The sequence below is a fragment of the Protopterus annectens genome, chromosome 4.part0 (assembly GCF_019279795.1).
Source record: "Protopterus annectens isolate FY-2018-M chromosome 4.part0, PAN1.0, whole genome shotgun sequence".
Taxonomy (NCBI): Eukaryota; Metazoa; Chordata; order Ceratodontiformes; family Protopteridae; genus Protopterus; species Protopterus annectens.
In genome coordinates, this window is record NC_056733.1 from 1,920,638,377 (window position 1) to 1,920,710,465 (window position 72,089).

A 72,089-nucleotide genomic window follows, 5' to 3' on the forward strand; every position below is an offset into this window, starting at 1 on the left:
GAGCTATACATGTAATCAATTTCGAGGTAGCCCATACCTCTTTCAGAATGGGGAATATATAGTCTTTGCATGCAATGATTTTTATAAATCATTTGATGAGCATTAAGCATCCTTCCTGTTTTCCTGTCCAATTTAATTCAACACCTTTTGGAGCCAGTCAGTCACTCCAAAACTGTACATGAGGACAGGGAGAGCAAATTGGTTTATAGCTTGGACTTTGTTCCTAGATGTCAGTGCCTGTAATCATGGCTACAAAAGTAAAGACCGAACTCTCCAAACCCAAGAACACAGCATCCATGGGATCTGCCATCGAAGGCTGTCTTCTGCATGAACTACAGAACAAACTGGCACGCCACCTAAGTACCATGTTCAATCATAGCCTCGCTTCAGGCTTTGTGCCTACTGAATGGTGCACAGCGATGGCTATCCCACTCCACAAAGGGGAGCCACCATGGACCCCAGGAACTACTGCCCCCTTAGCCTCATGAGCCTGGTCTGCAAGGCCATGAAATGTATCATCTTGGAGCTTATAAACAAGGACATAGGTAACCTCCAAACTCTGGACCCCACTCAGTTTGGGTTTGTAAAAGGTAGATCATGTCTCCTAAACCTGATTGACTTTTTTGAAGCAGTCACCAGAGCCATGGACAAGGGTAAGGTGGTGCACACAGCCTATCTTGACCTCACCAAGGCTTTAGACACCATCTCCCACTCTGGAATTATAGATAAACTCACTAGACTGGGCATAAATCCCTATGTCACAAGATGGGTGGCCAACTGGCTCACTGACAGAACCCACACAGTGAAAGTAGCCGACTCCAAATCCAACTTCAGACCAGTGACAAGTTGAGTACCACAGAGCTCAGTCCTGGGTCCTCTTCTGTTTGGCATCTACTTCTCAGAAGTCCAGGCTAATACAGCAGGTCTTTGCCTAATGAAGTTCGCAGATGACTGCAAACTATTTGCCATAACAGAATTGCCTAGTGATGTGGACATTCTACAAAGGGGCCTCAATGAGACTGATGCTTGGTGTCAAAGTCATGGCCTCAAGCTCAATGCCAAGAACCGCATTGTCATCCCCTTTGGGAAAAACACTGTACTCATGAAATACCACATAGCGGGTAGCCTACTAAATGCTGAAAGTGTGATAAGAGACCTTGGGACACAGGAGGAGAGTAGTTTCTCCTCTGATAATCACATCAACACAGCAATCAGGAAATCCTTCTAAGTGGCACACCTCATCACAAAGGGGTTTACCTCCAGAAAAAAAGAGGTCATTGTTCCTCTCTACTAATCTCTCATCAGACCCATTATAGAGTACAATGCCCCGTTTGTCATATACCTCGCAAGACATCTACAACAACTAGAAAGGCCACAGAAATACCTCACTAAGAGGATTACCAGCCTCAAACAGATGCCATATGCAGACTGTCTCAAAAAACTCCAGCTCTACTCCATTGCTTATCACCTACTCAGAGGTGACTTCTGCCTAACTTACAAAGCCGTGTCAAACCCAGATCTGTTGGACATGCTACACTTAAAGAAACCCCAATCCCTCTGAGCCACAAGCTCCAGGCACCTAAACCTTGCCACCACAATAAACAGAACATGCTGGAGGGATCGATTTCTGTCCCAAAGACTTCCCATGCTCTGGAACAGAGTACCCATTCATGTCAAGCAAAGCTCCTCATTAGCCCTCTTTAAGAAAAATCTCAATAATTGGATGGGAAATAGGAAATTCACCCCAGTGATCACTTCTGTGGCTCTGCTAGACAGGGGTGCAGGAAAATAAATTTCTTGGGTGGCGAAAGCCAGGGAACTTTTTTGGCTAGGCTTATTTAGGCCCTAGGGCCACTAGCCTACTACCTACCTATGAACCTGTGAACCTATAATTTAAGTCTTCTAAAATATTTCTAAGTTTTATTCACATTTGTTCATGTTTTATGGCTGATCCTTCATTAGTTCCCAAAAATGTATATACTCCCTCTTGCTTAAGTTCTTTTATATCATATTCCTGTCCCAAACTGATGTTTTCTTGGTGCTGCAGCTTTCTGGCTTTAAAGGTTGCTTTTGCACATTTATCAAGACCAAATGACATTCTCATATCATCTGAAAAAGTTTTGACCACTTGCAGTTGTGCTTTCATTTCCACATCTGATGAATTTTACAGTTTTAAATCATCCACAAAAAAGAAGATGAGAAGTCTTTATACATTGCTGTTTTCTGGGAGCTAAACTGTAGCCATGACCTAATCTGTTAAGTAGACAGCTTCATGGGTTAAGGGCAAGACAAAAGAGCAGCGGTGACAAAGAGTCACCCTACAATATCCCCCTTTGGATTTTAATCCCTGGAATAATATTTTTTCCTTTATCATGGCTTAACTGCAAAGTGGTTTGGCACTGTTTTATGGTTGCTGTAATGTAATTGATCAGAGTAGGGTGTATCTTATACATTTTTATCCAAGAATGTCTGATATTGTCAAATGCTTTTTTGTAGTCTATCCATGCTTAGATTCTTCCCCTTTTTACAGTTCTCCATTATGACTTTGTTTAGCAACAAATGATCCTTTGTTCCATATGACTTTCTTTTATCACCCTTTTGTTCTATCGCCATGATTGAGTTTTCTTCTAAATGACTATAAACTCTGTTGGTGTCAAATCCAGTGTACAGTTTATAGGTCGTCGGGAGGCAAGTTATTGGTGTATAGTTTTTAGGATATCTTGCAGGTTCGCTCTTAGGTAGGAGCATTGTTTTGCTGTTGTTAACCAGGTTGGTGCCTGTTTAGGGTGCTCATACAAATGGTTCTTACTCATGGCTAAATCTTCATGTAAAGATGTTAATACTTTTAGTCAGAAGTTAGGTACTGCATTTGGGCCTGGGGTTTTCTGATTAGAGCTTTTCTTAACTTTGTTTCAATCTCTCTCTCTGGCCTTACTTTATCCCATTTCATATCCTGTACATTTGAACTTTTTATTCTTTCTTTTACTTCTTCTATCCAGTTAGCACCGTTGTTATGTTCCATAGGATCTTCATAGATATTTCTCCAAAATGTATGTATTTCTTCTTTTTTCGGTGGTGTTTCAATTCCTTTTAGCTTGTTTTCCAATTCTCTATAAAACTTTTTTGGATAATCCATAAATTGCTTATTTTGTACTTTTCTTTTATATATATTTGCATACCTTCTAAGTTTTTTTCTGCCTGTGCTAATATTTTAATTTATTATTTCAATAGTACACTATAAATCCTAATCTGATCCAGTACTGTACATTGCTTTTATCATGTATATCTTTCTGAATATTATTGTTGATCTGTTCCCTCTTCTATACTCTTCTAATAGTGACACTTCTTATTTTAATTGCTGTATAGTTTTTTTCCATTTGATACGTCCATGATGGCATTTGATTTCTCCCCTTCCTTTCCCTTACTGCCCTATGTTTTTATGGTAAGACTTTATCTGCTATTAATTTAGCTCCCAGTAATATATTCTATTTACTTATGGTATATCACATGAATTTCTATGAACAGTCCTAATTACTGTGCTCATTTTTTTTATCAAATTTCTAACTTTTGGGGGGTTATTGACTTTCTGCAATCTGTTCCTTTCATTGACCTTGTAATGGCCCTGCACTGGCCCAGTAATCAAAGAACCTCAATCTTCACCACTAGTGATGGATGTCCACATTGGGAGGATGACAAGTACACACACAGTGAAGTATGATTTCCCTTAAGACCACACAGAGATCACAGTCAGTCTGGGGCTGGTTTCTCTCTCTCTCTCTCTCTCTCAAAATCCCCAATAAGACTCCCCACTGGCACAACTATAGAGTTGAGTCCTTATCCAAGGTTACAAGCCAAGTCCTCCCAGCACTCTCACTGTCTCACCAGTGCTTTGTGTCTCTGCCTAAGTAGCTGACACAGACACACTTTGAGATTTGATTTATACACAAACACACACCTGGGAAAGGCTGGCACAGGTTTACTAGCTAAGCCCCCTTCTGCCCAGATCATAAGGTAGTTATCACTGCCACCATAACACCTTATCAATTACTTTAAGGCCCTTCCCAAAGGGTGACCAATCTTAATGTGTAATGTTACTATTATCCAAATGGTAAGTGTGACCAAGACTTGAAAGGCTATTTAAGAGTGGCCTGTACAGTGTCACCAAATACATATGAAAGTACTCTAAGAGCTTAAATATCTCTAAACAAACCAGCCACAATTAAATAGTTTAAATATATTTAATAATAAATAATAAAAGAACAAGACAATACTCAATAAGTCAACAGAGTGACTACAAAGTTCAGAATCACAGGAAATATTTTAAAACAACATTGCAAGACAGTCTCAAATAAATGCAGAAAATATGTAAACTAATCTTTACTATATTCTTGTCTATATCTAAAAGATATTACTGTACCCTAGACTAGACTTACTTACAGAGCAAGGCAAATGCAGATGAGAAGTGCTAAACGGATGTTTCTACATCCAAGTCAATATACAAAAATGCACAGATTCACTCTCTGGGATAGTTCTTAAATTAATAATACACATTACTGATGGGTTACCTGGGATGACATCACTCTGTCACCTGCCTTCAGTTTTCAGGCTAACAGAAACTTAGAATTTATCCCCTCTGTGTCAGAGGTACATATCTCTCAGAAGTTTGCCTAGAACTGGAAGTAGTAAAACAGTTAAAAATGTTTACATTTGAAACCTAGTAATTATATCTGTTTCAAGACAATAGGAAAACCTCCAACTCTAGACATTGTGTCTGTTCTGATCTGAAACAGAGATAACAGAATTGTAAAACAATTTCCACTTATTTTCTTGAGGTTTTGCAAGTTAACTCTGTATGTTCCAACTTCTACCATGAAAACACACAATTTGCACAGGCACATAGTCCATATATATTTCTGTTCTTTTCCAGTAGGGTACACTATGGTTACATTTTTGAAGCTCAGTATATATCACACAGTTCAACACACACTTCTGCACCAGTAGATTAATATCCACTTAACATATAGTTCTCTTACATTTGTAAGACAAGCCTATGGATCATATTAATATTCACAGATATGTGATATGATTATTTACAAAATTCCAGACAGCTGGACTGGCAGTGTCACATTTCTATATAAATCATATTAATATTTTCAAGTGACATAATTATTTACAAAATTCCAGCTAGCTGGGCTGGCAGTATTTCGGTTTGTCAAAGATCTTAATATGTCTGTCCATCTCCATTAAATCAAGCAGCCCTTCTCTTAGATCACTTTCTTCTAAACTGAGGACACATTCTTTGTTCTCCATTTCCTGTGGGCATTCTACAGAAAGTTTCAGAGCATCTTCCTGTGCCACATTATCTTCAGTTTCATCCTGTGTCATCCATTGTTCTTTCATATGGGAACTCACTGGCCTATCACTCCACAACATTGACTGAGTCAGGGTTGCCACAGTGTCCTGTTCATTCCCTTGCTTTGCAACTCCTACTGAACATCTGTACTGGTTTCCTGTGGAAGGCTCAAAGTATCTTCATATGGCAACTGATCAGATGTTTCCTTCTGCACTAGTTTCTCCTTAATTTGGGGATCCATTTCTCCATCCTGCTGTGATGTTAGGAAAAGATTTTCTACACTAAATTCTTCACTTCACAGGTAATCTACAACTCATGTTCTATTTCTTTAACTTCTCCATTACTAATCCTCTTTTCTATGTTTTGCTTTCTCCTTTGCATAAATATTTCACCATGTTTAATCTCTTTCTCTTTCCCATGTCCATATTTCTTCTTCAGATGTCTCCTGCTCTTCCTGTTTCTATTTACTTGGGGGAGTCATTGTTCCATCATGCTGTGATGTAACCTGTGAGACTTTCTACACTAAATCCTTTACTTTGCAGGTTTCTATTTTTTAACTTCTACGTTACTGATCTTCTATTCTACGTTCCCTTTTTGTGATCTTATTTTTTGTACTGTGAAATTTTCCATATCTGGATGCCTTTGAACTTCTCTTTGAATATCTTTGTTGCTGCTTTTTTATACTGATTAATTTGGCTTTTTCCTTTGCATAAATATAGCACCATATCTCTCTTTCTTTCCCATGTCCATATTTCTTTTTTATACCTTTCAAAAATCTCTTGATTTTGTTCTTTATATTTTCACACTTCCTCAGTCACTTCTTTTTCCAAACGGCCCAAGGTTTCTTGGCCTATATAAGGTTTTTCATAAGTCTATTGTATTAATGAACACAAATTTTTATTTGAAGCTTCTGACAGTTTTTCTAGGGCAAGCATTTTTCTTTCTTCTAATTTGTCTCTTAATATTTTTGAGTATCTTCTGTCTGAAAATTCTGGGCTTCTTGTGTAATAGTAACAATACTTGATTTCTTTCTTAACCTCAATAGTCCACTCCATCGTCTTTATGGCTCTTTTATGGCCTATCAGTTTTTCTGATTTTTGTGGACTGCTACTTCCTTCTACAACAGAGGGCCATCCCCCCCTTGAGCTTGGCCTGGCCCCATTGTAGGAATGATTCTGTGTCCTAAGGATTCTGCACTGTCATTTTTTTCCATTCCTGACACCAGTGCACCTACCAGGATTGGACACTTTTTTATCCTGGGTCTTGTGCACCTAGCTAACTTTTTTAGTTTTTAACCTACTACTGTCCATGATATATGCTGTATAAAATGCAGTCTATATATCAGTGTTGTCTTTGTGGGATTTTGCAAATCACTGCAGTAAACTACTTGGCCTCACTCTTGATGAACACCTAAATGTTGATCTGCACATCCAGCAAGTAACCGATAAGACAAACTAAAAACTAGGTGTGCTCTATAGATAAAAACACATTTACTTGAGCATGCACAGAAAGCCAGTACTGCTGCTTCTGCTACCTACCTTATATATCCCTTGACATGTGCTTCAGCAATCTTTTCCAACTTGCAATCATTACAGCTCACCAGATTTGAGAAATTATACAGCAGAATTTCAAGTTTGCCATCAGCCTTCCCAAAAGAATGCACCACTGTGCTACTGTCAGACAGCTGAACTAGCTCATCTCCACAACCTGCTAAAGCTCAACCAACTAAATTAGTACAATACATTTCATGATCAACCATAAGCCTGTTCCTCTCCTAATAATCTTTAACAGTGGTAGATCCCTTTACTCATCTAGTATACATCTGGCACAAATGACCTCCTTACATAAATTAAATAGAGACCAAGTAACCCAGGGGTTCTGATAGAACCCTGGTGCTCATGTTAAGGGCTATGGTAAAAAGTCCTGTTTCAATGATGCAGTTCTAGTATATTCAGAGAAACGTTAGCCTCAATGAGGAAATATTCAATTACTGATTAATTTTCATGCCTCTGAATCACTGTTTACTACAACAACTACAACAACTGCAAATCAGCAGGTCACTGCAGTAGTTAACACTGTCAGCCAATGCATAATGCTAGCACAGGCCCTCCTCCAGTCATTGTCACCAACACTATACACAGATTAAAAGTCACACACACACACACACACACACACACACACACACACACACACACACACACACACACGCATGCACGCACGCACGCACGCACGCACACACAACACACACCATATCTGCTCTGTCTTGTAAGAATGTCCCTGATGTCTCAATTTACAAAAAACTATAGTCAGTAAAAATGCCAGACATTAGAATTTCACACTTCATAACTTTCAAGAGAAATGCATGGTAGTTGGAAAGTTGTTATATTAGTGGCTATTGCTAAGTCTGTAGAAGGAATAATTAAAATCCATCCCTAATTGTGTCTTTGCCCCAACGTTAATTTTTGCCTCTGTGTAAATTAGTAATAACATGAGATTGAGAGGTATGCTTTATGTTTCTGTCTCTCTCCCTCATAACTCACAAACTATTGCAGGCATCGAATAATGTCTGAGATCCTTATATGTTTTGTAAAAACTTGCTGCACTGACTTCACAGTTAGCACACTGGGTTAAAGCTGATGTTTCCTGCAGAAACAAAGCAGAGTTTAAAGCCTTTTGCCCCCTTTGTAATATACTTTTTTCTAGTCTTATATATTTGTTACATCACATCCGTGGTGACCGGTGGGGTGATGAAGAAGACTAATATAATCTCTGAGAGATAGGAGGATCCAGGGTTTGGAATCCTCTTAAGTGCCTTTAAGGTTCATTACGTTTAGTATCCCTGGTGTCTGGTGTTTCCCAACTGAACATTTGTTTTAATTAAGTGCCTGGCTGAAACACGGGTCTAGGAATACCCAGAAGACACAACAGTAGTTGCCACTGACTCTGCTTTCCAGTATGCTAGGTGCACAACCCTCAGAGGCAGTGCAGGCCTCTGATGTTATCTGTGGTGATAACACCTGTGTAGTACGGAGTAGGGCTGATGTGGCTTATCTGTGGAGATAACACCTATGAATATGGGTAGGGCTGATGTGCTTTATCTGTGGTGCTAACACCTGTGTAGTACGGGTGGGGCTAATGTTGTTGGAGTATACTTCACTGAACACAGGGAATGACAGATGTTCATAGTGACCCTTCAACATTATCTCATTTGTGGGTGATGTGAATGTGCCTTCCACAGTTAGCTTTGCTAACAGTGCTACTGTCTAATTGGATTGTGCAATGTGCATGGTGTCCTTATCTCCAGCTGGTGATGACCTGCTGATGTTAAATGTTCCAACCTGCTGTGCTTGAACTTTCCCAACTGGAATTGTGAATGTATACAGATAAGATACCCGTGACAGTACTTGAACTTATTTGAGACTGATGTCACTGTGTGGCATGCTGACTGCTACATGCTAGTTGTATACATAGCTTATGGGAACACACATAACTTGTGGTACAGATTGTTGCTGTTGCAGTCTTTATACCCATGTTTGACAGATATGCCTATGTGTTTGCCTGAGTAATCTATTTAATTTCAAGTCACTGTCCTGCCATAGGGCACAAGCTACTACCCACCCTGTGCATTCTCTGCAGCATTTCATCAGTTATCACCACCCCAGCTCCTTCATCCAAGACACCACCAGGTAGGAAGTTCTTTTACTTTCCCAGCTGATTTCTCTGTGTTGTCGTTCCACTCCCAGTAATCTTGGCATGCAGTAACATCAGTGATTCTGCAGTGCAACTGTATGTGTTTTGTATTATGGCAATCTATTGTATTTATGTTCTATACAAGTTCCTATCACAAAGGCAATGAAGGGCCTTGCCCAATTTGTCCTTCTCAAAGATATGCATGCCATGTTAGCATAGGACCTGAAGTAGGACTTCAGTCTCCTGTGTGGCAAACTTTTCTATCTGTTGCATTCCCTCAGTCACTTAACAAGATGTACATCTGTGGATGAGTGACGGTGGATGTGTGTGCATGTGTGCGTGTGTGTGTCCGTGTGTGTGTGTGTGTGTGTGTGTGTGTGTGTGTGTGTGTGTGTGTGTGTCCACATGTCTGCCTTACTGTTCATTTTATGTGTGCCATGTGTGATTTTATTTTAACACTGAGATAAATGGAAAATGCGGTTCACAGTTTATTTTTACCTTTTTTTTTATATATATATATATATATATATATATATATATATATATATATATATATACTTTGTCTTTCAATATTAAACTCTATTTAGGTTTGAGCATTGTTTCAGGTGGGCTATTGTGTTTTGGGGCTATGGATGTGGTAATGTTTTGTATGTCCATTCGATAAACATTTGCTTTAGCTTTCAGCAAATAGCATAAACATGATAGATATGGGTGAATTTTAGAAGCTTTGGCACCCCATCAAGGTTATACAGAAACTATGGATGATGTACTAACAACGCACATAAACTAAACATATAAAATATACATATCCACACTTTATACAGTGCAAGACACACACACACACACACACACACACACACACACACACACACACACATACACATATGGTAATCAGACAGCTCATCAATCATTCAGAATATCAAACGCTTTGAATATCAGCATAAAATACTGAATACTGCACTGTTCACAGAATACCAGCATAAGATACTGACTAGCACCAAATACCAGCATAAGAGACTGAATACTGCTCTGATCACAGAATATACTGGCATTACTTTTTTGGGTAGTTGTGGTAAAGTAGATAGTGGCAATTTGCATTTTCCCTGCTGTTGTATGATCACAGTGTTGGTATATATAAGAAGCATGGAGTTTGGTGGATGCAGCCACCCACCTAGGTGCTGCGTGTGTGTGTGTGTAGGGGGGTGCCCACTCTATAAAAACAGTATTTTGTATTTTATTTTGTTTTGTTTTCTTATTGTTATTTCGATAAAAATGATTGATGATTTGAGGCTTCAAGGACTTGCATCTAAATCACACTCACAAACATGCATACACATACAGATATAAAAATTTAATGAGAGATAGATGGACAGACAAAACAGACCTGATAGTGATGAGCAATAGCTTTCCAACCTTAGGGGGTAAGACATCTCCTATCCAAAAGGAAAACTATTAAACCACAGGGAAAACTGGTTCTGCTTCCACAGCAAACCTGCTGGCTGAGTATCCTTAAAATCAGGAAAATGATGTGCAAACTATAGACAAGCTCATCTGAGACTTCAGTGTAATCAGGCACGTAGAAATTGATAATTCTTTATTAATAACAAACAATATTCAATAGATAAGTGCTTTTGCCCTTAAATGGGCTTCATCAGATCTATATAATCTGATAGGGGCAGAGAAACAGTTGACACATAGTATAAACTGCTGTTTACCAGAATCAGCTGCAAGCAGTGGTCAGAGAAAGCTCTAAGATCAGCAGAGACTAGGCTGAAGACCTTGAAGTTGACTGGAGCGAAGTCATAAGAGTTCAAGAAATTAATCGGGGCTCTAGCACGTCAAGATAAAGAGAAAATTGATAGAGTTGAAGAAGAATGGTAACACCTCAAAACACCATGTATGAGGACTATAGATCAGATAGGTGGGTGAGCCAGGCATGGAAATAAGGTGTATAAAGAAAGCTGGTGGTTGAATGCAGAGGCCCAGCAAGTCATCAAAAGAAAGAAGGAGTGCAAGAAAAAGTGGAACCTAGAAGCAACAGACCAGGCTAAGATGGAATATTGGTTGGCTAATAAAGAGGCTAAGCAATCAGTTCCAATACTGAAGAGCAAGGCATCAAAGGAACTCTACCATCTCCTGGAAAGTGTCTCAGTAAATCATTTGGCAAAGACAGAAAAATAAAGAAGATAACCATTGTACACCATTAATAATGGATGTCAGCAACAACCTGCTCATCAGCCCAAAGGACACTAAAGGCAGATGGAAAGAGTACTTCCAGCAGCTTCTGAATGAAGAAAACCCCATAGAAGCTGTACTGCCCCAAACACAGCCTAAGATGAAAGAAGAAGAGGAGCCCACCCTAGAAGAAGTAAGAACAGCACTAACGAAAATGAAGTCAGGGAAAGCATCAGTCTTTAATGAGGTTACAACTGATATGCTCAAGATGTTGGATGAATTAGAGGACAAATCGGTCCTGAGAGTGCTAATAGCAGTTCAGAATGACAGACAAATCCCACATGACTGGAGAACATGCATGCTAGTGCCAGTGTACAAGAACTAAGGGGACATCTACAACTGTGGGCAGTATAGAGATATCAAACTCCTATCACGCTGCATGAAAGTTCTGGAGAGGGTGATCAATAAATAGACACACAGAGTAGTAGAAAGTAATAAAGGAGATGAGCAGCTGGGATTCAGATCAGGATGCAACACAACTAATCTGATGTTTGCAGTGAGACAGATAGCTGAGGAGAAACTAGAGATGAGGAAATACTCCAACTGGACATTCCTAGATTTGGAGAAAGCATACGACAAGGTCCCAAGAAAGCTGATTTGGGCAGTCCTCTGGTGGTTTGAAGTTCCAGAAACATTGGTAGAATTAGTACAGACTGTGTGCAAGAACAGTGTTCAGAATCATAGAAGGGTGCCCAGTGGGTGTGGGTGTGCATTAAGGTTCATCTATGAGCCCACTGCTGTTCATACTGGTGATGGACAACATTCACAAACAGGATGGAAGATACAAATCAATAAAGTTGCTGTATGCAGATGATGTGCCATTACAGACAGACTCTGAGAAAGAATTTCAGCAAAGTATAGGGGAAAGGAACGCAAAACTGAAGGTACACAAGATGAAACTGAGTACAGATAAGACAGTTGTAATGGCAGCAAATGGGAGAAATAAGAAAAAGATGAGAATTAAGATAAAAGGAAAAATAGTGGAACAAGTTAACAGCTTCATGTATCTGGGAGGGGTGGTTGATGAGAAAGAAGTCTGAATGAGAAGGTTAAAACTAGAATTAGAGGGTCTGCAGTCAACTGGCATAGAATATATCAGATGTGGTGTATGACAGAAGAATGCCAAAAAAGCTGAAACGTAAGTTGTACAAAAGAGTGGTGAGGCCAGTACTACTGTATGGAACAGAAACATGGGCAAGGTAAAAGGAAGCTAGAGTGATGGAGATGAAGAAATTGAGTTGGCTTGTAGGATACACACTGAGGGACAAAAGAAGAAATGAGGACATCCGAACAGAAGCCCAAGGATCTCTAATGGCAGAGAATATCAAAGAGAACTGATTACAATGGTTTGGGCATAAGTACAGGAAAGCAGAAGGCAATCTAGTTAAGAAGATTTGGGACAGAAAGGAAGAAGGCAAGAGGAAATAAGAGTGTCCAGCAAAGAGGTGGATGGATTGTGTGAAGGGTGACCTGTAACAGGCATGACTATCCAAGAAGGTAGGAGAGCAATAGTGAATCGAAAGAGATGTCAACAATTTACATGACATGCTAACACCATGCAGTAAAACTGGAAAAAGAGGGTTTGATGATGATGATAATGATGGTGGCTGTCTCCTAAATAGTTTTCTGATGCAGTTGTCCATGTTAAAATGGCAGGCTATTCGACTTTTCTAATGTAGTTGCTGATGATTTCCTTTTTTTTTAATGTATTATTAGTTCATTAGCTTGGATTCAGAAAGGCTTATCACAAGGCAGAAGTCTTAACATGTATATTTCCCCATAAGGTAAACCATTCTGATTTTTAGAGTACCCTATCAATGAAGTTTTTCTACAAGTGGGGACCTAAGGATGGAGGGAGACCACATTGGCAGATCTGTACAATAATGTGTAATAATCAACAGAAGCTGTCCATGTTAAGTAACTATTTGCTTTCCCCAAAAATGTAACCTGCTACATATTCATGCATCAAAAAAAAAGTCAGAGAATGATTGGCGTCATAAAATTTCATTGTTGGAGGGAAAAATGAATACTGCCAAAGGACTGCAGTCACCTATTCACTCAAATGGAAGCAGTTGCAATGCAGGTAAGTTCAGCAAAGATGTTGAGGAGGGGGAATATTATTTTGTGTGTGTATGTGTGTGTGTGTGTGTGTGTGTGTGTGTGTGTGTGTGTGTGTGTGTGTGTGTGTGTGTGTGTGTGTGTGTGTTTGTATGTCAGTCTACTTGTCCGTTGGTATGCCTGTCTCTTTGTCTACATGGTGGCTGTACTAGTGAGATTAGGTATGGAATCTAGAGTCTGGATGCACGCACGTTCATGTGTGTGTGTGTGTGTGTGTGTGTTTCTGCAGTTTATTACACTATTTTAATTTTTTAATGAATGGAGAATGCAGTCTTTTTTACTTTATTTTTTACGGTTTGAAATTTTTTATTAAAGCAAGTACTGATTTGAATTTATGAGGGTGTTTTTAGGAAGGCTTTGGGTATTTTAATGGGTGTCTTTGTCTGTGTTGTGAGTATGCAGCATTTAAACTTTCTCTTTATATTTCACTAGGAGGTATAAATGTGGAAGTTTTGAGAAATTTGGTTAGGGCTAATGATGTGCCATGGATGTTTATCAATAGCAAAATTCTCCTTCATATAATACCAAGATCTAACACATCCTTTTACTACCCACAATAACATTTTGTTCATCCAGATATTGGCTATGTGTGCAAAATTTGTAAGACTACTGCAGTGTCCACTATGATTTACCAGATTATAACTCAGAGAAGAGTTCACTCACTGAGCACAGGTGGTTGGGCAAACAACTAAATAAATAACTTGCAAGTAAGTGTTATTTGCAGGGTGCAAACCCTCCACACCTTCCAAGCTTATATATACCAACCTCCATGGTTAACCCACACACAAACACACACACACACACACACACACACACACACACACACACACACACACACACACACACACACACACACACACACACACACACACACACACACACACACACACACACACACACACGCACTCACACACACACACACGCACACACACACACACACACACACACACACATGAAGGGGTGAATATTTTCCCTAAAGAAATTAATTGTTGCTGTGGCGCATTTAGAAACTGGACCCACAGTGATTTCCTATGGAAACCAAACATTGTGGAGTTAAAGTTCACCGAGTTTTGCTTGACAAGTTAGAGCCTCCTTGAGTTTCTCTTGACAAGCAGTAGTATAGCCTAATGATGCATACTCCTCACTTTTTAACTGTCTAAGAATGGGATGGCTAGCACCAAAGCACAACCACTCATGCACAGAGATTGCCCAGGCTTACAAAACACTGTGATGGTCACTGCACAGCTCCTTATAAAAGTTGTTGGTGTTACTGCAGGCTACTAGGTGGCATGAACACTGGCTCTAGATGATTGTCGCTGCTGAAGTAACACCCTGCTGCCATATGAAAAATGGGGAAAAGGAGATGTGGATGAATGGATAGATGGATGGATGGATGGGTGAGCTTTCTCCCATATAATACCTGCAGTTACACTGATGAGATACAGGGTGGGCTCCCTCCTATGCCAGAGAATCTCACTGACCTCAAACTGTAACTTTGGAGAAATACATTGCTGTGCTGCACAATTTGCATTTTAAAAGTACTGAATCTTAGCATGATGAAATCAGCTTTTAGGATTAGTTAAAGGACTCCTCAATTCATCATCAGCCTAAACAGCTTGAGGAATCATGGAGGCCTGTCTGAGAATCAGGCAAAGAAGACATGGCATAAGTACTTGCATTTCATACCATATGAGTGTGAAAAAGTTTGGAATCCAGACCTATGTTAATAGACTGTCTTGTTAAACAAAATTGTAGGTATAGAAGAAAGAGCTCTATCTGCATTTCAGTTTTAATGTTTTTGGCCTGAGAAAGACTTAATTTTCACAAGCATAACTGACTTTTATTAATTAGTTATTTATTTTATTTTTACACTGTTTCTGAGTTCATGTCTTAACTATTTATGTATTTAGATTGTGGATGATGTGTCAGGAGGATATATAACATTTTGGTGAAGCACAAAGGCTGAAGATAAAAATGTCTTGACTTTCTAAGACATTCATTGTACACATCATTCCTCTCTACTGAAACAACTATACCATTTTAAATTTTGACCAGTGATTTATTGACCAATGAACTCTTGATATATAACTCCAAATCATAAAACAAAATCAGTCTTTTATTATTTTTTATTTCCTTTGTTAATTTATTTTTAATTTACAAATTGCAGTCATAAACTATTTATTTCTTTGAGGTTACATTGTTTTACTGACCTTTAAACCATTCTGAATTTGAATTCCAAACAATAATTTCTGCACAAATCCTACCATTTGACCATCTGCACCTTTTATTATTATGGTATCAAAACCTGGCTATCCACTACAGTCTGTCATTATCTAGGAATATATTTAATTTAATTAATTAATCAATTTATTTATATGACATTTGTTTACTGAGAATGTCGGACTGGGTAATATCCCATTTTCAGTGGAGGCCTGGGGCGAAAAGCTCCACATTGACATAATATGGTTACAGTTAACTCATTCACTCCAATGAAGTTCAGTAAGTTTGTGGTTTAACTTCCAATGGGCAGAGCCTAAGCCTTTTGGCCAAATGAAATGATGTCCTCACATTTCAAACAAATGTTCATTTTTCTGGAACCATAGGAGTTATGAAAGAAGTATAAATGACAAACTCTTCAGCATAAACTATTTTTATAGTGGTAGTAGTCTTTAAATTCTAGGTCTTAAACTGAATTTTATAAGTCACAGCAAACACAGTCCCCCAGATTTACTAATCTTCCGTGTAAGACTAGATTAGTCTTACTCGGAAGCGCTAGTGTAAGAGTATGATGGAAGCACGCAATGCATATTAATGAGGGCACGCTGTCTCAGCTCAAAACTTACACAGAGTGTGGACGAGTGTAGGGGGCGTGTCAGACTACCGAGCAGTCCAAAAATCCACGCCCCTGCAATGAAGAAATGTTGCAACTTCCAGTTACATGAGCGAGTCCGCTCACATGTGTACAATGTAACACTACACTCCCCCATATGTTAAACAACTTACAAAATAAAAAATAAAAATATTTTTTTTTTCTTCCGATATAGCTGCCCGTAGTTGTGCAGGTTTGCGTGGGTTTGCCCATTGCTTAGCTACAGTTAGCAGCTTAGACACCAGAAGAGGATAATAAGAAAAATATATGCAAATTAAGCAACATAGCAATAGCGTAGTGGTTAGAGTCCTTTCACAAAGAGGAGGCATTCCCAGTTTGAGTCCCACTACTGCACGTTCCATTTTCTGTGGGAAATCTGTATACAAAAATATTTCCTGACATTTTTTATGTATAAGTTTTGTAAAAAGCATTGAAATGTTAAATGTAGTAGTGAACGAATTTTATATATATATATATATATATATATATATATATATATATATATATATATATATATATGAAGGTGAAATGGTTATGCATTCTGAGGCATGAGTACCCTATTTTAAGCAATATAAAGCACTGCTAAGCACATTTTACCAGTATTGAGCATATTTAAATACAATTGTATGTAGCTGCACACCGTGCTAACCAGCGCAATGTCTTTACATGAAGCTGCGCACAATGCTAACTAGCGCAATGTCAGGCACCGTCGGGCAACATCAGGCAACGTCGAGCAACGTTGAGCAACATCGGGCAAAGTCGGGCAAAGTTGAGCAAAGTCGGGCAAACACGCTCACACCTGCTTTACTGTTCCTTAACCAGTCAGGTCTGCCCAGCAGGAAAATAAAAAGCAGTGACAGGGCTCGAACTCAGGATACTGTGCACTATAGTTACAGTACTTAACCACTAAGCCATGACAGCATTTCACAAGCATGCACTTTGAACAGACACATATCTATCAAAGGAATTTTAAACATTGCCAACATCAGCTAAGCAGGCGTGCCTACAGCTGAGTTTTTCCAAAACTGGCCTATCACAAATAAGTGTGGGAAATGAGGCATATTTAAGCTCCACAGGTGGGAATACTTGCTATAACTGGTTGTAGCTTCCTTCTGCAGTCAGCATGGCTGGTGTTGGTGAAGGCACTCGCTTTAGAGTGCAATGCTGGGGCATCCAGGAGTCCAAAATTATGGTTTGGCTCCAAGTCCACAAACATGAGGAAAGACTCCTGTGGGGCCAGTACCAAAGTACCCAATATAAAACGGAGGCCTGGAACAGTCTTGCTCGTGATCTCATCAGTGTCACTGGTGTTCCTCAGACTGGTGAGCAGGTCAGGCACCATTATTCTGACCTGAAGCAATGTAGGGGGGTGAACTGGACCGGTGGATCCAGGAATCCCGTATGATGCCTAATGCCCCAGTACTAAGTAGCCGTTGTATTAAGTAGTTAAGAATTGCTATGCGTGTCTATACTATGGATAGGTATGTCTCAATATCACTACATTTACTTCACAGCTGCAGGTGACCGGGCTATGAACCTGCAAGCCCATGAAGATAGGCTGCAAAGGCTGCATCATGAGGCAGGTTAGTAATTATTCTGCATGTACTGTTATATAAAATAAATGAGAGAACCTTCAAAAAGTCTTTTAACCCAATAAATAAAGGTGTAATAATCCTTTAATAAATGTATGATTCATGGAGTGTGTCTGTGTCATTTTCTTTGATATGTTGTTGTACTGTTGCATTCTACAAATAGTAGTGTTGTATTAAGCAGTGTCAACCCACACTTGGGTAGGCCCGTATAACGTGGATGAATGGAGTGCCAGTAGCTTGTATGCATATGTACAGCCCTCAACTGTTGGTTCATGGCCAGCATGTACAGGTTAATCTGGCACATGAGTAGCTTGGTATTGTGCTCCCCAGAAATGTCAGTGTGCTGCCAGAAATGTAAGGAGCTGTTAACATATAACTGATATTTTCACCTGAATGTATCTAGATAATTATATGAAAGTAGAGCTGTCAGTGTACCATCTTAGCAGTAGTGTGTGTGAGCAACTCTCAAAATATGTTGCAGCAACATCTGCATCTTGGACAGTTTGTATGTAAGATACAGCTCATGTATATAATGATCTAGCAAAATCCAATTGCACAATATAAGGACATTGGGTAGCTTAATAATACATGTAAGGGACATATAACTGCAGTTAATAGGAATGTCATGAAAACTAGAAGGATATATAAGTTGTTAATTGAGCTATCTTTTTCCACCCTACTCTATGTGCATAAAAAATGCAATTCCACACCTCAATTGGTATGTCTAATCTCAAAACATTTGTTGTGACATTATTCTTATTGGTTTATAAATATTTGCATTTATTTCTATGCATGTGCCCTGCTAAAACACCACAATATTGGTGGCCTGTTGCATCAGTTAAACCTGCATGTTGTTGTAATGTCCACTATTGTTCTATATATGCATGTGTCATCCTTGCTTTTCAGCTGTTGAAAATCTGGTGTGTTGGGTTAATGGGAATGCTTCTGCATGCTGTTATAACTAATTGGCAATGCTGTTGACTGTTACTAACCCATATCTTTATTAAACTCTCCAAAACATAGTTTGCATGGGAAGGCCAGTCCCAGCGGACCCACCTGTTCCACCTCAGCTGGCCATAGCACCTGGCACCAGCAGATCCGGTGCCCAGCCTGGGACCTCATCCTCCGTTGGCCCTGTGCCACCTTCGGGTGGAAGCGCTGCAGGGGATGGGGCTTGGCCCCCCGTGCAAGCGTGGGCGGAGAGGCACTTATCACCCTTCGTAGGGTCCGGGCTGTGGTGCATAGAGAGATTGAATGTTCTGTTGCAGAACCTCTATGCCAGCTTGAGGCTCGAGTGGCACAACTCAAGGGTCAGCCTGCCCCTCCTACACAGCCACCAGCACAGCCACCTTCTGGGCCGTCAAGGTGCAGTGGTGACTGCCCATGGTTTGGGGCCTCAGTCCCACTGTTTCCATCTGGGGGCTCATGGGCTTGCGATTTCCAAACATCCCTCCCCGTCAAAGGTGCTCACCCACCACATGTGTCATATACTGCCCCTGTATGCATCTTGTTTGCCTTGTCTGTCTACCTCCCCAACCTACCTCCCCAAATATACCTACTTCCCCTACCCCACATTCCACTCTCACCTGAAAAAAAAAATGGCAATCTGCTCCCAAAAAAAAATGATGCCCCATACATAGCTGCCCATTTTGCACACATGACCACTGGACACATGAAATGTTATTTAATTGGCATTACAACATACTTTGTTGTCCTCACCCCTCTCTCAGGGGTTGAAGGGTTCATATCTACCTCCAAATGTATTGCCTATGCACAGCTGTTGCTGTTGAAGAAATGGGCAGCTATGGACCTTCCCTACACTCGTCCTGCACATCCCGAGCTATTTTCCATACTGTCTTTCCCTCTTTGTGCCCCTTTTTCACCACTTTCCTATCTCCCCATTTTTCTTTTCTTTCAAAGAAATTAGCACGGGGTGAGCGGGACTAAGTACTATTAAGCAGTAGTTAGCTGGGTTTGTGCAAGTTTGCACTTGTTTGCGCTTGGCTAAGCAATGCGCAGTATTGTGCAAACCTGCGCAAACCCGCTTACAACTCCTTAAAAGTGCCTTAGTCACACTGTATGTGAGGGCCCTTGCTCTGCTCAGGAACAAAATAAAATACCTCTGTAAGTCTCGAATCCCAGACCTTGCACACACTACACAACATGAAGTACCACTAAGCCACGGTAGATATACATCAAGTTGGTGCTTAAATAATTATATCATGCATCAGAAATAGCGAATATAAAGGAAAATTAGGAATACCATACCACACAACTTGTTCTGTGGATGTTGACCAACAGTTGTTGTGGGATTACATTACATGACTGTGATAATAGAAGCAGCCATTCTAGCAGGAAATAATGTTATACCATAACTTTACAACCCCACACAGTATCACAGCAGGACAAACACTGGCATTTCTGCTTAGGGCAGAGGCCATACCTTTCAACTGTCCCTAATTTTTAGGGACATCCCTGATTTTGACCCAAATTTTAGCTCTGTCCCTCTGAATCCCTCCTAAAACTACTGACTTTGGGCAGAAAGGTGGTGAATTACACTTAATGAATAATGACAATAATTAAGAGTTAGACACTTCTTTTACTTCAGAAAAGGTGTATTCATTCATATGCTCTGATTCTCTCAATGTTTCAACTTAATGGCACTAATATTTTAAAGGTGTTCCTGATTGTCCCTGAGTTTTTCTTCACTTTTCCCTGATTCTGTTCAAATATGTATCTGATTGACTGAGAGGTCTGGCAGAGGCAGAAACACAGAGGCATATTAGCCTTTCTTCTGTTACACACTGTGCAAATAGCTTTGGAATGAGTTTTAGAAGCATACCCTTATGTAGGAATAAAACACTGAAATACAAATGGATGTAGCCATGTACTGGTAGCAACCAACTGTAAAAATGCCATTGCTCTATTGCTGAAAAGACCTGTGTGGTGCACAGACAAAAAATAACAGGCTATTCTTTGGCTATAATGTGGCTAGGTCCACAGTTGGGAGTTATGCAGACAGACTACATGCCTTGATAAACTAACATGTACACAGCAACCCTGTAAGTCCACCAAGATAAAATCCACACAATACTACTTATGCTCTCTGTACTTCTGCAACCCTACCCAAATGTAGAATATACATGTGTGTGCAGAGTCTACCAAGGATGTAGGTAAGCATACTCACTGTACTGAAATGTGTCCAGTTTTTCTGAGCAACTCGTGCTAATGTCAACAGTAAAAATGCACAAAGTGTTTAGAACTGAGTAAATGAATATTCACAGTATAGCAGTTCACAAGCAATTCTTGTGCCAAAGGAATACATCTCTATAACTAGCTTTGTATGGCAGTTAATTGTAACAGTTGAAAAGAAAGTACATATTTCGGTGTATCTTGGGGTAGCATTTTGAGGGGTGAGTACATTTCTACACTGGCAAGTGGGTACTGGAAGCAGCAAAATTAGGTCTGAGTACAAAATGTAAATCTCTGGCTATACCCCTGGCTTCTGATATAAGAACTATATCAACCTTCCGTCTTAAACAATGATGTCCACACCAAACAAGGATGATCCCCATCTTGAAAAGCTGAAAGGGCTATGCCTACATGAGTCAGCAATTTATAGTACTGGGTTGCTATGACAGTGATTACTGCAATTACTACACAGCAGGCTACATGCAATTAGCAAATGGTGGGCACTAATTGGTGCAGAGGCCATCACATGCTCATTTGCAATTCCTACAAAAGCAGGCTGCAATCTCTGCCAACAAACTCAATCACTCTATCGCAGAGACTGACAGAGAGACAGACAGAGAGAGAGAGAGCAAGAAAATGAAAAAGAAATATTACCAAATTATACAAAGGAAAGGTATGTGACACATATGTATTTACTGGCATGTTGTAGATGTTATTGAAGAATAGTCTACATAATGTGAAACATTCATATGTGGCAGCAGTACTTCTTTCTGCACAGATGTTCTGCTAAACTACTGCTATGGACAATACCGTGTGTACCTGTGGGCAGTGGGACATACCTATGAAATGTGTAGCTCAGCATTAAATGTCAAAGATCTGATCCATGTTATCTGTGTTCTGTACAGTAGTGTGGCCAATTGCTGTTGGGGGGATTAGCGCTGACATTATATAAGCATGGGTGTGACAGAACAACACATGCATGATAGTCATATTAAAGTGTAGCTTAGAATTGGCAACTGCTGTAGTAGTCTAGTATGCTTATCTAGCATCTCTTGCCATATATACCCCCACTAATGTTAGTCTGTGTTCATATGTGACACCTGTTTGCGTTGCAGCAAGGCCCAACAGTTCAGCTGTGAGGTTCAGGGGCTTACAACAGTGTGGACGATGTGTGTGTATGCCACACACATACTGAGAAATATATATGTGTCATATATATTCACATCTGTATATGTGCATAGAGCAGGGGACATATTACAACTGTTTGCAAAGGGGGGAGATATATATGCTGGTGAATGTTAGTATGCGCATATTTGTATGTAGGTTTTAGTGTGTGACAAACAAGACAGCATACAGTGCTGGTATATGACATGTGGTGGTTAAACACTGTGGGTGGTTCGTTCAGTTTGCAATGTTGAAGCCAGTATGGCCTGCTAAAGCTACCTGGGCTGTGAACACCTTCTATGCATTTATCCCAAGACTGTGCGATTTTATTACATTACTGTACACCTTACATTCTTTGTATAATTGATATTCTCACTATGAAAGGTGAAATGTATATGTGCCTATAATAAATATATGTATATGAAGACAAATGGATGTGTATATGTATATATATATATATATATATATATATATATATATATATATATATATATTATATATACTCATACACACCTACATCTACTTGTTGCAATAGATTTTCTGTACTGTTGACTGACTGTGCTGGTTAATATGTTTGTGAAGACGTCAAAGATATGTATCTGTGGGATAGCTTAGTGGGAAACTGTTTATGTTATGGTATTATAGGTCCTTGCTTTGATCCTAGCAAAAGCTGTGTATTCTGTTGCTAGGCAGAACAAGTGCTATTGCATACAGTGTGATTAAGTCCCTTGGTTTTAACTAGGGTGTGTCATTGGAGGCTAAAGCACTACATCTATGATTATTGATTGGTACTGATGTTGAAAGCAAATCCTCTGTGTACTGTAGTACTAATTGAAGCTCTGGGCCTGTACATCAAAGTATGGTGTATGTCCACATTGCTTGCATCCACTGTTTTGTGTGGTCCCTGTATTCATCACAGATTACATTTCTCAAGATTAAGGTTGTGTAAGTACTGACATACAGTACTGTATAATACACACTGAAAGCTTATCTGGGTTGTCATACCTTTGCGTTCTGTTATTATGTCTGACGTGTGTGTGTGTATGTCTGTAACATGTCCTTTGACATGTGTGGTAATACATATAACTGCGTATCTAACAACATTCATAGTGTACTACAGCAGTATGTGACCTATATTCCCAATTGTGCACATATTTTGGCCACGGGATTGGCATTAAGTTGTGTGGTATAATAATAATACATTTACTGAACCTTACACTGATTGTGATGGATGATATAGTTCTTTACACATCAGCTTGATGTATATCTGCTGTGGCTAGGTGGTGCATTGTGTTGCATACATTGTGCCAGGTAATCTTGTATAGTCTTATATAGTGATTTTATTTTGTTGCTGTGCAGAACATGGTTCATTGGATAGAGAGTGAGCAAGGCACTTTCAAGCAGTTGTGGGGTGAGCAGTGATAAGCGGCAGTTACAGTGCTTCACTCTCGGTTAGCTTATAGGTTGCTATATATAGCAGTTCAGTGATATCTGTACTGTATAATGTTAAATGTGCCATATGACTTGCTCAGACATATTTTTGTATTTATGTCTTCCAGGGATCATGGCCTACCACAGGAACCTGACTGCTGAAGATGATGTCATCACTAACAGTATGATTCAGCACTACCATGTAATGTTTTCATGAACCAGCCAGGACCAGCAGGAGCGTACTGCAATGTGGCAAGATCTTGTCCGCAGGGTCAATGAGGTAGGCCTGCATAACCACACATATGAGCAGGTACGCCACCACTGCAGTGATCTTCTCCGACATGTCCATCAGTGTGCCGCTGATGTGCATAGAGAGCAGCTTGCAACAGGGGGTGGTGTTAACATCTATCCCCCCTCACCAGAGTGGAGGAGCTGCTCATGAGCCTGGTGGCACCTGCCCAACAACAACATCAGCAGACATATACCATGATGGAGGTTGGAGCCACCCAGCAAGCACACATGGAGCATGCAGGTAACATGGCATATCTGTAAACTACTGTTATCTGTACTGGTAGATCATGCATATGTGAGATGTGGAGTGTGTCGTTCAAAGATGTGGAGCTTGTTGTTGTGCAATACTGATCATTTGGAACATAATCTGTAACCCTGTGAATGTAAACTGTTGTTGTACTGTAAGATTGCAAACACACAGTAGCAATGCCACAGTTGTGGCCACTGACAAACTGTCTCATCTCTATGTAGGTACCTCTGGGGTGATGTCAAGGCAGCAGACAGATGCTGGTTAGTGCGTTCTACATTTACTATTGTAAATAAAAAGTGCATGTCATAGTTAAGGTGTAGGCCATGTACACATGTAATACACCTACCCATAATGCATGTTCTGCATGTTTGGTGTAAGAGCACCCACATCTCACTAATGTGATTAGTTGCTTCAAACACATGCAATACCCAGACTATCTCAAACAAATGTGGCTAGACTGTAGTGACCATTGGATAGGCACAGTTGATACTCAACATGCACATAACATACACATCTATGTCATACACAGAACATTTTAACATGCTACATATAAAGGATTCCCAAACCCTCTGTAAAGGCACACTCCAGTATCCAAAATCTCATCCACACATTACACATATTATACCTGAGGGGTAGAGGCCTATCCTGGGGCATTTAAACACTCTGCAACACACTACACATTCATGTCAGGGAATGCTCCTTATTGGCCTACTTACAAACTCACGTAACAACTGGTTGTGAAATGGTGAAATTAGCCAAGGTAGTACAGTTCTGGCACAGCATGATTTGTGCTGGTTTGTGAAACATTTGTAGCCTTGAGTGACCACCTGATGCTTCATGATGATGGTCTATGGTACTATACCCCATCCAGTTATTGTAACCACAGTACTACACATTGTTGTCATTGCTACACACCATAATGATGCGTGTGTACACACATATGCACCTCTAAACAGTATGCATACCAGACACCATTTGCACAACTGACTCATATATGTCTTGTGATGCTATTGAGTGCTAGGTCATATGACACATATTGGGTATGTGTAGTGTTTAAATATGCAGTTGTGTTTTAGCATGCCATGTCATGGATGAGACTGGCATGTCCACAATATGATCTACACTCACCATAAGTACCGTACATTGGGTATGTGGCTGAATGGCATTCCATCAATTATCCATGCATCACTGATGATGTTGTGTGAATACACATCATGCATGTGCTAAAAATGTGTCCACAATTATTTGCTAAAGACACAGAGGCTGTAATCAGCACTGGATACCTATCAGACACACAGATACACATCCAGCAATGGTATGTACACATGTGAGTTATGGTGCACAGTACATCACAGGGTTATGAATACCTGCACAGCAATGTTGTGTCCATGTATGCATTGTGTTCCAGGGGGAGGGCCATCACCTAATAACAAAACACATGCATCAAAGCCATGTATACTGTTAGTAACAAGGACTGACTACACTTGCACTGCATGCTGTTGAGCAACACATGTCTTGCTTGCTGACATGTGTGATATGACTGTTTTGCTTGTGATACTGTACTCCACCATCACCTGCTATTGTGTATGTTCTGTGATTGCTGGTGTTGTGTGTTTCTGCTTTCGGGAGGAGTGTAGTTTTGTGTGTGTGCATGTGTGCATGTGGTCTGAAGTCATGTTCAGGTCTTAAAGTGTGTTTCCTGTTTTCCTCTCACAGGTTGCAAGGTGGGGCTGTTTCAGTACAGCAGGGAACCTGATGTCACTGAGACAAAGATGATCATGAGGATAGGTGTGTTGAGGCACAGGCAGGTTTGTCAGGGTCTGTTGCTGGGCCACCAATTGACAGTACACAAGTCTCCACCCCATCCATGCACACAGTCATACTGCCTGTACATCCATCATCACCATTGCCCTTAGCTGAGGGACAGTGTACAGTTGGCACTGGCCAGGACAGTGTGGTATCTATGGCACATGTATCAGGACACAACAGCCATAGCCAGATGTCTGGAACGGTACCACATAGGCAGATGCTCAGGGGTTCTCGTCAGGGCACTGCTGGTCATCATGCCCCTGGCAGACATGTCACACCTCTTTCTACCACACGCATGTTCCAGGCTGTCATGGAGGCACAGACATTAATGGAGCGGTACACCAGACAGGGGCTAAAGGCACAGAGGGCTCATTACACCTCTGTAAATGACAGTATCAGTGACCTAACAGGTGCCATATGTAACTACACTGAGGTCATTGATATACGTTGGGGTGAGACATTGGATGTCCTGCACAATGTCATGTCCATGTGTCAGGACAGTGCAGGATGGTTGAGACATCAATGTGGATGTATACCAGCAACATCACCAGCTGGAGGTCACCATGGACATCCAGCAAGTCACAGCCGCTCCCGTAGTGCCAGTACCAGCCCCAGCAATGTTGGGGGGGCTTCCCATAGACCGTCCTAGCAGACCACCTGCACGTGGCTCTGGCCAGTCCCAGCAGGGACCTGGATCCAGTGGACATTTGTCAACCTCTTTGGTAGTACCCAATCTGGATTAGTACCTGATACTATCTGTAGCACCCCTGCCAGGCACAGGTTCCATATCCGTGGCCAGAGACAGGGTTTTCTGTAAAGCCTACCAGGTACAGTCTGTAGCTGTCTCACAAATCCCCATATATGGCAGCCACATGGTGGAACTCTGTTCATGCAGACACACACACATAAACCAGAAACCTAGGGCAAACACATACCCAAACACATGACATCAACATTGACCCATAACAGTACTCATGGCCCTCACACACACACTCGCACACACATGTCGATTGTATGGCTCAGTGTAGGCCTCTGGCAAACCAACAACACACCCTGTACATATGATGAAACCTGTGCCACCTCCTGTCATCTGTAACACTGATGCAGGAACAGGCTAACATGGTGCTGATGCACAGGGTGACTTTAATAAAGTATAGCAATGGTTCGATGTGTAGCATGTTGTCAGGAGTAAAGTGTAATGATATCCTTGAAGGTGTAGCTGAGCAGGCATGATGCATTAAAGCTGTAAATAGCAATGTTGTATTATTTTCACCAGTGTTTATTCCAATTGTGTTTTGTTTGCCCATGTGCCACTTGGCTGATGTGTGTAGTTGTGTCAGCATACGTTATACAGTGGACAGTAAGTGTGGGGTGTGTGCAACACAGGTTTGCAGGTGTACATTTGTGAACATGGATGAGGTGCACTGTCTGCATGTACATGCATATTGGACACATGGGCAGGGGGACATGCCCTGTATTGGCCAGTGTTAACACTCCATAGTTTCTATTGGTGGCCAGTATGCAATGTACTACACACATTGTGGAACTTGAGTACGTATGTGTGTGTATGACATGGGTTGACACTGTACTGTGGGTGATGCTGTTGTTGCTATCTGTCATTGGTTTGCATTACTAAGGTTAACACTGTCTCAGCTGCATAATCCTTTAGTAATGCGCACTGTTCATCTACAGGGTTGCATGGACCTTACTATCACAAACACAAGAAATTCTCACTTATACAGTAAAAGTGCATTAGTCTCATGGACCCCTGCCATAAACTAAACATAATAGAAGGTGTGAAGTTGTACTAAAAAAGAGTTACATACCAAGAAGGGATAACCTCTCTAGTCAGTATCATTGGGAAAATACAAGCCCTCATTAAACATACAAGGCAAGCTTCAAAATACAAATTGGCAAGGATTCCAAAGACAACACTAAAGCTTTCTTTAGTGTTGTTTATAATATACAGGGGAAATCTCAGATCGGGTCACAGTTAATGTAAATGGTCACAGAGTACACTTATCTGACTGACATTACCAATTTCTTGTCAGACAGTTTGAATGCGGATTTCACCACCCTGTCATTACACAAGGGCCACATTTCCAGACCTGAAGAATGTAAAACTTGATCATTCAGACACCCTAGTTAAAACATCTGTTTACCAAAGTCCAAACCACAGTGGCAATGATACTGAACAGTGTCCCTGGCTGTGTCATACACAAGCTGACATATGAAGTCACCACTCACCTAAACACTCTGTTCAGATGCAACCTCTATACAGGTTACATACTTGTGGAATGACTCACGGTAATGGTGTTCACAGTCCACAAGGGTTGAGTTACAACTTCTTCTTCTTCTTCTCCTTTTGGATGCTCCCATTAGGGGTCACCACAGTAGATCATCTGTTTCCATTTCTTCCTGCCCTTTGCATCTTGCACTGTCACACCATTCACCTGCATGTCCTCTCTCACCATAGCCATAAACCTCATCTTAGGCATTCCTCTTTTCCTGTTACCTGGCGGCTTCATCCTTAGCATCTATTTCACAATATACTCTTCATCCCTCCTCAGCACATGTAAAAACCAACTTAATCCTGCCTATCTGGCTTGGTCTACTAACCTTCAAACCTGTCCTGACCCTCTAATATACTTATTCTTAAACCTGTTCACCATCGTCACACCCAGTGCAAATGTTAACATAAATTGATTAAGGGTAGAGCTACAACAGATCCTGGAAACTCTCACCCTATAAGCCAGACAAATGTTATCTGGAAGGCTATGGAGCACAGCATTATGGAACTCATTAACAGAGACATTATGAACCTGCAAACACTGCACCATACCCACTTAGGTTCTCTAAAGGCCAGATCATGGCTCCTACAACTTGTAGACTTCACGCCAGTTAACAAGGCTATAGGTGAGGTAGGGGAGGTCCACACAGCCAAGCTATAGCTCACCAGCAATTCATACCCATCCCATATTCTGGTATTCTGGTATTATACCTAACCTCAACAGACTGACCATAAACGATCGTTAAATGAAGGATTGACAACTGACTCACAGATGTAGGACACACAGTAACATTTGCAGCCTCCATGTACAATTCTATGCCAGTAACAAGTGGTATTCACCTGCACTCAGTTCTGGGACCACTCCTGTTTGGCATATAGCTTTCTTAGGTACAAGCAAACACAGCAGGGATATGTCTGCCCACATTTGATGGAAATGCATACTGTGGGCTATACTTTATTCTCCAGATGACACACACTTCCTCCAAAAGGGTATCATTGAGACAGATACCTGGTGTCAAAATCATGCTGTAAAGTTATAAGCCAAAATAAGCATAGTTATCCACTTTTAGAAAACAAAGTATCCCCAGAGTACCACATAGGTAGTAGCCCCCAAAATGTGGAACAGGTACTAATGTATACACAGAGCCATGTGTTTAGTCATCTCTCCTTTGATAATCACATTACCAAAGGGTTTTGGAAATCCCTCTGTGGAGCACATAAGCAATAAATGGTTTGCATGCAGATCCACAGAGGTTGTTGCACACCTATAATGATTAGTCATCTTTGCCAGACTTTGCTTGCTTTGGAACAGGATTCAAATATACCTCAAACATAAACCCTCACTCACACTCTTCAATAGAAACCATGATGAGTGGATGTCAAACAGAAGATGTAGCCCAGGGATCACTGCAGTGGCTAAGCTCGTCACAAGCATACAGAAGTGACCTAAGGTCTGGAAAGCACCAGCATGCTCTGGCAAAGATAACAGATGCTTTCATGGAGAAAGCAGAGTACCCACCTATGAAATAATTGAGGTCACATGTATGTATATGGCTTTGCCCCACAGCTACCTTACATGTGTTATGCACATACAGTTGTCATTGTGATATGTCATACACTAGAAAAATAAAAACCCACTCCACATTAACCAACAGTGTCACATGCCTGGAACACACACACAGTTAGCAAGTGTGGGATTCAAACTTCTACCTAATTACATCATGATACTACAGCAGTAGGCTTTTACACAATGCGCTAAACACATTACTGGGATTTTACTTTCCCACAGGTATATTTGTAGGATGGTGACATCATCAAACTTGACAAAGATGAGTATATCACTTTTAAGGGGTGTGAGTAGTCTCCAAAAAGATTGCTCCCTCCCCAGGGAGACACACACACACAGTTGACAAGTGCAGGATTCAAACCCCTACCTAACTACATTATGATACTACAGCAGTACGCATTTACACGACGCACTGTACACATTACTGGGATGTCACCTTCCCACAGGTGCATTTGTAGGATGGTGACATCATCAGACTTGACAAAGATGAGTATATCACTTTTATGGGGTGCGAGTAGTCTCCAAAAAGGTTGCTCCACCACCAGGAAGACACGCACACACACTTGGCAAGTGCAGGATTCAAACCCCCTACCTAACTACATTATGATACTACACCAGTACACATTTATACAACGCACTATACATATTACTGGGATCTCACCTTCCCACAGGTGTATTTGCAGGATGATGACATCATCAGGCTTGGCAAAGATGAGTATATCACTTTTAAGGGGTGTGAGTAGTCTCCAAAAAGGTTGTTCTCTCCCCAGGGAGAGACAGACACACACATACACAGTTGGCAAGTGCGGGGTTCTTAATCCAAACTAAGTACTTCTTTACACCTCAGCAAGCAATATGGAGTTACAGGGTGCAGTACAGACATTACTTGCTGACAGTTTGCCCAAAGGTTTTTTTCACATTTGCTAACCTCAGCAGGCTTATCATACTAGGTGTATTGTGAGTGTATTGTATGCATAGGTCATGACCATATCATATATGGGTTGATGCACCACATGCTGGCACACACAGGGTCAAACTGGTGGCTAAGCTCTGTCAACCCAGTACTGGACAATACAGTCAAGAGGAGTAGGGTCATACAAGCACAACACCAACAGTCTCACATAGACCTACAATATAAGCACCAGCAAAACACACACATACATACACATTACCATACTCAGAGAATACAGATATTAATCTGAAAAAGAGAGAGTGTCCTCCTAAGCAGACAAGTAAGCAGCATGCACCTCAAAACACACGCCAAAAAACACATAATACACCAAAGCAGTGTGCCTCACAACAGGCCCTAAGGCAAAACAACATACCCAACACACTAGTAATAGGTGACTCCATAGTCAGGCACACAGATATTCCACTCACTAGGCTGGAGAAGGGGAAGGTTACTGTCAGTTGTCTGTCAGGTGCTATGATCCGCCACATAACACAAGCACTTAGATCACTCCAGAACAGGTACATATATGACGCGGTCTTTGTACATGTCAGTGTGAATGATCTGAGACATAACTCCCAGGACAACATGACAAGAGATATATAGTAGCTGTATGATCATGTAGCCCATGGTGGTATGACCCTGACCTTGAGTAGCATCTTACCTTCACCTACATGATACTGCAATATAACAGAAAGATGATAAACTTCAACAATTGGCTGAGCTTCTGGTGTCATTCAAAGGGTATCCAGTCTCTGTCTGCCTGGGATGACATGGTAGGCATGCCTCGTTGCTTCGCTAGATATGGTTTGCACCTGTCACCCCTATGCTTCTGAATGCTGGCCAAGGCTCTGCATATTACCTTTTTTAGGCAAGGCTCAAAGGTTCATAGGTTCATAGGTAGGTACTAGGCTATCGGCCCTGGAAACTATACAAGCCTAGCCTAAAAAGGTACCCTGGGTTTTGCCACCCAAGAAAATTATTTTCCTGTGCCACTGTCAAGCAGAGCCACAGAGGTGATCCCCGGGGTGAATTTCCTATTTCCTATCCAATCAACAAGAGTTTTCTTGAAGAGTGCTAATGAAGATCTTTGTTTGATATATATAGGTAGTTTATTCTGGAGTATGGGAAGTCTCTGGTAGAGGAATCTATCCCTCTGACATGTTCTGTTTATTGTGGTGACAAGGTTTAGGTCCCTAGAGTGTGTAGCTCGGAGGGATTGGGATTTCTTTAAGTGGAGCATGTCCAACAGCTCTGGGTTTGACATAGCCTTGTATGTTAGGCAGAGATCACCTCTGAGTAGGTGATATGCGATGGAGTAAAGCTGGATTTTTTTGAAACGGTCTGTGTAGGGCAGCTGTTAATCCTCTTTGTGAGGTATTTCTGCGGCCATTCCAGTTGTTGCAGATGTCTTGTGAGGTACATACCAAAAGGGGCAATGTACTCTATGATGGGTCTAATGAGTGATGAATAGAGGGGAACAATGACCTCTTTTTTTCTGGATGAGAAACCTTTTGTGATGAGGTGTGCAGTGTAGAAGAATTTTCTGACTGCTGTGGCAATGTGATTATTAAAGGAGAGACTACTGTCCACCTGTGTCCCAAGGTCTCTTGTCACACTTTCAGTGTTAAGTATACTACCGCCTATGTTGTAGTTCATGGGTACAGAGTTTTTACAAAAGGGGATGACAATGCACTTTTTGGCATTGAGCTTGAGGCCATGGCTTTGACACCAGGCATCTGTCTCAGTGAGGCCCTTTTGTATGATGTCCACATCATTAGGAGTTTCGATTATGGCTCCTAGTTTGCAGTCATCTGTGAACTTCATTAGCCAAAGACCTTCTGTGTTAGCCTGTACTTCAGAGAAGTAGATACCAAACAGGAGAGGACCCAGGACTGAACCCTGTGGTACTCCACTTGTCACTGGTCTGAAGTTGGATTTAGAACCTGCTGCTTTCACATTGTGGGTTCTGTCAGTGAGACAGATGGCAACCCATCTTGTGATATAGAGATTTATACCTAGTTTAGTGAGTTTATCTATAATTCCAGAGTGGGGGATGTTGTTGAAAGCCTCGGCAAGATCTAGATAGGCGGTGTGAACCACCTTACCCTTGTCTACGGCTTTGGTGACTGCTTCAAAGAAGTCTATCAGGTTTAGGAGACATGGTCTGCCTTTTATAAACCCGAACTGGGTGGGGTCCAGAGTTTGGAGATTACCAATGTCTTTGTTAATGAGTTCCATGATGATACGTTCCATGGCCTTGCAGACCAGGCTCATCAGGGTAATGGGGCAGTAGTTCCCGGGGTCCATGGTGGCTCCCCCCTTGTGGAGTGGGATAACCGTCGCTGTGCCCCATTCAGCAGGCACAAATCCTGAGGTGAGGCTATGACTGAACATGGTACTTAGGTGGGGTGCCAGTTCGTTCTGTAGTTCATGTAGAATGCAGCCTGGGATGTTGTCTGGTCCCATTGATGCTGTGTTCCCGGCTTTGGAGAGTGCGGTTTTTACCTGTGCAGCTGTGATTACAGGAACTTTGCATTCTTCCGGTATAGAGATGGGCTCTTTAATGGGTGAGGGGGGGTAAAGTTAGCGCTGAACCTATCTGTCAGGTTGTTGGCAATATCAGTTGGGTCTGTATACATAGTGCCATTGTGCTATAACTCAGAGTAGATCTGAGTGTTGCCATTGAGATTCTTGACATAACTATAGAATGCTTTGTGGTTGTCTTTAGAATCAGTGGCGATTTTGTTTTCGTAACTAGCATTGGAGGATTTTATCAGGGATCACAGCTTCTTACTGAGGCTGTCCAGGGAGCTCCTACACCCATGGGATTTTACTCTCTTTTGCAGCAGTTTCTTTCTTCTGTTGTACAGTTTGTTTATGGCAGGGGACCACCAGATTAACTTCCTTTTTTTTGGAGGATAGCGTCTTGGTTCTGTTTGGGATAGCACAATGCGTGCACTCATGTAAGTGCTTATAAAGTGCAATTGTGTAGGATTCAGTAGTCGTAACTGTATTGTCCATCTGCATGGGTGTCATGAAGTTCACCACTTCTGTCTTAAGAAGCATGAAGTTGGCTTTGGTGAAATTTTTTACCATGGTTTCCTTAATGGTGGGTGGGGGCAGAATGTGAATATATAGGGTAATTAGCTTATGGTTGGATTGGACCAATGAGGTGTTGACTTCAGGTGTGGAACACTGGTCACTCAGGACAAACCAAACCCCGTAACCAACACAAATAACCACAAAGTGAGCTAAATGCTACTCATTGCCAGAAGTCTCAGCCTCCAAATGCACACACTCCAGGCACTTCTCAGTATGGAGAATACTGATATCTGTGCAGTAACAGAAACCTAGTTTAAGGCTCCAGAGAGCACACCAGCACTACCAGGATACTACTCATTCCATACCTTCCAGCATCAGAACCTGGATCATAGCACATAGGGCGGGGATGTATCCATATTCATCAAGGATACCTACATCTCTCTCTACATCCTCTCTACAGGATATGTACCCATAGAATGTTGCACAGCAACGTTCTTCCCACTCCACAGTGATGGGGCCAAAACAGACCCTTGGCATTCCTGCTCTATGAGTCTGACGAATCTGATCTGCAAGGCAATGGAGCCAATCATAATGGAAGTCAACACTAAAGACATTGGGAATCTTCACACAGTTGAGCACACTCAGTTTGGCTTCGTCAAATGCAAATCATGCCTCCTGAACTGGGTGGATTTCTTTGAGACAGTTACCCAGGCTACAGATGATTGAAAGGAGCTCCACACAGTCTACCTATACCTTGGTAAGGCCTATGACACCATTTCCCAGTCAGGTATCATAGATGACCTCACCAACCTGGGCATAAATCCATGCATCACAAGATGGATTGCAAACTGGCTCACAGATAGATCCCACTAATTAAGAGTTGCTGGCTACATGTCAGACTCTAAACTGGTAACAACTGGTGTCCCCCAGGGTTCAGTCCTGGGGCCCCTCATGTTTGGTATATACTTCTCAGAAGTACATGCCAACACAGTAGGGTTGCGGTTGACTAAGTTTGCTGGGAACTGTAAAGTGTTTGCCATAATAGATTCCCCGGATGATACAAATATTCTCTAGAAGGGACTCTATGAGACAGATGTGTGGTGTCAAAATCATGGCCTCAAGCTCAATGTGAAAGAATGCATAGTAATCCCCTTTGGGGAAAACAAAGTACCCACAAACTACCACATAGGTGTTACCCCCTAAAACCTGACAAGGTAATAAGGGATCTGGGGACACAAGTAGATAGTCATCTTTCCTTTGACAACCATGCTGCCAAAGTGATTAGGAAATCCTATGTGGCCCACCTAATCAACAAAGGGTTTGCATCAGGATCAAAAGAGGTAGTAATGGCCCTCTACTCTTAAGTCATCAGACCCATCATTGAGTACAATGCACCATTTTGGATGTACTCGACTAGGCATATCCAGCAGCTGGACAGACCACAGAGGTACCTCACCAAGAGGATTACTGGTGTTATGTAACACAACTGGAAAAACTAAATCTGTTCTCAGTTGCGTACCGCCTACTCAGAGGCAAACTCTGCCTAACATACAGAGCCATGTCCAACACATAACTGTTGAACATGCTCCATCTAAGGAAAACAAAATTGAGTCATACTACACACTCCAGGGATATGAACCTCATCACACAATGAATACAACATGCTGGTGGGATAAAGTACCATCCCGGAGACTTGCCTTACTGTGGAACAGAGTCCCAGTGTACATCAGACAGAACCCCTCGCTAACATTCTTCAATAGGAACCTTGATGAGTGGATGGGAAACAGACAATTCACGCCATGGATCACATCAGCAGCCCCACTAGAAAGGGGCTTAGGGTACTAACTATTAGAACTAGGGCTTAGGAGACTAACCAATGGGGTGGTGAAAGCTGCACAACTTGCCTAGGTGAATATATGCCTTCATGAAGATAGTCTACTACATACCTATGAATCTATGTATCAGGTACATGTCTACAGATAGTAGATGTGTACTTCATTGTACAGTCATGTTGTACAGCAGGCACATGCACCACATATACTGTAATGCTTACAGATACTGGTGGCTATTATGTACAGTGGGTGAGATGTGCACCTCATGTATTTTGTGCCAATGGGATGTGTGCTGGGTGGGACAGTCCTGGATGGCTCCATGTCATGATCACCCTGTTATACACATCTCTGCCCAGCCATCTTTGGCTTATTATACTGTGTTCCCCCTACATATATAGGTACATAGGTATGTAATAGGCTATCTGCCTGAAGGCATATATTAGTATGGCCAGTGTGCAGCTATCACCACACCTGGGGTTAGTTCCCTATGCCTCTGTGTAGTAGAGCTGATGAAGTGATCCATGGTGTGACAGTTCAGTTTTACATACACTCATCAAGGCTCCTCTGGAAGAGTGTCAGTGAGGGACTCAGCTTAGTGTAGGTTGGGAGCCTGTTCTAAAGCAAGGGAAGTCTGTGAGTTAGTAATGTATCCCTCCAACATGTTTTATTTATTGTTGTGATGATTATATCCCTAGAGCATGTGGCACAGTGAGCTTGGGTTTACTTCAGATAGAGCATGTACATCAGTTCTGCATTGGACATGGATCTGTCTGTTGGGCAGAGATCGCCTGAGTAGACGGTATGCAACAGAGTACAGATTAAATTACTTCAGTCTTGTTGCATGGGGCAACTGTTTGAGGCCAGTAATCCTCTTGTTGACGTACTTCAGTGGTCTTTCCAGTTGCTGAACGTGCCTCGTAAGATTCATCGCAAGTGTGTCATGGTACTCTCTGATGGGTCTGATGACTGATGAGTAGAGGGAACCTCCTTTGACCTACATGCAAAGACTTTGGCAATTTGTGGGAACACATAGCATGATTTTCTAACCACTTTGTGAATGTGTTTCTGAAAGTAGAGATGACTATCCACATGTCCATAGATCCCTTATTATTACCTCCATAATTAGGGTGTTGGCACCTATGTGGTATTTGTATGACTGTAGCTCGAGGCCATAATTTTGACACCACATCTGTCTGACTGAGACCCTTTTTAAGGATGTCTCTGTCATCCCAAACATCGATTAAGACAACCTTTTTGCAGTCATCCACAAACTTTGATAACCATAGCCCTCGTGTGTTTGACTGTACTTCTGAATAGTATACACCAGACAGGAGGGGTCTCAGGACTGAGCCATGGGGACAGCAGTGGTTACCAGCTTACAGTCCAACAGGGAGACCACAGTTCTTACCTTGTGGAATCTATCTGTGCCCCAGTTGGCAAGCCATCAGATGACATACGTGTTTATGCACAGGTTGTTGATTTTGTGGATACGACATGTGTGTGGGATGTTGGAAAAGGACTTTTCAAGGTCTATGTAGGCCATGTGGAGCTCATTTCATTGATGTATGTCCTGGGTAGCTGCCTTGTAAACTGTCTAGCAGGTTTAGGGACCATGATCTGGCCCTGACCAAACCAAAATGGGTATGGTTGGGTGTTTGTAGGGTCCCAATAGCTCTGTCTATGAGTTCCATAATGATGGGCTCCATGGCTTATAAGGCAATAGTTCCCATGGTCTGTTGTGCACCAACACTTGTGGAGTGTGCCAAACGTTGCTGTAACCAATTCAACAGTTTCATATCCTGTACAGAAGGTGAGTCTCAACAGACTGTTCAGGTGCAGGGTCGGTTTGTTTTGGAGTTCACATATGACACAGCCAGGGACACCAAGTCATCCTATAGACACTGCGTTTTTAGGTTTGACTAGAGCTATTTAACCATTGTATATGTGATTTCTGGGTTTTCACAATCTCCAGGTATGGTAATGGGCCCTTTTGTCAGTGAGAGGGGGGGTAAATATGTACAAACCTGTCTGACAAGATGTTGGCAATGTCAGTCATGTACATGTATTCATTTACACTTTGCACTAACTCAGGACATATATGAGTTTACATTGATATTTATGACATAGCTAAAGAAAGCTTCATGGTTCTCTATGGAATATTTGGCAATATTTTTGGCAGAGCTTGGCTTGGATAATGTTAGGAGTGCTCATTGTTTCTTGATGATACTGATCAGAGATTTGTTGATCTTCTTTGTATTTTAACTTTCTTTGAACAACTTAAGTACTTGTATTACATAGTTTGATTATGACAGGGGTCAAATATATTATATGGGTATGTTTTCATATCACTGTGTGTGCAAGGCAGGATTGGTGAATAGTGACATGTGTCTGGAGTAAGAACTGCAACTGCCAGATATGTATGGCCCACTGCTGTACTCAGACATGGCCTAAATGTGTGAGCATGCCCATTATGACCTTTCAGTATGTTTCTGACTGAAATTTGCTAAATTTGTTCAAGTGTGTGAGCATGCTCACTATGGGCATATATACTATATGTGTGTGAAAAATCAAGTTGGTTTATACTTCAGGGCTCACCTTTGTGTTGCACATCAACAGGAAGCAAGCTGTGCCTGCAGGGCTTCCATGAGTCAATTTGCATAGACTTATCAACATTTCTACATACGGGGACAGCTATTATTTGTACATTTCTACCTAGGGGGGCACACCTGATTGTTACTGTGGGTGTACATAGAATGAGAGGTATACCTGACACTTATACACATTTGCTAGGCCTGCACTGCTATGTCAGGTACTCCATTTCAGTCTGTACTGTTGCCTATCATACTGGCTTGAGGCATACCACTGTACTACAGACCTTAGCTTCCAATTACATGCATATTAGTTTGTGACTTCATAGCCTACCCAACTCACATCACACTGCCTGGCCTGCTGTTATCTGTCTGCATAGGCCTGGGGGGAGGTTACCCATATGCCTCTTCAGAGGGCATGATACAGCATTTGTTTGTGTTTGCGTTTGTCTACAATTGTCCTGCTGGCTGTGACTGTTAGGTATGTGACCCCCCCAACTGGTATGTGTGAGTGACATAAGTTGTGTCTGTGTCAGTGAAATGCTGTCATGGCTTAGTGGTTCAGTACTGTGAATATAGTGCACAGTATCCTGAGTTCGAGCCCTGTCACTGCTTTTTATTTTCCTGCTGGGCAGACCTGACTGGTTAAGGAACAGTAAAGCAGGTGTGCGAGTGTTTACCCGACTTTGCTCAACTTTGCACAACTTTGCTCAACGTTGCTCAACATTGCCCGACGTTGCCTGATGTTGCCTGACATTGCACTGGTTAGCGCGGTGCACAGCTATGAGTAATTGTGTTTAAATATGCTCAATACTGGTAAAATGTGCTTAGCAGTGCTTTATATTGCTTAAATTGGGCACTCATGCTTCAGGTGGTGCTGCAGGGCTGCCTATGTCAGATGCACATAGTACACTCTCTATACATGTTTGAAAACAGGTAGTGTCAGGTTAGGCATCCCTTTTACTGTATGTGTGAGTCAGAGAGAGGTATCATTTCCAGGGTTCCTACTGAGTCAGTGTATGTGCTATGTGTTGCCTCTTTGCCAAGGCCAGGGCATACTGGGCATGCCTCCTTCTGCCTACTGGGGCAGACTCAGGTTGTTCCTCCTCTGAGTCACGCTGTGCCTGTGCAGGCCTTGGCAATGGTGGGGGGCTGTTTGGCCCTGCCCCATGCTGGTCCTGCTGCAGCTGTTTCCACAGGATCATATTGTGTAGCATGGTGCATACAATAACAATTTGGGTACATGTAGTTGGTGAGTACTGCAAGGCTCCACCAGATGTGTCCAGGCACCGGAACTGTGACTTGAGCATCCCAAACACACGCTATATATTGTTTCTTGTTTGTACGTGTGTCTCATTATGGAGTTCTTGTTCAGGTGTGTGTGCATTTCTGATGGGTGTCATCAGCCATGGCTCCAGTGCGTATCCAGCATCCCCCACTAGGTGATCATCAGGGATGTCCCCATTGGCAAATCTCTGGTACAGCTGCCTCACGTGCCAGATGTGGGAATCGTGATAGCTTCCAGGGCAGCCAGCACATAGATTCATTATTATGCCCTGGGCATTGCACACGACCTGGCAGTTGATGGAGGGGAAGCCCTTGCGGTTGATGTAAACCCTACCCCGCTCACTGGGTGGTGCTTTGATACATATGTGCATGCAGTCTATTGCACCCACTACCTCATGGTATTCTGCTATTTGGTGGAAAAGACGCATATTGCTGGCCAATGCCTCACAGGAATTGGGGAAATATACATGGTCACCGATATGTGCTGACATGGCATCCAGGAACTGCTGAAGTACCCTGGATGCTGATGCTTCTGAAATCCCCATCATATCACCAGTTGGTCTTTGGAAGGTACATGTAGCTAGTATTCTTAGGCCAACACATACCTTGGTATCCACTGGGATGGGTTCCCCTCTGTTGGTTCTGTTTGTGAGGTGTGGCTGGCACAGCTCAACAATTTCTGTAGAAGGTCTCTGTCCACCCTATAGTGCTCCACTATCTCCAGCTCATGTAGCCCCTGGTAGGTTACCTTGGGTCTGTACACTCTTCTCCGTCTCCTCACTGTGGGTTGCTCAGCAGCATTCACAACATCACCACCCTCAGCACCTTGCACATGTTGGTTTATGATAGCAAGAGCAGCCCCTAACATTTTGTCTGACTTAAGCTATTTAAGCTTTCCCTCTTTGTATACCGCAGTTTTGCAGAGTTCTTTAGAAAAAACAGGGGGGAATGGTGTTTAAAGGGCTGGGCTGGGCTGGGCTAGTCTGCTGCCTGTGTAATTGGTTGATTCTGATATATTTCACCTGGCAGCTCTGCTAGTTCTCCTTGGTTAACTTCCTACTACTTCTTTTCCTTCCTTTTGCCTTTCTGTTTCTGCCCGGGGAAGCACTGCGCAAACAAGCGCAAACACGCGCACACGCGCACATGAGTGCACACGAGCGCACTTTGCTGTGTGCATGTTTGCAAGGAGTTTCCTATCTTTTAATAGTGTACACCTTGGGTTTGAGGTTTTCAAATAGGACAACTGTAGACACACTTCTTACAATCCTGAGCAACTCAGGGCAAACACAAGCCACTGTGCTCCAATTAGCTTACAGCCTGTCTGACACACACCCTCATGATGTCACCTATTTTCTACTCTTCTACTCACCTACTTCTACTCTTACACTCTTGGGACATGCCTCACATGCAGGGGAAAATTGGGATTTACTACCCTTATCCTCATTTGCATAGAATTGCAAAGTAATGCATTGTTACATCTCTCACACTGAGCTCCCTCCCCCCCTTAGCAACCACTAGTCAGTGGCCATGTCGTCTTCAGCCTGCCATTCACCTGCATGGCAGAATAAGCTTTTTAGTAAAAATGCCTATTTTTGGCTTTTTTTTAATTATTTTCTTGTTTTTATAAGTGCTGCACGTTTGCGCGGTGCTGCACTATGCTTAAACATATGAGATTGGGGGAAAGAAAGTTTAATTGTTATATTTTTAAACATTTTAAAATGTCAATGGCCTTATATTTGGCCATTGGCATGCTTTCTCAGCTGTATGCATCCTTTATTTGGAGCTGTCATAGCTCCGTTTAGCTATTTGCAGAAATGGACTCCGTTACCAACGTAGTACATTTCTGCAGCTAACACTAATCTTCCATGGACAGGTTAGTGTTTCCTGGATCGCAAATTTACCTCATTTGCATGGCTTTCACCAGCAAATGAGGTAATTTGCATACCATGACGCTGTCCATGCAAGAGTAGCTTTAACAGCTCTCGTGCACGCCCCTGTCGGCTGTTCCTAGATCGCACAGCAGACATATTGCCGGCGTGAGCTCCTACATTCTTCGTGCACTCCGTGCAAGCTTTCGTAAATCTGGGGGAGTAACTATTACATTTGTAATACTTTGTAAACAACTTACAATATCTCAGCAACTGCTCAAGTTGCACACATTCTGTCAGCAACATTTTATTCATCTAGCTAAGAGCTTTCATATGAGGCTAAGGAGGTCTGTCTGTGTTACTTAGTCATTGAAATATTTAGGAAATTATGAAAATTATATCTATATAAATTAATATCATAAAAACAACAGTTAATATCTATTTACCTGCACTAGACAGAGCTCAAATATTAATGCAGTTGAGTTTGCCATTGTGTAAACTTTAAGAAGAAATATTTTAAAACATTGTACATAGCATGGTTTTGGAATTATTGATGCAAATATGAACAAGCAATATTTGACATCTAGAGGAGTCAGTAGGAGTTAACTGCAGATGCACCTGGAGGCGTCACTCGGCTGTAATGAGTTCATAAAGTTATTACAAAGCCTAATACAAAAGAATAACATATTAACTAAGTACAAATGCAGCTTCAGCACATATTGTGTGAACCGATACGTACTGAACATACTGTACATATTTGGACAGCTATAACAGCTGAAAAAGAAAATTGTCATTAGGTATAGTATTTATGAGTTGCAGTTCATAGAGATGACATTAAACACAATGAGTACATTCTTTGAAACAGAAGTAACTAGGCAATGTAGCCAAGGCAAAATATGTTTGATCTTTATCTAAGAAATAGATTTTACTAATTGAATATAAAATGAGTTATTAATTCCTTCTCTCTGAATATTGTCAAAGTATACTAGAGATGGAAGGAGGGAGGGACTAGTTCAGTATGGGATAGTGTAGGAGTACAGCCAGTCTTATTTAGGTAGTCTTTTAGTAGTTGTTAGAAGTTGGAGAGGTTACAGGTAGATCTAATTTGCAGAGGGATAGAATTCAATTTCTTAGTATGAGTAGAGACTTTGGTCAGAGAATATGTATGTTTTATATGAGCAAAGAAGATATTGCTCATTAGATGAAAGTAGTCTATTAGTGTGATAGGAATGGAGAACAGGAACAAAAGCAGGGCTATCGACTTTGTGAATAATGTTGAGTGTGGTGGTAAGCTGTATGTAATCTAAGTGTTGAGGCAGTTGAAACCAATTCAAAGCCTAAAGGGCAATACAGTGGTGGCTGCAGTGTTCTTTGGTGGTGGCAAATTTTGAAACCTTGATGTAGCATGCTGCATGCCTCCAGCATGTTCATAGCCCACTAATTTAGACAGCTGCCATGTGAGCTAAAGACTGTGAATGAAGACAGAGAACATACCTTCCCTAAATTTCATGCTTCCCTTCCCAGTTGGACATGCCATAGTAAATGAGTGGCATTCCCCTGACAGTGCACAAAAATACAAATATCAACCACCATATAATTCATCCATCTTGGTACCTTGATTGCCTGTTCAAGCACCAGCCTGTCCAGAGCCTCCAATTTGTTCCGCTTACTGTCCCATAAACATTTTTCTGGGCAATAGCACCAATGGTGTCCTGGTGGAGGCCTGGTACCCCTGCAGTCAACCAGGCTACATTCTCAGGGGGAACTCAATATAGCCAACAAGGAGTGATTTTCCATGTAGGCAGAGTAGCATGGTCCCAACATGGAAACCGGCAGTGGTGCGATCCAGTAAACACAGCAGAGGAGCATGCATGAGCGTGTGGACACAGAAGTGTCCATGGAATGCAAATCACCTCATAAGGAGGTGAATTTCATGCAAATTAGGTTAAATGAAGGTGCTGGAGTGATCCACCAAGCAGATAGGTAGTCGTGCAGACCTTGTGTTGGTGTCCAAAGTGTACACAGAAAATTACCGTGTACAGGAAAGCAAAAATTGAACAGGGCCTGTAAAACCCCATTTAGAAGGTCAGAGATTGCATATTAGGGACAGATATGTGCAAAACTATGCACTGTATATGCAAAAAATAATGCAAAATAATAAAAAATAACTTTTTTAATAACCATATCACATTTGCGTGCCACACAGTGGCACTCAAACATGACATTATACAAAAAAAATTAAAAAATGTAAAATCCAAAAGCAACCATATGTGAGAATAATGCATTATAGGGCCCTGCAAGCAGTATGTACAATGGTAGATTTCAGTGGCTGTTGAGGAGGCAAGCCCTGGAATAATGACGTATCCTGGTTGTGTGCACGGATCAGGATGCAAATGAGCTGGGATTAGTGAATATCAGAAATGGGCTACTGTGTCTTTAGATAAAACTGGTATAGACCCTGAACTATGCTGGTGTCCATAGAAGAGGTAGCTGACATCAAAAGGGGGTGCGTCACATTATGTTTAAGTGGATTGGAGCTCAGCAGCACCCATTTGCACACCACACAGCTCTGCTAAGCTGGGGGATGTCTAGTGTTGCTAAGTTTTGTTTAGCTGTGGGGTGTGTGTTTTAGTTGTCTTAAGCTTTACTGAGTGTGCCTATGCATGTGGGTGTGTCCAGACTACTGAGCAGTGTTTATACTAGTGGTGCTGATTTGAGCACCATGCCTCAGCATTTAACAGGGAAGGCATTTAAAAAAAAGGAAATAGCCTGGGAAAACCAATCACGTATAAATTACTGGTAAGCCCTGTTCCACAGGCAGTGGGCCATTCAAACTCCTACATGATATACCTAGCAGGTGGACTGTATCATAGTTAGCAAATCACACAGGCTGCATCTGTATCACACCACTATAAGGTATGCATAGACCCTACAATCTGATTTTTCCCACATACCCTGCACTATTGGAGTACGCACTTGGGAATTTTAACTGACAGAATGCTAAGGGATGCTGCTGCTTTGCAACATCTGTATGTGCTAGAGGCTTTGGACAGTGCTGATGCTGCGGCTGACAATAGACCTAGACTGAGAAGGAGAAGAGTGTTCAGGCCCAGGGTAACCTTCCAGAGGCTACATGAACTGGAGATTGCAGAGGGCTACAGGGTGGACAGGGACATACTACAAGAACTCACTGATCTTTGCTGACCTCAACTCAGACCCAGAGTCAACAGAGGGGAGCCCATCCCAGTTGAAACAAAGGCATGTGTAGCCCTTAGAATATTAGCTACAGGTACTTTTAAAAGACCAAACGGGGACATAATAGGGGTCTCACAGGCATCTGCATCCAGGGTACTCCACCATTTCCTGGCTGCCATGCAAACACATGCACATTTATTTATGCCGCACACCTGAGGAGATGTCCAGCAGTATGCATCTCTTCCACCATGTAGCACACTAACCTGAGGTGCTGGGTTCCATAAACTGCACTCATGTGCACATCAAAGCATCGCCCAGTGAGGAGGGTAGAGTCTACATTAACAGCAAGGGGTATCACTCCATCAACTTCCAGGTCATGTGCAATTCCCAGGACATTATGATGAGTGTGTGTGCCGGCAGCCCTGGCAGTTATCATGACTTCCATATCTGGCATTCATCACAGCTGTACCAGACATTTTCCGGGGGGACTCCCATATGGCCATCTACTGGGAGATGCTGGCTATGTACTGGAACCATGGATGATGACACCCATCAGAAATGCACACACACACCTACAGAAGAACGTCATAATGAGGTACATGCACAAACTAGGAACATCATAGAGTGTGTGTTTGGGCTGCTCAAGTCATGGTTCTGCTGCCTTGATATATCTGGAGGAGCCCTGCAGTACTCTTCAGCCACATGTGCACAGATGTTCACAGTATGTACCATGCTACACAATATGATACTGCAGATAAAGCTGCAGCAGGAACATCACAGGGAAGGGCCACACAACCCCCCACCAGTGCCAAGGTCCCAACAGCCACAGCCACAGTAGGCATGCCTAGTATGCCCTGGCCTTGGCAAAGAGGCAATGTATAGTGCATGCACTGACAACCTAGGGACCTAGGGACTGACACCTCACTCCAACTTACATACATTGTAAAAAGGATGCATGCCACACCATACAACCTGCACCTTACCATGTATTGGCTGTGTACTGCATGCATCTGACAGAGCCATCCCTGAAGCACGTTTATCTCAACTGCTGCAGGCACAAGGTAAGTCACTCTTCTTTACAACAAATGTATGGAGTACTAGACTATTGTAGCATATGTACTGACCTGTTGCATGTATGCAATGGAATCGAGAGGGCTACTGGGCTACCTGCAGAGAACTAGCAGCTATATGGGACAACAGGAACTCTGTCCAATACTGGCTGCCCCATAATATATAGTAGGCCACAAGGCAGCAAAATCCATTGCACTATGCAAGGGAATTGCCAAACAGTGAGGTCATAGGACAGACACATGACTGTCAATGCTAGAGTCCCCTACCCCAACACAGCCGTGTTCCCATACAGCTGCAGTAACAGTATGTTTGTAAGGTTATAGAAGCAGACCACACTATCTCAGGGGTCTCCCAAACAAGGGGTGAAAGTTTATGTCTGTCTTCTGATGTTGACAGTATAAGGAATTAAACATCACTTTCTGGTGGCTGGTGTGACTTACTGGGCTAAGTACATTAGCATGGTTGATGGGGTTCATGGTCCGAAGCTGGCTGCATCTACAACTTTGCATATGAGGTACTCCTATGGTAGGAGTCCCACAGACTGTCAATATCTCACTATTTGTTACTGCAAGAAAGCTGGACAAAGCCACAGACAATCAAGGGACAAGGGGCCACAACTATGGACATTACACATGCTCTGAGTAACCTAGAAGATGGCTAGTATAACAGCAGGTTGTTACAAGTCATAGTAGCAGCAGGATGTAAAGGCCTTTACGTAACTGTGTCAGTACCCACAGCAAGTCACTTGGCACCATGTAGTAGTATATTACCAAAAAAACACAACTATCTGAGGAGCAGAGCAGACATATGGGGAGGAATAATTGGCTAAACATTTACACTCAGAGGTGTGAAGTCTGTAACCCTGTGTGTGCTGTTACAACATGTACCACTGTCACAGCATATCTACAACTACTTAGAGCAGGAAAAATGGACACAGCCATGAACAGGAGTGGGACAAAGGCCCACATATAAAGAGAAGGATTAACTAATGGCCTGATAAATGTAGAAAGGGCAGAGAATAACCGATTGTGCAGTAACATGGGTTCCCTGCTGTGCATGCAGTCAGTAACTCAAATGTCTCTCATCAGTTCCTAATGTCAGTCTATAATGATTTCCCACTGATGTACCAGAAAATCACAATGGTATGTAATACATACCAGACATATGATGCAAAACCCTGTACAGTGTATTACAATCTGTACACACCCTAAGTAAGACTCTGATATTATGTGCAGCTCACAGCCAGGGAATCCTTTGGACGTAATATCAGGGATGTGCTGGACTGCTGAATCAGGTGCAGCAGCCAGATGGCTGTACCACACAAAATCCCGGACTGGTGTACAGGTAGGTCTGGCCTGGAGTCACCTTGCACTTACTGATGGTCACACTGGACATGCTCCTACACTTAGCTAGTGTCATCCCATGTCTGATGCCTCTACCTAAAGAACTAAGATGCGAATATATCTCTGTGCATACAGACAACTATGTATATGTATCTGTCTCTCCCTATACCCCTCAGACATGATTACCCTAATCTATCAATATGTGGCACACACACACACACACACACACACACACACACACACACACACACACACACACACACACACACACGCGCGCGCGCGTGCACACACATGCAGAGTGATGCAGTGCTGTAGCCACTTATACGGCAAATGTAACCGGTGGTACATGCAACTTGTACTGTGAGCTGAAATGTGTAATAGTAGGTAGGTAGGGGTTCTAATCTGATATCGTCCGGCTCATGTGTGCATATGTAGCTATTACCCCTGCAGCAGTACAGACATGCCCATTAGGCCTATGTCTGTACAATGGAAATAATTTTATGGCCATGTGATTAGCGTCCTCTACAACAGTGGCCTCGATGTCAACAGCTGCTGATGTCATCCACCTTACCAGCAGTGGCAAACACTTCCAAAGCACATAAGCTCCGTGGCATATGCAATAAGTACTTAGTTCTATAGTATACACTACTAGATAGGTAGGGGTTCAAATCTCAGAAAGGACATTTGTGTGTAAATATATCCCCTTGCTGCAGTGTGCTTATCTGTGTGCAATGGTTATACATTTTGAAGCCCTGTCAACCCCCCCCCCCCACTGACCTCCTTTACAGGGCCTGCTGATGTCATCCACCTTAACAGCAGTGACAAACACATCTAAAACACATAAGCTCCATGGCACATGCAATAAGTACTTAGTACTATATTATGCACTACTAGGTAGGGGTTCTAATCTCAAAAAAGGCAATTCTGTGAGCGAGTGTGTGTGTGTTTGTAACTATACCTCCTTGCAGCATTGTATCTGTCTTACCTATGTGTGTGCAATGGTTATACATTTTAAGGCCCTTTGAGTACCTGCTGCCCCTAAATAGCCCTAGGCATGAATGTTATCTGCCACCACCTACATTTTTAGGCACAGAACATCCAGGTGACATGTATCAAGGATATCATGCCTTGTCATGGGGTATGCATACAGGATTGCGCTGTCTGCCCCTTTGCCCCTGACACACTGCTTTACACAGATGCACCTAGGTAACCACGCACATATAAAGGCTTACCTTGCTGATGTCATATTTATGATTTGCTATCATGCCATCCTGAGCCACTGTATTGCCACCAAGTCTCCACAGTGTAGCCACTCAGACCCCTGCAACAGAAACATACAAAGTTCTGAGAGACACCTGACAGTCTGCAACACCTCCACCACTCTAACACAGCAAGCAACAAAAGAACAGACATGTTAATGTCAATCAGTCTCCACTCTACTTAAAATCCGTCTCCTGCACCTGAAAAAACACACAGCAAATTTCCCAAGACTTTAACACCCACTTTATTACCGCCATTCAAAGTTAGTCAAAGACTCCTCAACTAGTCTAAACCCATACTCCTAGAATACAAATAACGTCATACAAAATGACAACACACCACTCACTCCTAATGTAAATTGAAATCCACCCGCAACTCCTTCATTTTCTATTCAACCAGTACCCACATCTCAAATAAACTCAAACCATGCTCTCTTTACACAAATAACCTTCTCCCAGAATATTTACAACTAGCAGCAAATGCAATTGCATATCCAGTTAGCATTCTTATAAACCTCGCTCTCTCAGAATGTTACGTCCCAAATTTATGGAAAAAATCTATTATTACTCCACTATGCAATGGCAAAAACTCTAATGACCTCTCAAACTATATCCCATCTCTATACTTTCCCCATTATCCAAAATCCTTGAGAAATGTGTACAGACATAATTACTCAAATACCTCATTGATAATGATCTTCTGTCTCCCACTCAGCATGGCTTCCACCCAGGGCACAGCACTATTACAGCCCTGCTCTCATTCACTGATACTGTCAACAAAGCCTTAGATACATGTGTCCCCACTTCAGTAATCCTGTTGGATCTATCTAAGGCTTTTGACACAGTATCACATACTTAATTTCTGATCCAACTAAAAAAACTTGGTTGCTCCCCCAAATCCCTAAACTGGTTTACATCATACCTAAACAATAGGCAACAATCTATAAAGTGGCATAACATTCAATCCGATTATCTGTCAAACAGCATAGGAGTCCCACAGGGTTCCATTCTGGGACCATTGCTCTTCAATATCTTTATTAACGACCTCTACATAGCCTCACAACTAAGTAATATTATTCAATAAGCTGAGGATTCAACAGTAATATCTACTTCAAACAATTTCTCTGACCTCCTCGCAGTTACTCAAAATGCATTTACAGAGATAGAATCATGGCTAAATAATGCACAACTGCTACTAAACACCAAAAAAAAAAATGTTTATTGTTCTCTTCAAGACCACCAGATTTAGACTTCAAAATCTTTTCTAAAGATGGAACTGAAATAGAAATAGTAAAATCTGCCAAACTACTAGGCATTACAGTAGACAACAAACTCGCCTTTAAAACACACATCCTAAATGCAATAAAGAAAGCACACTTTAAACTAGGTAAACGTTATCGTCATAAACTCTACCTGAACAAACCCCCAAAACAAAAGTGGCAAGTACCTTACTCATCCCTTCCCTACTTTATGATAGTGCCATTTTTACTAACCTTCACTCATCCCTCAGCAATAAACTTTAGTCTTGCTACTATAAAATAGCTACATTTGCCTCAGGAAAGCCTAACCGCTCACACCACTGCCAAGCTATCTCTGAACTGAACTGTCTGGAATTCCCAACTACCTCTGTTATACCCAAATAATGCTAGCAAATAAACTAATTTATAAACCAAATACCTGCTCTGCACTCTCAACAATATTACAAACTTATATTCCTACACGTATCCTTAGATCATCCAACAAATTGCTATTAAGTGTTACCAAGCCTGATAAAAGAGCTGGACAATGCTTATTCTCCCATAGCATTGCTAAACAGTGGAACTCCTTACCCACCCATATAAACCAAATAGACTGTATAAAGACATTTAAAGTAGCATTAAAAACATATTTCCTAAATAACCTCACATGCCAATGCAAAACAAACAAGTCCCCATAAAATCTTCACTACGTAATACTAACCTACATCCACAGTTCAAAATGACTATTACCTTGACTGCAATGCAGCTCAAGTACCACTATTTCTGTTCTGCAAGAACTACCATTCTTTTATGCTTTGCCAGTTTTAATAAAGAACTCATGTATTGTACTGTATTACCAATTATTGTCTACGTTTTATAAGTTTGGTACATAATGTTAAGTTTTATATTTTTGTGTATTCTACATTTATAAATTTTGTTAAGTTTCTATATTTTTTCACTGTATTAATTGTGGAGCTTTTTTCCCCAGGTCCACACTGAAAATGGGTTCCTGAACCAGTGGACTTTCCTGGTCAACAAATGTCAATAAATAAATAAATAAATGTGTACTCGTGACACATGCCGGCAGACTGCACCTGTCATGGCATAACAGAACCACAGTAAACAAAGTCATGTAATGTACTATAGTCACCCTGTGCATCAGACACGTATTTGCATGTCCCTGCATCGGTGGTATGGATAAAAGGGATGTGGCAAAGGTATCATCACATGCACAGGGTGTAGTGTAGTGGTGCCAGAGGCCTAGGCTGTGCGAAACAGTTGACATCAAGTGTAGGAGTCAGGAAGGGGTGGTGTTCAGCTGGGCCATGGAGAGGTGCCATGTGTGTATGTTGGTGACCTACATGTGACACTGATGTATGAGTGTGTGCATGTATACAGTCAAGCCATGTGCTAGCCCTATACATGTGTACATTGGACAGCAGTGGACCATACATGGCAGACTGGACAGTTCACTATCTCTGGCCATGAACACAGGAACTGGCTCTGCCAGGAGTGGCACTGGCACTGCTGTGCCCAGGGTCAGATGTGGTACTAGTCACTGACAGTGACTGGTGTCTGCTGGGCCCATGTACCACACGGGACCACCCAGGACCAAATACCCATGGTCTGCCATGTCATGGTCTGGACAGAACCCTCCCTTCTGTAGTGCTGGAGGTACTGCCACTATAAAAGTGTGAGTGTGCATGGCCAGATGGACTCTTAGCAGATATTGTTCCTGACCTATGGCCACGTGTTCGATGCCCTACCCCCACCACATATTCTAGCACAATGTGTGGTGAAGGACTGACAATGTCTCACCCCCTGTCTGTCCACTACATCAGTGAAATGATGTGATGCAATGGTGACACCAATGTTGTGGATGGAGTCATGGATGCCAGTGATGCATCCATGAATTTGAGCATCTGTCTGGTGTTGCATTCAGAACATACCTATGCCTCCATGAAGGACAGAAACATGTGTTGAGTGACTCATGATGTGAAGCCTGTGACAGGTGGTGGATGGGCAGCAGTCCTCCTTTGAACATCCCTGTCAATCTGCCTGTGTGGGACCTCATCAGCTGTCTGGCTATAGCTAGAGTCTACAGTCACTGATGCGATAGTTATCTGTTCTATGCTGCCATACTCTGGCTGTCCAACATCTGTGGCCGCAGGAGACTGGTATGTGTGGGCATACTGAGTGTGTGCAGGGACACTGGAGGAGAAAGTGGGATGTCAACCCATGGGACAGATTCAGCCCCCAACAATCCCACCTGTGCCGCACTATGGCCATCATCATCATCAGAGTCCAATGAGACATTGACATCACATTGTGAGGGGGACACACTCCAACCCCCATGGTCATCTGTGAGGAGGAAAACAACATAACTACATTAATACCTACACTATTATGTCTGCTGATCCACACACACACACACACACACACACACATACAGGTAAGGTGCTACAACTGCATTATAAATACCACATCTTATTTTTGATCCCATGCTCAACACACAAGCAGACTACAACATAAACAGACAAGACATGCCCTTAACAACATGCACTGCAGCTATGTCCAGTTAATGTTGCCAGTACTATACACCTGTGAGATAAGGGATATGTCAGTGTATGTGATGGACCTACACCTAAAATACAGTGCATCTGTCTTCACCATACTATTGCCCCCTGTACAGCAGACTGCATAGACCTTCACAAAAATAAGTGCAAATATGTTACAGCTCCTGCAAATACACTACTATGATTACCAATTCAATGCACTGCAGTAAACCTATCCAAAAGTGATCATACAAGTATTGTACTCTGTCTAAGCATAACAGTTGTGTCTACAGAAAACTGGCAACCCTTGCCATTCTTAGGGTATATATGAGCCATTCCAAAACAGTTTCACACTCACCGGCTACAGGATGTTAGACTCCAGCCACAACTGATGTACCTATGGAAATGTAAGGGAGCGGTATTGTCAGCAAACACAAATGTGCCATTGTTACAGGATAATATGTGCATATATCAACATGTACAGTAGGAACTGTGATACTGCCCACATTGCTGACATTCTGCATATGTGTGCACAAGTGTGCATTACAAACAACCCCCCCCCCAATGCAGGTTGACTTGACACCCGTGTACTGTTATGCAGAGGCTGCCACAATGACTGCTACAGTATTACAGTGCTGAACACAGGAGGCTTACCTGGATGCACCTATGCTGTGGAAGCTGTGCCACCCTCATTCACGATGTATGGGGTGATGGATGCTTGGCAGCTGGTGGTTGATGCCAGGTTTGCCAGGAACTACTCTGTGGATGAGACTGGTTATTCTGGTGCAGTCCCTCCACTGGTGGCAGCACATTCCCTGGCCATAGCAGTGGCCCTTTGCCATGCAGCATTTATTATGTCAATTGCCTGATGTTGGACCTGCTCATAGCTTCTTTCCTGTAGCCCTACTTGGTTTACTGATGTGACGAGGTCATCCCAAAGTGCAGCACATTACTCCCAATTGTGGTGACTCCTGGAGAGGAGTATGTTGCGGTGCAGTCTGAGGTCATCCAGGATCACATCATTTTTGCAGCAGAAAAAGATGGGTGCCTCCATGTGTACATCATGTCTGAAAGACAAGAAGAGGGAACACATCACAGAAGCACATACATTGCTTTCCACTATGTACACACCCTGCACTTCCAAATTGGCCAGCACTATCCTCCACTAACTCCCACATGATACCTCACCATCTATCAACACAGTATGCATGTGGCTATCAGCAACATAGTGGCAATACATCTTGCGTTTTCCTCCTCATCTTGCTTTTTCCTGGTACTTGCTGCTTGTTCTCTAAAGTGTTCAACTTCATCTTTTCTGTTGCATTTATTACTGCTTGTTTATAGTCTGCCTAAATTGTAAGTGTTATTCTAAGCCTCTTACTTTTGGTTTAAACACTTGGACTTTAGGCCCACCCCTTAGGTCTCCCAGTCCTTTCTCCCTCAGATTCTAACAAATATGGATGGACAATCTCCTACGGTTTCTCCTGCCAGTCTCATTGATATGGGCATCCTGGCAGAGTGTAGCAACTGCCCCAGTACATGGACAACCATCTACTACCACCATGTAGGAACACAATTTGTGACAGATGCAATTACATTAGGAACCTAGAGTCCATGCTCTCTCCCTCTCATGCCAGTATATCTGGCACCAAAAAACTGTCAACACAATCTCTACACCTCAAACAACACCCACACCTACACAACACACACCCACATATACAGAGGTCCTCAACATAAACATACCCAAACAAAGGAGACCTCTGAGACAAAAACACGTGCATCTCTACCGCCCTCCACACCACATACCATGCAAAGTCCACACACCTGTGTCTCACAGCCACTAGGGCTTCACCATAAACCCAACATATTAGTCATAGGAGACTCCATTGGAAGAAACACAGATGCGTCTCTCACCAGGCTGGATAAGGAGAAAGTCACAGTTAATTGTCTGTCAGCTGGCAGAATCTGCCATATTACATATGCACTTAAGTCTCTCAACAGCAAGTACTGTTATGACTCTGTCATAGTCCATGTTGGCTTGAATGACTTGAGACTACCTCCCTGGACAATATGAAGAGAGACATGATTGAGCTCGCTCATTATGTGTCCCAGGCAGGTATGTCTGTAGCCTAAGGCAGCACTCTGCTGTCACCTAGAATGATGCTTCAATGCAAACAAGAAATGACTAACTTTACAATTGGCTTAGGTTCTAGTACTATTCCAGGGGGATCCAGTACCTGAGAGCTTGGGAAGATATGATTGACAGACCACAATGCTTTGCCAGAGATGGCCTGCATCTGTCTCACCTGGGCTTCAGGCTTCTGGCAAAGGTTCTTCCCTCCCCATAGTGCCTTTTTTAGGTAGCTACCAACATAAAAATGTCAACAAAACACAAATTAAAGGTCATACTGCTAAGCGATAGGAGTCTCAACATGAAACTGCACTCATTGCAAGCATTCTTAACCCTGAAAAATGCTGACATCTGTGCCATTACAGAAACCTGGTTCGCAGCTGTGGAGAGCACCCCAGCCTTATCTGGTTACCCATCTTATCATACATTCAGACCCCAAACTGTGGGCAGTAAAGCCAAATACGGGGAAGTTCCAACATATATCAAAGACATACACACCTCCAGGCTGGTCAAACAGTATGATGCACAGGAGACACTCCAGGTGCAGTTGACCATTGACAAGACCCCTATTTAAATCATAGCTAGCTACCGGCCCCCAAATCTTACTCAAGATGCCCATTCTGCATATATGGACCTATTCGACTCTATCAGGATTCAACCCTTTACCCTGATCCTGGGTAACTTTAACTACCTAAACATAGATTGGAAGAACTACCCATGCCAAAACACAAATGCCCAGAGATTCATCGATTTTGTCAATGCAAACACCTTGGAACAGTTAGTTGATACCCCCAAAAGAGGTGAAAATATCTTGGACTTAGTATTAAACAGCATGAGTAACCACTGCAGCATCCCTACAGTATCATCCTCCCTGGCAAGATCAGACCATAAAGTGGTTAGTTTCAAAGTCACCATCTCCCACAATACTCATCTAGCTAGGATCAGACATAAAAATGCCCCCAAAGTTGATTACAGTCTCCTGAGGGATGTTATAAACAGCTTCATAGCCCCCTCCCCCTCCCCCTTTGTAGGAACAGGCACCAATATCCAAAACTACACCAAAGCACTATACAAACACTTATATGGATGCATAGAATCAGGAATACCCAAATGGACTAAATTATCCTCTGCAAGGATAAGTAAACCTGTCTGATGGACATCTGTAATAAATAAACTCTTCAACAAGAGGAAATAATTGCTGCCCAAGACCAAGAAGGGGCAGGTGCCCAATTGAAAGCACTGTCTCCTTAGCCTAAACAAGCAAATAAGAGTACTACTGAAATCCTCCAAAGCAAACTTCAAGTCCAAATTGGCAGCATCTACTACAGACAATCATAAGTCCTTCTTTACATATGTCCGTAACCTCAAAGGAAGTACCCAGATCTGTTCAGAAGTGGTGGTCAAGAACACCACATATACAAATGCCGTAGATATAGCAAACTTGCTGGCTGACAGAGTCAGCGAAAACTTCACCCCACTGTCCCCTCCATCAGTAGATCAGAACATCTCCAGTACCTACCCCCTTCCCCTTATATCTAGGGAACAGGTAATCACTGGTCTCTCAAAGCAAAAAATGCAGCCTCCATGGGACCTGATAACATCCCAGGCTGCATCCTACATGAACTCAGGCAAGAACTTGCAGCACCATTAGGCACCCTATTCAGCCAAACCCTGAGTGCTGGCTTTGTCCCAGTTGAGTGGAGGACACCCACTGTCATCTATATGCAGAAAGGTGGAGCCTCCACTGATCTGGGAAATTATAGACCCATCAGCCTAACTAGCCTGATCTGCAAGGCCATTTTACTGATTATTATGAACCTCATTAACAAGACACTGGCAACCTCCAAACACTCGATGCCACACAGTTAGGCTTTGTCAAGGGGAGATCATGGCTGTTAACTTTGGTCAACTTCTTTGAGACAGTCACCAAAGCCATGGACAAGGGAAGACAGTGCACACCACCTACCTGGACCTGGCCAAAGCCTTCGATACTATTCCACACTGGGCCATAATAGATAAACTTTCTCAACTGATGTACTGGGGCATTGGCTTCTGACTTGTAAAAACTTGGACTAAACTCTTGGATAGGCTTATAAGAGTCTCAGGGCCAATAGCCTATTAACATCCTATGATCCTATGAATACTGGTTATGGCCCTGTGTGCTGTGATGAAGTGTGTTGTTATGTCTCCACTCCCATCAATGCCTTCGACTGTGGTGTGTCCCCTATGGGTGATGTTCCAGTACCATGTCATACAGCCACCGTCCGACAAATAGGTGAGTGTTACTACAAGTATATGGGGACAGTCCAGCAACATCCGTGTGATGCAATGACAGACAGCACTGCAAATGTGCTTTAGGGTATCTTCCTTGTACTACACATATGTTTATGAAAAGTGTACATGTGCCTGATATACATGGACCCTCTGCCAGACAAATGTAGATGCCTGGCAAACCATTTGACACTATGTAATGGTTGTTCTCAGACTGTGGGGAATCTGTCTGTCACACACCAGAACCCTCAGAAAACAGTTATGGTACAGTAATGTCTGGTACTGTATTCATTCCCTTACTTTGTATGCTCAATATGTGCACTATCACTGAGGTTGGGCCTGTGTCTCCCAGTAGTACTGGCTATGACCTGAGGTCCTGGTGTAGGCAGTCACCAGGTATGCTATCCATAGCTCTCAAGCAATGAGACATGGATGTCAAGTACACAGTGACCTAGCCAGAGTACAGAGTAAGGCAGTTTTAAGTGGGTTTGGTCAGTGCCACTTAGCCCTGCTAAAATACACACTAATTCCAAAAAAAAAAGAAAAAAGGGGTGATAGGAAAGTGGTGAAATGGAGGCAAGTAGGGAGGAAAACACTGTGAAAGGCAGCTAAACATGTGCAGGGCGGGGGTAGGAAAGGACCATAGCTCTCCATTTCTTGGACAGCAACAGCTGTGCAGGTTGTAGACAATTTGGAATTTCAAGCCTCTGAGGGCAACATAAATGTGTTGATTGATTCATGTAAAGATTAAAGTTTGTCCTGTGGATGTGGGCATGAAATGGAGAGCTATATATGGGGAGATTTTTTTTGTGGGACAGATGCCCATTTTGTTGGGCAAGTTATAAGGGTATGTGTGGGAGGTAAATTGGGTAGGAGAGGTTGCATTTGCAAACAGACAAGACAGCATATAAGGGTGGTGTATGACACATGAGGGGATAAACACCTTGAACGGGGAGGGTGTTGTGGAATCAGACAGCCATGTGCTCCCAGATGAGCTCCCCACCCATGGGCAGTCAACACTGCTCCTTCACTGCCCTGAAGGTGGCTGTGCTGGGGCCTGGGTGCCAGAGCCACCTTGCCCCTCCAGGTTGGCCAGGCTGCCCTCTATCTGGTGCAGGTGATCTTCATAGCCATGGCACACAATCCTGCACACCATTCCTGGTAGCTGTTCCTAGGTGACAATTCCATCTCCACACCCACTCCCAGGAGGAACACGCCCCATCCCATGATGTGGTTCCATCCATATATGGTGCAGGACCAGCAGACGGAGCAACATTAGGTTGGGTCCCAGACATGCTGGGACCCAGTGCCATGGCTGGCTGAGGTAGGTTAGGCGGATTGCCAGGAACTACCCTACCAAGTCAAGCTACGGTGTTGAGGTATTTCAAAGTGTATAGGTTAGTAATGAACAGATCATTTAGTTAGCTATAACAGCATGCCAGAATATTACAATTAACCAAGTAATATAACATTGCATAGCATACGGAATACAACAATAAGTGAGATAACAGCCAGTATAGTAACAGCATGCCAGTAACAATTACAGCATAAGGCCAACAACATAGGTAATTCAACAAGGTATGTTAGTATGCAACCATTGTAATACATAACAACATTAAAACACAAGGCCCAACATAACATTTTGAGAACAACATGTGTTAAAAGTAAACCATACCCAATGTATAATAATAATAAATTATGATGCAGACAAGGGGTGGGAGAGAGAAATGTATTTCATTACTACCAGTATAGGCTATATAGTTTGCAGTAGTACTCTTATATACTCTACAGGTCTGCCCTTACTTTATGTATACAAATGCCCTATAGCTTCTGTAGCACCTACATACCTCTCAAGCTATCTGCATGGGACAGTATGGGCCAAGCTGTAACACCTACAGGTACAAAACTCCAGGGCACTATTACATATCAGGGGGGGCATATATGACTACCAAGGTGTACTGTGGACTGATGTAGTATGACTGTGCTATTGACGTAAATCGAATGGAAGATGAATCTGTGTCCAAGATTTGGCAACAGTGATCATAGTCCATGACAGCATGACACTTGAGAGACATGTAGCATGCAGAGCACAGAGAGTTTACCTATCATGCCGTCCTTGGCAGGCATGGGGTTAGACTATCAGCAGACATTCACAGACACAGCAGGCATGCAGCCATACCAATATTAAACAGTTTTATTAAATTTACTCACTTTTATGACTATTGTACTTGACTTTACCAACATCTTATCACCTTGCTGAGCAATGCTGTTAACACTCTGGTACATCTGAATACAGGAATTATTAACCCATTTGAACAGCTACTACAGCCATTTATTTACCAGTAATTCCTGTGGAGAGAAGATCTGTTAACAATACATAACTGTTTCTATAAATATTTAGTAGTAGTTGTCCCTGGATTCGAGCCCCAATCTGTGTGTGACAAAATGTACATCACACCTAGCATTTATCAAACCAAGCTACTGAGCCACTGATTGACTGACTATGTGCCTAGAGCTCACCTGGTAACAAAATATGACCTGGTAATGGAGTTAGAGTGTTATACAAGACTGCAGTGACACTTGAACACACATGAATGAGATTCATGCATGACAGAGATAGTAGGTAAACTGTGCATTAATACATGGAATGTAGGTGTAGACAATTAACCCCTAGTGGGTGGGAATATGTGTGATGAGGACAGACCATTTTGGAGTACTGGGTTGGCTACCTGACCCATATACAGTTGCAGGTGGTACATTTGCAGTCTACAGCTATTACAGTTTCATACTTGCCTACAACAGCGAACAGAAGAGCAGGAATGCATATAGCTGAAATGCAATGGTAAACGTATGACAATCCTGAGATACACAATATACCTTGAATGTTCCTATTATTGGTTCAGATCTCAGTGCAGAACAAATATCATAATGCATTATATCTTGTAGTACAATTCTCCATCTACAGTTTAGCAAAACACTCTTTATTAGCAAACCTTCAGTCACTTAGTGGTATTATTCCTGTTTTTACTTCACAGCAGATGTAATACTCGCTTTCATGACCAACAGCCCAAAATATATGTATATTGCACAACACAGCTTTACTAGGGGTGACTTCACGTAGTGACTGTTATATGTCTACAGTCTTTATTGATGAACAGTTCATATAACGCAGGTGTTGCAATACAGCTGTAATTCCACAATTAATGCAGTAGAAACTTTATTTCCTTAACATTATTAATGCAGTAGAAACTTTATTTCCTCAACATTATCAGGTTTCATGCTTTTATCTTTGTTGAACTGTACTTGGAAATTACTCACTTATATCAGTCCAGGTCTATAACCACATTCATTGCAGTACCATCAAAACTGAATATATGTACTGGTAGTTACTAATTGGCTCTTTTATGTTTATATAACTATAGATTGCAAGATACATCTGTACTCGCCACACTTATGGCACAACCTGACAGGCGCCCTGCATGGGTCTCTCTGTTGCGAGCTCTCTCCTCTGCAGCTGTCAGAAGAGAAACACACCATTATCTGTATCTGTCTGTCACACTTTCAGAGTAGAATTTCGTAAAATAATGATAACAATACTTTCAAACTGGTGGGACATTCCCGTCTCTAGCATCTTGGGCCTAGATGGCCAGAGATCTCCTTTACAATGCTTCAGGTCATCATAATGATGACACACCTGCTCACCTCTGTGGGGAATACAGTTACACTGGTAAGATCATGTGCCAGCCAGTCCCAGGCCTCCGATTTGTATTCCAACCCCTGGTACTGGCCCTGAAGCAGCCAGACATCATGGTATTTAACAAGGAGTCCAACCATGACCCTGGACTCCAGAATGCCCCACCGCTGCACTCAGAAGCACACACCCTCTCCAACTCCTGCCATAGTCTCTGCCAAGATCAAACTCCAACAGTTTATTGCTGTATTCCCACCTGTTGCACTTAAATAAGCCTGTTTTCCCACCCTTTACTGCCATTGGGCCATTTTTGAAAATGTGGCTCTTTGCTTAGAACCATGCAAACTCCCTGAGCTCAGCCAAGCAGTACTTAAGCTGGCAATTCTTAGCAATGCTTAGTGGTGCTCAAACCAGATTAGCTGTGCTGAGCTATGCTTAAATGGGCATTGCTTAATATTGCTTCACCCCAGTTAGCATAGTGTTGCTTTGCCCCAGTTAGTAATGCACAAACCAGCTAAGCCCAGCTAAAACAGTCCTTGTTTAAGCAGTGCTTTTCAAGGCTTAGCTGTGCACATACCCACTCAGCTATGCTTAAACTTGACCTTTCTTAAATAATTAAATGTATCCGGTTTCTAATTTTAGATGTCTGGCACTTGTCCATTACTAAGCGCCGCACTGCACAAACATAAAAGAAAAAAATTAAAACAGATTAACTTTTTTTATTACATATACATACATTCCTATCCGGCACTTTGACAGTGTGGGGTGTGTGTTACCCATCTCTGGATACAGTAACATACTCCCTACACTGATTCACTAACTGTGTTACACATCTCTCTCTCTCAGTAACGCACCTTCATTAATATGTGAGATGCACTGCCAAGGGGGATCTGCATACACGGCCACGGTACTTTCCATGTAGGCCTTCCATTATTCCTACATGGATTTGTTTAAATCCCCAGGTCTGACTTTTCAAAGTATTATGGCCTGTTTTCTCTCATGAAAGACCACTCTTTTTTCTTTTTTTTTACTGTTCTCATGTATTGGCCATAACACTACACATCTGTTCTTTTGCCCTTTTCTTTCCTTTTCTTGATTGATTCATTTTATGTTAAACAATATCATATATTACTAATTCCTGTAAAATAAAAATGAACTACAGGCTAAAAATATCCATCTCCATATATGTAAAGTGTAGACTGTCTGGGAGAAACCAGCTTAATTTTTCATCCTCAATATCTGGACATTGTAGTCCCATAAAACCCCAGTTGTTGCCTTTGACCCCATTTTAACATTTATAAATCTCCTGGTCCAGCCTATGTTGCCCCAAATATGCATGGCAGCCTAGACAGTCACAAACCAAATTACTAGAGTTTCTAGAAACTGATTTTGTACTATCGTTTTACATAATCCTATGCAAACATTGCTTTGAGAATAAACAAATAACATTGCACACTACTTACAACATTCTCGGTTGTCAGAGATTGTCATCTGTTTCCTGACTCTCACTAATGCCATCTTGTGCCATGCTGTCCCTTCCAATAAAGATGTTGGTGTATGTTTGCATCCAGCTGCTGCCAAATAAGGTAGGATTTGGCTCTTCTTTCTGCCCAGTACAGTAAAGAATCATCACCCAGTCAAGTTATTTTTGGACCTGCAAAAGATAGTTTTAGTAAATGGCAGTTATCTCTGGTTTCTAGCTTTACTTTTGTTTTTGCTCTACTTTGCCTTCCTCCTTTTGCCTTTTTTTAACTACCTGTGCAAGATATTCTATATAGACAGTGTTATATATATATATATATATATATATATATATATATATATATATTATTTATTTATTTATTTATATATAGACCTGTTTGTATAATCTGAAGCACTGGAAGTTCTAAAACAATGCAATCCCATCTGTCTCAATACATTCTTCACCAGCATCTCAACAGTTGCTGATCTTGGGGTACCTGACTTAATGAAAAAATGGTGTGGGCCCTTGTTGCCTCCCATAAAAGTGACATAATATATTTGTCCATCTCATTGTGTAAGTTTTCTTAATGTTATCTTTTTTGTACCACCTTCTACTTTTTACCATACTAACCAGCATTATAGTGATTCAGTCAAATGATAACTATGTCTTTACAGACTGCCTAATGGCCTTACCTCAGATGTTGATTTGTTCCATTACTTTGCTGATGGCTAGTAGCCATGGGTACTGCAACGCAAGTAGGACTATAAAAAAATGACATCACAGCTAGTGCCCCTCAACCTCTCCCTTTTCTGTGGTGTGTGAATGTGATTAGCATTTATTTAAAATATGTAGTTGGGAGAGGAAATTTCCTTTCTCAGCTTCTGCCCTGACTATATTAGATTATTGTTTATTTGTAGTCTACTGTCTACACTTCCCACGGACATGTCCTTTTTCCCTTCTAACAAGCTACTTGAGCTATTAAAGTGGGACTGTGAGAGAGGGCATGTTGTTTTGCTGTTTTTTTTGTTAAGGTTTGTACAGAGACTGTAACCAGACTTGATCATGGTGCTGCTCCACTTTACTCATGCTTGCTGACCCTGACCCTCTCCCCAAATACAACCCGACATATTAGATTACTAAAAACTTTTCCCTAATAGTACCTCTAGTGACACTGGGGTTCACTACCCAGAAATTACCCATACGCTGCACACATGCACAGTAATAAAACTATCTCCTAAAATAGCCTTTCCTCTAACCTTAACACGCAAACACTGGCACAGCAACCCCAACTCATAATACCAAAATCTTTGCTATAACCAAGGTTTTCAGCATTGAAACACACTCTCACTTACCTTAACCCAAAGTGCATCCCGCAGACAATGTTAACCCTTCAGCATTACAAAATTGACAAACTCTGTTGTGTCTTTCGGCTTTTAGGGGTCGCCACAGCGGAACTCCGGTGCACTAATGATTGGTAATGGATTTTTACCTACCGGGTTACCAGCCCTGACGCACAACCTTCAACGAAGGCATGCCCCATTCACATATGCCTCCACACAGAAGACGCTCTAGCTGAGAATCGAATGGGACAATGTCTTGCTATGAGGCGACAACGCTACCGCAGCACCACCAAATTGACAAACTCTACACTCTACAAAACCAACTTTCAACATACAATCACTGTACTGTAGTCTATCAACATAAACAATATTTGACAGACTAAACTGCTCCTGTCTCTCTCTCTCTCTCTCTAAAATATACACAAACACACACACACACACACACACACACACACACACACACACACACACACACACACACACACACACACACACACACACACACACACACACACACACACATATATATATATATATATATATATATATATATATATATAAAGAGAGAGAGAGAGATGGGGAAATTCATTTTAATAACCCTACATGTAGTGATTTTCTTTGTAGGCATAGTGGTACAGAGCATACATTCAAGTAAGCAGCCATGATATCCAGTAAACAGAGCAGAGGGGTGTGCACGAGCTTGCGGACACAGACATATCCGTGGCATGCAGATCACCTCATAAGCAGATCAATTGCATGCAAATGAGGATGCTAGACCAATCCAGCAAGCAGATCGGCAGTCCTATAGACCCTGTGTTGGTGTCCAATGTGTACATGGAAAATTTCTGTGTCCAAGAAATTAAAAACAGAACAGGAGATATAAAACCCCATTTAGAAGGTCAGAAATTGCATAGTATGCATAGGCATGTGCAAAACTATGCCCTGTGTGTACAAAAAAAATAATGCAAAATAATATAAAAATTGTTTTTTTAATACCCATATTACATTTGCATGGCACTCAGCAGTGTGCAAATGTGCTTTTATGCAAATAAAAATTAAAAAGTATAAAAACTAAAAATAAGAAATATGTGAGAATAATGCATTATAGGGCCCTGCAAGGAGTATGTACAATGGTAGATGTCAGTGGCTGCTAAGGAGGTAGGCCCTGGAATAGTGAAGTATCCAGGTTGTGTTCACAGATCTGTATGCAAATAAGCTGGGGTTACTCAATAGAAAAAATGGGCTACTGTGTCCGCAGATAAAATCGGTGCAGCACTAGAACCATTTTGGTGTCCACAGAAGAGCTAGCTGACCTCAAAAGGGGTGTGTCACTATATGTTTAAGCTGATTGGAGCTCAGCAGCACCCGTTTGCATGGCGCTCCTCTCAGTTAAGCAGGGGGGGTGTCCTTTGCTGCTAAGCTTTGTTTAGCTGAGGGGTGCATGTTTTAGCTGGTTTGAGCTTTGCTGACTGTGCCCATGCATGGGGGTGTGTCTATTGACTGCTGAGCATTGTTTATACCTATGTCGTGGGCTTGTGAGCTTAGCAGGGAAGACAGTTAATAAAAAAAAAAGGAAATTGCCTGGTAAAGCCAGTTATGTATAAAATACTGATAACCCTGTTCCACTTACAGTGGGGCATTCAACCTCCTCAATTATGTACCTGTCAGGTGGAATGCATCATAGTTAGCCAATCTCTCAGCCTGCATCTGCAACAGAGCACTATAAAGTATGCATACACCCTACAATCTGATTTTTCCCCCATACTCTGCATCATTGTAGTACAGACTTGGGAATTTTAACTGACAGAATGCTAGGGGCTAATGCTGTTCTGCTACATCTGTATGTGCCAGAGGCTGAGATTAGTGCTGATGCTGCCACTAACAATAGGCCTAGACTGAGAAGGAGAAGAGTGTTCAGGCCCAGGGTAATCTTCCAGGGGTTACATAACCTGGAGATTATAGCACGCTGCAGAGTGGACAGGGACATACTACAAGAACTCACCGAGCTCTGCCACTCTCAACTCAGACCCAGAGCCAACAGAGGGGAACCCATCTCAGTGGAAACAAAGTTATGTGTAGTCCTTGGAATACTATCTACAGGTACTTTTCAAAGACCATCTGGGAACATGATGGGGATCTCACATGCATCTGCATCCTGAGTACTCCACCAGTACTAGCCGCCATGCAAACACATGACAGTGAGCACATTTATTTACCCCACACCCCTGAGGAGAGGGCCAGCAGTATGCATCTCTTCTACCATGAAGCACACTATCCTGAGGTACTGGGTGCCATAGACTGCACTCATGTACATATTAAAGCACTGTCTGGTGAGGAAGGTAGAGTCTATGTCAACCACAAGGGGTATCACTCCATCAACTCCCAGGTCATGTGCAATACCAAGGGCATCATAATGAATGTGTGTGCTGGCAGCCCTGGCAGTTATCACAACTCCCATATCTGGCACGCAACACAGCTGTAACAGATGTTTGCCAGGGGGGACATCCCATAGAGCCATCTAGAGGGAGTTGCTGGCTATGCACTGGAACCGTGGATGATGACACCCATCAGAAATGCACACACTTACAGAAGAACGCTATAATGAGGCACACACACAAGCCAGGAACATCATAGAGCATGTGTCTGGGCTGCTCAAGTCATGGTTCTGGTGCCTCGATAATAAGATGGAGCCCTGCAGTACTCACCAGCCACATGTGCACAAATGTTCACAGTATGTGCCATGCTACACAATATAATCCTGCGGAAACAGCTGTGGCAGGATCATCACAGGGAAGGAACACACAGCCCCACACCAGTACCAAGGTCCCCACAGCCACACCCACAGAGGGACTTGGAGGAGGAACCCCTGAGGCTGTCCTGTAGGCAGAAGTAAGCATGCCCATTATGCCCTGGCCTTAGCAAAGAGGCAATGCATAGCACATGCACTGACAACCTAGGGTCCAAGGGATTGACACCTTACTCTGACTCACATACATAGTAAAAAAGATGCCAGCCACACCACACAACCTGTACCTTACCACGTATTGGCTGTGTACTGCATGCATCTGACAGAGTTAGCCCTAAAAAATATTTATCTCAACTGCTGCAGGCACAAGGTAAGTCACTCTCCTTTACAACAATTGTACAAGGTGCTTGACTATGGTACCATATGTATGGACCTGCTGCATTTATGCAAGGGAATAGAGTGGGCAACTGGGCTACTTGCAGAGAACAAACAGGTGGGTGGGACAACAGGTACTCTGTCCAATAGTGATTGGCACATAATATGCAGTACGCCACTAGGCAGCAAAACCCAAGGCAGTATGTAAGGGAATTGCCAAACAGCGGGGTCATAGGACAGATGCATGACTCTCAGCGCTACAGTCCCCTATCCTCAACACATCAGTGTTCACATACAACTGCAGTAACAGAGAATATTTGCAAGTATATATCAGCAGACCACACAATCCCAGGGGTGTCCCAAACAACCTGGCTACATATCCTATTTTCCACAATATGCAGGGGTCAAAGTGTGTATATCTGTCTGCTTTCAATAGTGGGAGGAATTAAAACTCACTTTCTGGTGGCTGTTGTAGCTCAGTGTGCTTAGTACATTAGCATGTTTGATGGTGTTCATGGTTGAAGCTGGCTGCACCTACAACGTTTGCATGTGAGGTACCCTATGGTACAAGTCCCACACACTCTCAATATGTCACAATCTGTTACTACAAGAAACCTAGACAAGGCCAGAGACAATGGAGGGAGAGAGGGTCAAACCTACAGACATTATACGTGCTCTGAGTAACAGAGAAGATGGCTAGTACAACAGCAGGTTGCAACAAGTCAGAGTAGCAGCAGGATGTAAAGGCCATTGCTTAGCTGTGTCAGTATGTACAACAAGTAATTGGGCTCCATTTAGTAGTATACTATCAGAAAAACACAACTTTATGAGGCGAGCAGGTCTTGTAATGTGCAATGGCTTCAACACAAGACTTGGATAGGCCATATTGTCACTGGCCAACTGTCCACCTAGCAAAGTGCAACCAGACAGAAATGGTGATACTGGTAACCGTACACACATAGCAGGGGTATTAGCAGGTATGCCACTGCTAGGACACTAGATACAATAACAGCATAAAGCAGGTTCACTCAGCAGGCCACACAGGCTGTGTAAGACAAGGCCAGTCTGTGTAGCCCACAAGTACTGTGGCTGCAGCTATGTGTACATTACATGTAACCGGTGGCACATGTAATTAGTACTGCAATTTGTAGTTTATAATAATAGGTAGGTAGGGGTTCTAATCTCACATCAACCCCCTTGTCTGTGTGTATGAATAGATGTTTCTCGTGCAGTGGTACAGACATGCCTATCTAGCCTATCTCTGCCCAATGGCCAATCATTTTAAGGCCTTGTGACTATGTGCCAGCCTCCCCATTGGCCTCCTTTACAAGGCCTGCTGATGTCATCCACCTTAACAGCAATGGCTGATGATGTCAAAGCGGATAAGCTCCATGTCACATGTGATAAGTACTTAGTGCTATAGTGTATACTAATAGATAAGGGTTCTAATCTCCAAAATGGCAGCACTCTGTGTGTGTATAAATATATTCCCTTGCAGCAGTGTGTCAATCTCTGTGTAATGGTTATACCTTTTAAGTCCCTGTGACTACCTGCCAGCCTCCCCACTGGCCTCCTTTACAAGGCCTGCTGATGTCATCCACCTTAACAGCACTGGCTGACAATGTCAAAGCAGATAAGCTCCATAGGTCATGTGATCAATACTTACTGCTATAGTGTATGCTAATAGATAAATAGGGGTTCTAATCTCCAAAACAGCAACTCTGTGTGTATGTGTAAATATATTCCTTTTTGGCAGTGTGTCTATCTCTGTGCAATGAGTATACATTTTAAAGCCCTGTGACTACCTGCCAGCCTCCCCATTGGCCTTCTTTACAAGGCCTGCTGATGTCATCCACCTTAATACCACTGGCTGACAATGTCAGAACAGATAAGCCCTGTGGCACATGCTGTAAGCACTTAATGCAATAATATATTAATAGATAAGTAGGGATGTTAATCACCAGAATGGCAACTCTTTGTCGGTGTGTGTGTGTGTAAATATATTCCCTTGCAGCAGTGTGCCTATCTCTGTGAAATGGCTGCACAGTTTAAGGCCTTGTGACTACCTGCCAGTCCCCCCATTGTTCTCCTTTACAAGGCCTCTGATTTCATCCATCTTAATAGCACTGACTGATAATGTCAAAGCAGACAATCTCTGTGGCATGTGCAATAATTACTTAGTACTATAGTGTATGCCAGTAAATAGGCAGGGGTTCTAATATCACTAAAGGTAACACTGTGTGTGTGAGTGCACAAATATATTCTCATGCAACAGAACACATACAGCTATATGGGTGTTTAACTGTAATGCATTTTGCTGCCCTGTTACTAGCTGCTTGCCCTAAACAGCCACATCTACCAAGGCATACATGCTATCTGCCACCACATACATTTGTATGTACAGAACACCCAGGTGACATGTATCAAGGGTAGTAGGCCTTGTCACAGGGTATGCATGAAAGATTATGCTGACTGCCCTCGTTGTCCAAAACACACTGTTCTACACATATGCACCTAGGTAACCATGGACATATACACCCGTACCTTGCTGATATATTTCTGCTGTGCTGCCATGCTGTCCTGTGCCACTGTATTGCTGCCAAGTCTCTATTACTTAGCCATTCAGACTTCTGGAACAGAAACATACACAGTTCTGTGAGACACCTGTCATTCTGCAACACTACTGCCAATCTAACATCATGAGACAAAGGTACACAAACTTTGATGCGTATTCATGACACATGCCAGCATACAACACCTGTCATGGCATAACACTACCACACTGAAAAACTACATGTAGTATAATATAGTCACCCTGTGTATCAGACACATATTTTCATATACATGCATCGATGATATGGTTGGCAGGGATGTGGCACAGGTACCATCATATGCACAGGGTGTGGTGTGGGGGTGCCAGAGGCCAAGGTTGTGCCAAACAGTTGACAGCCTGTGTGTGAGTCAGGAAGGGGTGCTGGTTAGATGGGCCATGGAGAGGTGCTGTGTATGTCTGTTGGTGACCTCCATCTGACAGTGTTGTTTGAGTGTGCGCATGTACACAGTCAAGCCAAGTGCTGGCCCTACACATGTGCATGTTGGCAAGATGTGGAACATACATGGCAGAGGGAAAGTTCACCGCCTCTAGCCATGATCATGGAAACTGAATCTGCCAGGAGTGGCACTGGCACAACTATGCCCAGGATCACATGTGGTGCTAGTTGCTGATGGTGACTGGTGTCTGCTGGGCCTGTATCCCACAAAGGAACACCCAGGACCATGTGCCAATGGCCTGCCATGTCATGGTGTGGACAGCACACTTCTTTATGTAGTGCTGGAGGTACTGCCACTACAGAAGCGTGTATGTGCATGGCCACATGGACTCTCAGCAGATAGCATTGCAGTCCTACATCCACATGTCTGATGCTCTACTCCCACAAAATGTTCCAGCACAGACAACATGAGGTCAAGGACTGACAATGTCTCACCCCACCATCTGTCCACTACATCAGTGAAATGAGCCATGGAGTCACCAATGTGTTGGAGGGAGTCACAGATGTCAGACTGTGCTGTATCCATGATCCTGAGCATCCATCTGCTGTTGCATCCAGAACATGCCTGTGCCTCCATGATGGACCGAATCATTTGCTGACACCTGCGACAGGTGATGGATGGGCAGCCGTCCTTCTTCAGCACCCCTGTCAATATGCCTGTGTGGGACCTCACCAGTTCTCTAGCTATGCCTAGTGTCTACACTCACTGATGCCATAGTTGCCAAATTGTCCAGTTCAATGTCACCACACTCTGACTGTCCTATATCTGTGGCTGCATGGGACTGGGTATGTGTGGGCATACTGACTGTGTGTGGGGACACTGTGGGAAGAACTGAGATGTCAACCCATGGGACATATTCAGCCCCAACAACCCCAACTGTGCCTGAATATGGCCACCATCATCATCAGAGTCCAATAAGACACTGACATCAGGTTGTGAGGGGGACACACCCCAACCTCCACATTCACCTGTGAGGAGGAAGACAAAATAAGTACATTACTACCTGCACTATTTTGTATGGTAACCCACACACATACACGTACAAGTGAGGAGCCACAACTGCATTACTCATACCACATCTTATTTCTGATCCCATGCACAACCCATAATCAGACTACAACATACACAGACAATACAGGCCCTTTATAACATGAACTGCTGCTACATCCGGTTAATGTTGTCAGTACTATACACCTGTGTATTAAGCAATATGTCAGTGTATGTGATAGACCTACACCTAAAACACAGTGCACCTGTCTTGGACATACTATTCCAGTTCTAGTATCACTGCCTCAGGTATGTACTATCTCCATACTGTGTGTGAACAGGCATCTGTGAGTAATTAGTGATTGCCTCCTGTATAGCAGACTGCATAGACCTTCTCAAATGTAAATGAAAATGTGTTACTGCTCCTGCAAATACACAACTCGGATTATCCATTCAATGCACATGAGTTAACCCCTCCAAAATTAACCATACAAGTATTGTACTCTGGCTACGCATAATGATTGTGCCTAGGGAAAAATGTTAGCCATTAACATTTTTAGGGTATATATGATCTGTACAACAACAGTATCACACTTACCAGGTACAGAACCTTGGTCTCTGGCCACACCTGATTTACCTATAGAAATGTAAGGGAGAGGTATTGTCAGCAATACCAAATCTGGTATTGTTACAGGGTCTTATATGCATATATCAACATGTACAGTAGCTAATGTGATACTGCCTACATTGCTGACATTCTGCGTATGTGTGCACAGCTGTGCATTAAAACCAAACCACCCCTAATGCAGATAGACCTGACATCCATGTACTAGTATGCAGAGGCATTGACTGATACAGTATTGCACTGATTAACACAGGAAGCTTACTTGGATGTTTCTCTGCTGTGGATGCTGTGGCACTCACCTCCATGATGTATGGGGTGATGGATGCTTGGGAGCTGGTGGTTGTTCCCAGGTTTGCCAGGAATTCCTCTGTGGCTGAGAGTGGTTGTTCTGCTGCAGGCCATCCACCAGTGGCAGTACAGTCCCTGGTCACAGTGGCAGCCCTTTGCCATGCAGCATTGACCATATCTGTGGCCCAGTGTCAGGGCACCTCATAGGTTCTGTCCTGTAGGCCTACTTGGTTGACTGCTGTGATGAGGTCAGCCCACAGTGCTGCACACTGGTCATGATGTTGGTGAGTCCTGGACAGCAGAATGCTGTGATTCAGCCTGAGACCATCCAGGATGACATTATTTTCAGCCTCTGAAAATAGTGGGTGCCTCCTTCGATACATCCTTTCTGAAAGGCAACAAGAGGGGAACACATCACAGGACCAGATACATTTATATCCACTATGCACCAACTCTCCACATCCAAATTGGCCTCCATTGTCCACTGCTACCTCCCATGCCATACCCCGCAGTCTATCAACACACTATGTATGTTGCTATCACCAACATAGTAGCAATACTGGTTATGTCCTGTGGCCATGACACAGTGTGCTGTATGTCTCCACACCCACCAATGCCATCCATTTTCTGTGGTGTGTCCCCTGTGGGCAAAATCACACTACTATCTCATACGGCCACTGTCATTCACATAGGTGTGTGTCATTACAAGTATATGGGGACAGTCCAGCAACAATAGTGTACCACAATGACAGACATCAATGCAAATCTGTTGTAGTATATCCTCACTTTAGGTGTCATACTTCTCCAGTACACAGATGTTTGCCAAATGTGCACATGTTCCTGATATATGTGGTCCTTTTGGAACAAACTTGTGGATGTCTGGTAAACGGTTGGCCAGTAATTGATGGATGTTCTCAGAATATATAGAATCTTGCTGTCACAAGCCAGAACCTTCAGAAATCAGTTATGCTACAGTAATATCTGTTACTGTATTCATACTCTTACTTTGTATGACCCATATATACACTCTGTTGCTGAGGT